A 72,089-nucleotide genomic window follows, 5' to 3' on the forward strand; every position below is an offset into this window, starting at 1 on the left:
TTCAATTACATTTATCTCTAATTTTCGAAAATCACTAACCCCTTTTTAAAATTATTTTCGAAATTATCTTTCTCTTTTCTTCTTCTATTTAATTATTTGTTTACTAACACTTCTCTCCACCTCTCTTCATCCATAAATTCGAATCCATCCTTCTTCATTCTTCTACCCCTTTCTTTTTCTACTAACATAAAGGAATCTCTATACTGTGACATAGAGGATTCCTCTTTCTTTTCTTGTTTTCTTCTCTTTCATATGAGCAGGAACAGGGATAAAGGCACTCTTGTTGAAATTGATCCAGAACCTGAAAGGACTTTGAAGAGAAAATTAAGAGAAGTTAAATTACAACAATCCAGAAACAACCTTTCAGAAATTTTTGAACAAGAGAAGGAGATGGCAGCCGAAAATAATAATAATGCAAGGAGAATGCTTGGTGACTTCACAAAGCCAACGTCCAAGTTTGATGGAAGAAGCATCTCCATTCCTGCCATTGGAGCCAACAACTGTGAGCTGAAACCTCAGCTAGTTGCTTTAATGCAACAAAACTGCAAGTTTTATGGACATCCATATGAAGATCCTTACCAGTTTTTAACTGAGTTCTTGCAGATCTGTGAGACTGTAAAGACGAATGGAGTTGATCCTGAAGTCTACAGACTCATGCTTTTCCCTTTTGCTGTAAGAGACATAGCTAGAATATGGTTGGATTCACAACCTAAGGATAGCCTGGACTCCTGGGATAAGCTGGTCACTACCTTCTTGGATAAATTCTTTCCTCCTCAAAAGCTGAGCAAGCTGAGAGTGGATGTTCAAACCTTCAAACAAAAAGATGGTGAATCCCTCTATGAAGCTTGGGAAAGATACAAGTAGCTGACCAAAAGATGTCCATCTGACATATTTTCAGAATGGACCATATTAGATATATTCTATTATGGTCTCTCTGAATTTTTGAAAATGTCATTGGACCATTCTGCAGGTGGATCTATTCACCTGAAGAAAACGCCTGAAGAGGCTCAAGAACTCATTGACATGGTTGCAAACAACCAATTCATGTACACTTCTGAGAGGAATTCCATGAATAATGGGATACCTCAGAAGAAAGGAGTTCTTGAAATTGATACTCTGAATGCCATATTGGCTCAGAACAAAGTGTTGACTCAACAGGTCAACATGATCTCTCAAAATCTGAATGGATGGCAACATGCATCCAACAGTACTAGAGAGGCAGCTTCTAAAGAAGCTTATGATCCTGAGAACCCTGCCATGGCAGAGGTTAATTACATGGGTGAACCTTATGGAAACACCTATAACTCATCATGGAGAAATCATCCAAATTTCTCATGGAAGGATCAACAAAAGCCTCACAAGGCTTTAACAATGGTGGACGCAATAGGCTGAGCAATAGCAAGCCATATCCATCATCTTCTCAGCAACAGACAGAGAATTCTGAACAAAACACCTCTAATTTAGCCAATGTAGTCTCTGATCTGTCAAAGGCCACTTTCAGTTTCTTGAGTGAAACAAGATCCTCCATTAGAAATCTGGAGGCACAAGTGGGCCAGCTGAGTAAGAAAGTCATTGAAACTCCTCCCAGTATTCTCCCAAGCAATACAGAAGAGAATCCAAAAGGAGAGTGCAAAGCCATTGACATAGTCAATATGGCCGAATGCACAAGGGAGGAGGAGGACGAAAATCCTAGTAAGGAAGACCTCCTGGGACGTCCCTCAAGCAAGAAGGAGTTTCCTATTAAGGATCCAGAGGAATCTGAGGCTCATATAGAGACTATAGAGATTCCATTAAATCTCCTTCTGCCATTCATGAGCTCTGAAGACTATTCTTCCTCTGAAGAGGATGAAGATATAACTGGAGAGCAAGTTGCTCAATATTTAGGAGCTATCATGAAGCTGAATGCCAAGTTGTTTGGTAATGAGACTTGGGAAAGTGAACCTCCCTTGCTCATTAATGAACTGGATACTTAGATTCAGAAAATTCTACCTCAAAAGAAGCAAGATCCTGGCAAGTTCTTAATACCTTGTACCATAGGCACCATGACCTTTGCAAAAGCTCTGTGTGATCTGGGGTCAGGGATAAATCTTATGCCACTCTCTGTAATGGAGAAGTTGGGGATCATTGAGGTACAACCTGCCTTGTTCTCATTACAACTGGCAGACAAGTCATTGAGACAAGCTTATGGAATAGTAGAAGACGTGTTAGTAAAGGTTGAAGGCCTTTACATCCCTGCTGATTTCATAATCTTAGACACTAGGAAGGAAGAGGATGATTGCATCATCCTTGGAAGACCTTTCCTAGCCACAGCAGGAGTTGTGATAGATGTCAACAGAGGAGAATTAGTCCTTCAATTGAATGGGGACTACCTTGTGTTTAAGGCACATGGCCATCCCTCTGTGACAGAAGAGAGTAAGCATGAAGAACTTCTCTCAGTTCAGAGTCAAGAAGAGCCTACACAGTCAAACTCTAAGTTTGGTGTTGTGAGGCCACAACCAAACTCTAAGTTTGGTGTTAAGACCCCATATTCAAACTCTAAGTTTGGTGTTGGCAACTATACAACATTGACCTGATCACCTTGTGGCTCCATGAGAGCCACTGTCAAGCTATTGACATTAAAGAAGTGCTTGTTGGGAGGCAACCCAATTTTATTTATCTAATTTTTATTTTATTTTATTATTATTTTGTGTTTTATTAGGTACATGATCATGAGGAGTCACGAAAAAATCATAAAAATTAAAAACAGAGTCAAAAACAGCAGAAGAAAAAATTTACACCCTGGAGGACGCACAGGCTGGCGTTCAACGCCAGTAAGATGCATCTGGCCGGCGTTCAACGCCAGAACAGATCATTCTGGCGCTGAACACCAGAAACAAGCAACATTCTGGCGCTGAACGCCAGGAATGTGCCCAGAGAAGAAAAGCTGGCGCTGAACGCCAGTAACAAGCATCAAACTGGCGTTCAACACCAGAAACATGCTTTACATGGGCGTTGAACGCCCAGAATGTGCACCAATGGGCGTTTAAATGCCAGAATGGTGTGCAAAGGCATTTTACATGCCTATTTGGTACAGGGATGGAATTCCTTGACACCTCAGGATCTGTGGACCCCACAGGATCACCTCAAGATCTGTGAACCTCACAGGATCCCCATCTACCTCGCCCTCTATCTCTCCATTCATGGTCATCCCTTCTGTTTTTCATTCACCACCCACATTTATCCACTCTTCCCCATACACCCTACCTATCTTTACAATTCAACTTCTCTTTCCCACCCAATCCCACCCATATAGCCAATTCCATCTCCCCTCACTCTCCTCCATTTTCCTCTTCTTCTTCTTCTTCTCTTCTTTCTTCTCTTGCTCGAGGGCGAGCAATATTTTAAGTTTGGTGTGGTAAAAGCATAGCTTTTTATTTGCTTTTTCATTACCATTAATGGCACCTAAGGCCAGAGAAACCTCAAAGGGAAGACAAAAGCTTCCACCTCTGAGTCTTGGGAGATGGAAAGACTCATATAAAGCCGTCATAGCTCAGTGGTAGAACATGTGGCTGCAAATCAAGAGATCCCTGAGATACCTCAGGGGATAAGTTGTCCTCCATACAAATATTGGAAGCAACTAAGGGTAGAAACACCAAAATTACTAGGGAGGAGCAACAAAGGCAAGGAAGGGACATAGAAGAGCTTAAGGACATTGTTGGACCTTCAAGAAGGAGACGCCACTAGAGGTGGATTCATTCCTTGTTCTTTATTTCTTTCTGTTTTTCGGTTTTTAATGTTGTGTTTATCTATGTTTTGTGTCTTTATTTCATGATCATTAGTATGTAACCATGCCTTAAAGCTATGAATAAAATCCATTAATCCTTCACCTCTCTTAAATGAAAAATGTTTTAATTCAAAAGAACAAGAAGTACATGAATTTTGAATTTATCCTTGAATTTAGTTTAATTATATTGATGTGGTGACAATACTTTTGTTTTCTGAATGAATGCTTGAACAGTGCATATGTCTTTTGATCTTGTTGTTTATGAATGTTAAATCTGTTGACTCTTGAAAGAATAAAGAACAAAGAGAAATGTTATTGAGGATCTGAAAAATCATGAAATTGATTCTTGAAGCAAGAAAAAGCAGTGAAAAAGAAAGCTTGCGAAAAAAAAATGGCAAAAAAAAATATAAAAAAATAGAAAGAAAAAGAAAAAGCAAGCAGAAAAAGCCAATAACCTTTAAAACCAAAAGGCAAGGGTAAAAAGGATCCAAGGCTTTGAGCATCAATGGATAGGAGGGCCCAAGGAAATAAAATCCAGGCCTAAGCGGCTAAACCAAGCTGTCCCTAACCATGTGCTTGTGTCATGAAGGTCCAAGTGAAAAGCTTGAGACTGAGTGGTTAAAGTCGTGATCCAAAGCAAAAAGAGTGTGCTTAAGAGCTCTGGACACCACTAACTGGAGACTCTAGCAAAGCTGAGTCACAATCTGAAAAGGTTCACCCAGTTATGTGTCAGTGGCATTTATGTATCCGGTGGTAATACTGGAAAACAAAGTGCTTAGGGCCACGGCCGAGACTCATAAGTAGCTGTGTTCAAGAATCAACATACTTAACTAGGAAAGTCAATAACACTATCCGAAATTCTAAGTTCCTAAAGAAGCCAATCATTCAGAACTTCAAAGGAAAAAGTGAGATGCCAAAACTATTCAGAAGCAAAAAGCTACAAGTCCCGCTCATCTAATTATAATTAATATTCATTGATATTTTGGAATTTATAGTATATTCTCTTCTTTTTATCCTATTTGATTTTCAGTTGCTTGGGGACAAGCAACAATTTAAGTTTGGTGTTGTGATGAGAGGATAATTTATACGCTTTTTGGCATTGTTTTTAGGTAGTTTTTAGTATGTTCAAGCTACTTTTAGGGATGTTTTCATTAGTTTTTATGTTAAATTCATATTTCTGGACTTTACTATGAGTTTGTGTGTTTTTCTATGATTTCAGGTAATTTCTGGCTGAAATTGAGGGACTTGAGCAAAACTCTGAAAAAGGCTGACAAAAGGACTGCTGATGCTGTTAGAATCTGACCTCTCTGCACTCGAAATGGATTTTATGGAGCTACAGAACTCCAAACGGCGCGCTCTCAACGGCGTTGGAAAGTAGACATCCAGAGCTTTCTAGAAATATATAATAGTCCATACTTCATTCGGAAATTGACGACGTAACTTGGCGTTGAACGCCTAGTACATGCTGCTGTCTGGAGTTAAACGCTAGAAAAACGTCATGATCTGGAGTTGAACGCCCAAAATACGTCATAACTCGGAGTTCAACTCCAAGAGGAGCCTCAGCTCGTGGATTGATCAAGCTCAGCCCAAGCATACACCAAGTGGGCCCCGGAAGTGGATTTATGCATCAATTACTTACTCATGTAAACCCTAGGAGCTAGTTTATTATAAATAGAACATTTAACTATTGTATTAGACGTCTTTTGACCACGTTACATCTTTGGTCTCAGTTTTGTTTTATTCTTCATCCTAAGAGGCTATTGATCACATTTTGGGGGCTGGCCATTCGGCCATGCCTGAACCTTTTACTTATGTATTTTCAACGGTGGAGTTTCTGCACACCATAGATTAAGGGTGTGGAGCTCTGCTGTACCTCAAGTTTCAATACAATTATTATTACTTTTCATTCAATTCTCTCTTATTCTTATTCCAAGATATACGTTGCACTTCAACTTTGATGAATGTGATGATCCGTGACACTCATCATCATTCTCACCTATGAACGCGCGTGATTGACAACCACTTCCGTTCTACCTTAGGCCGGGCGCATATCTCTTAGATTCCCCAACAGAATCTTCGTGGTATAAGCTAGATAGATGGCGGTATTCATGAGGATCCGGAAAGTCTAACCTTGTCTATGGTATTCCGAGTAGGATCCTGGGAATCCGGAAAGTCTAACCTTGTCTGTGGTATTCCGAGTAGGATTCCGGTATTGAATGACTGTGACGAGCTTCAAACTCCTGAAGGCTGGGCGTTAGTGACAGACGCAAAAGAATCAATGGATTCTACTCCAACCTGATTGAGAACCGACAGATGATTAGCCGTGCTGTGACAGAGCATTTGGACCATTTTCACTGAGAGGATGGGATGTAGCTATCAACCAAGGGTGATGCCTCCAGACGATTAGCCGTGCAGTGACAGCGCATAGGACCATTTTCCCGAGAGGATTAAAAGTAGCCATTGATGATGGTGATGCCCTACATACAGCTTGCCATGGAAAGGAGTAAGAAGGATTGAAGGAAGAGCGAGTAGTGAAGTAGAGTTTCAAGAGGAACACAGCATCTCCATACACCTATCTGAAATTCCCACTATTGATTTACATAAGTATTTCTATCCCTTTTTATTTTCTATTTATTATTAATTTTCGAAACCCATAACCTTTTAATCTACCTAACTGACAAATACAAGGTCACCATAGTTTGCTTCATACCAACAATCTCTGTGGGATCGACCCTTACTCACGTAAGGTTTATTACTTGGACGACCCAGTACACTTGCTGGTTAGTTGAACGGAGTTGTGAATTCAACTGGTGCCATAATAATGATTTCATACAAATACAAAGAATATGGATCACAATTTCGTCCACCACTGCTACATGTGATAAATGGTATTTTAGATTGAAATATTATTTAGGAATCGGGAAAACTGCAAACTTTGATGAGCTAATGGCTGTTGCGGCTACCGAAGGTGGCGAAAATGGAGACGTCAAAGAAAATAATGCATGAGGGTTATGGAAATTACTTGTGAATCGGGTGACGACATTTTGTACTATTTAAAGAATTTCATTTTTGTTGTTATTTGGTAGAGAACAAGCATATAATTTATTATATATAATGTGACTTGTAATTTTAAACTTTTAAATTCCTTCCGTTCTTTTATCCATATAAAAAGAGTGCCCTAGTGTTTTCTTTCTCCGTGGGACTAATATATGGAGGTGATGCATTGACCATTTGATTATTTCTATGCTTTTTTGCTCAAGTTGGGAAGCTTGTTGAGAAATCAGAGTTTTGAACTCGAGATTTATTTTATATTTGAGTATTAAGGTATAAAACAATTATAGCAAAAATTATATGTCATTAATTACCATTTGATTTATCTTGTAATAAAAATTTCATACTATATTTATAAGTTTGGTAATAAAAAAGGACTGAAAATTTATTTGTGTAGTGATGAAGGTAAAGTCAGAAAAAATATTTTTTTTTAAATTGATAAAACTATCGCCATGCTTTAAAAGGGTGGCCGTATCTATCGCTATCGCCACGCTTTTAAAGTGCGGCCATATCTTGCTATCTGCATGCTTTAAAAGCGTGGCTGTATCTCTAGCTATCACCACGCTTTAAAAGCATGGCCGTATCTCGCTATCACCACGCTTTAAAAGCGTGGCCATATCTCCCACCTACGGCCACACTTTTAAGCGTGGAAATATGTAAAAAGCGTGGAAAAAAAGCGTGGCGATAGGCTAAAAATGCGTGGCAATAGAGCAACCGCCCACGCTTGTAGACGTGACTTTTTCAAAAGCATGGCAATAGCTCAAAAAGCGTGGCAATAGAGCTATTTTTCTTGTAGTGTATCCAAGTGTGAAGGGCTGATCGAGAACATAGGTCCTTTCGCGTTGGTTGAGAATACAAGTCTGATCGCAGATATCTGATCTAATCCCTCTACTGGAGGACCTAACTAATTCCCTGATTGTGCATCGGAGAAAGGTGACACTATATGCTTGGGAACTACCTGATCCATTGGCTGTGTTGGAACATGATGTCTAGGTCTATCTGGAAAAAATGTTGGTGTGCGTTCGGATGAAGCCATGATAGCAAAAACTCATACAGTGCATTCGTGTCAAAGTACAGGGAATCGATAGGGTGCTAAAAAGGATGATCATGTAATACGTATAGGTGTACTCGAGACTTCGCAGCTACTATATAGAAACTATGGAATATTGGATCCTTATAAATATCTGGGTAATCAAGCTCATAGAAGATCACTCCTGTCTCCATCTAAATAGGGAAAAGAAGGAGTAAAAACTGGAAAGTCCTTAGTAGGGTCAGGGTAGCTAATTAGATTCATTTTATTATATGCTCAGCCAACAACAATAATCAATAAGGCAATATCAAACTCAATGATTAGAGAACACATAAATTAAGCACAACACACAGATAATCACAAATAATACATTTCATAGAAAATATGCGCAAACAATATGATGCATGTCTATTCCTAGTGTAGGTAATGAGCTCATCAGTCGATTTCTACCCACTTCCAATTTAATCCAACACCCCGTGTCGGATATGGCTTTCCAACGGCATAACCTCTACAAGGAATTCACCTTACAGCATACCGAACATAACCTCTCTAAGCCCTTTCCATTAGAGGCTCCGCTTTTCCAGTTGAAGTACGTTTCTCCTACATTGGAAAGCAATTCCGGTGGACTTACCACCATATCTCTACTGCACTTCTAGCAGCAGACACAATCAATAGTTATCTTTTCTCTTTTCTTTTCTTTCTTTCAACTTCACGTATTATGTTCGCACTACTATTCTCTTGCCTTTTCCTAAATGTTTTATGAAAAGAGAATCATAAGAATCTCAATTTAACTCTGTATTTCTAACGCTTTTAAGAAATCTTATTATTTTATTTCTCTTTCTTTTTTAATAAAAATAATAAATTAAATAAAATATACTAATAAAAATAAACTAGTTAAATTAGCATAAGTAACAATATTAATTAAAGATTGATAATGTTTAATATTTTTTATTTTAATATCAAAACCAGCTTATAAGGCTTTATTCTTAAAATTTTATGAATTTCGTTTTAAATTTCAAGCTTTTAAATATTTTACCTTTTAACTCAATATTTCTGAAAGTAACTCTGAATATCCATTTTACCCTTAAACTTTTACTTATTACTCAAAATATCCTAAAACTTATATAATTACTATTTTGAACCCTGATGAATCCACATTTCATGCTATTTATTTGATTTAATTGAGTAGATTTTATTGACTTTTCTCGTATTTATTCATTAAAATAGCATAGTTTCATGATTTCTTCCTAAATTGTGCTTGAAAGTAAAAACATATTTTTTAGGTCATTAATTGCTAAATTTTATTTACTTTAATTCTATTTGATGCCTTGATGTGTTTATTGAGTGATTTAAGATTTTGAATGCAGAATGACTTGAAGAAATGGAAGAAAAGCATGCAAAATGGAAGAATTCAAAAAACGAAGGATTTGCAAAACTGTTAATCCAGACCTCTCTATACTAAATTGATCATAACTTGAGTTGCAGAAGTCCAAATGAGGCGATTCTAGTGGCATTAGAAAACTAATATTCGGGGTTTCAAAATGATATAAAATTGTCTATAGTGGACATAAATTTGAGTGTGTGTTCGCACACATCTAAGTGCATGCCTCATTTAATGTAGCACGTGATCAGCGATTTCTAGCCCATTTTGGGCCCAATCCAACTCATTTCTGATGCTATTGAACCAATGATTGAAGGGGGATGAACCAAGTAGTCATAGTTTAGGAAGTTTTATCATGTTTTTAGGTGAGAATTCTAGAGAGAGAGAGACTCTCTTCTCTCTCTAGAATTTAGGGATCTTAGCTTAGTTTCTCTTTAGTTTTAGTCTTTGATTCTTATTTTAGTATAGTTTCATCTAGAATTTCATGTTCCCTTGACCTGATTCTCTTAGTTTTTCTTGTCAATTTCTCAATTTTACCACTTTTAGTTATATATACTTTTGTCAATTTTGATTCTATTAATGCAATTTTGATATTTTATGTTTCTTGGATACTTGTTGAGTTATTGTTATTATTCTCATGTAATTGGTAGTTATAGATTTTATCTGTAACACCCTAATTATTCTAAGCCTTACCTCATTCCGTAAAGCAAAGGCTAATCAAAGGTTACGACAAATCCTAAGGCTTATACACATAAATATATATAGAAAGGAATAATAATTTTAGAAACCCGATGAAGAAATAAGCTAAAAAAAGAAAACCGAGTTTCAAAAGCGCAAAGCGTTCACACGAAGTTACAAACTTAAGGGACATGATATAGATACCAGATAACAAAATATAAGTAGATATGAGGATATGATTGTTATAAGTAACTAGCCTCAGCCCGTGGAGTTTAGGCCGACTAGTTATATACAGATATATAGAGTTTTGGAAGTTAAAACAGTTTATATAATATCTCTCTCTCAAAGTAAGCCTATAAAGCCAATATAAATACAAAAGTGAGAGAACTAATCAAAATAACCAAAATGACTCCAAAATGAGATAAAGATCCTCCGCTCTGTCACCATCACGTAACTCACCGAGGTGGGTTGTAAACTGCATCTTGATGCACCACTATTTCGTGGTAAATTTTGTGCTTAATTTAGGTGGATTTTATCCACTTTACCTACACTTATCCAATGAAATAGCATGGTTTCATAATTTTTTCCTAATTTGTGCTTAAGTGTAAAAACATGTTATTTAGGCCTTTAATTGATTAATTTTGATTCACCTTTGATTCCACTAGATGCCTTGATGTGTTTGTTAAGTGAATTCAGGTTGAAAAGGTTAGGGATGGATCAAAGGAATGAAGAGAAAAGCATGCAAAGTGGAGAAATCATGGAAAACCAAGGATTTGGGATGCTGAGATCGATGCGCAAGCGCAGCAGACGCGCACGCGTGAATTTGAAGTTGCATGGCGACGCGTACGCATACATGACGCGTACGCGTGGATGGAAAATTGCCAAGCGACGCGTACGCGTGATCCACGCGTACGCGTCGATGCTCACACGTGACTTCATTAAAGTGAAAATGCTAGGGGCAAATTCTAGGCTTCCCAGGCCCAAATCCAACTCACTTCTGAGCCAATTTCATGCAGAAATCAAGAGGAGTCAAGGGGGGGAAGTCATAATTCAATTTTGGAGGGAATGCTTTAGTTAGTTTTTAGAGAGAGAAGTTCTCTCTTCTCTCTAGAATTAGGTTAGATAAATGCTTGGAAGGAAATTAGAGTAGATTTTTCTCCTCCTGGCTTTGGTGAGTAATTGAAGACTCTTGAGTCATCAAACTCTTTTGTTTATTAATAATTAAAAGTTGCTAGTTGATTTGAATTCCACTAAAGCTAGTCTTTCCTTAGGAGTTGACTAGGACTTGAGGAATCAAATTGATTATTTCCACTTGACTTTCCTTCATAGTTAGAGGTTGACTAAGTGGAGCAATGGACAATTTTTGTCACAATTGAGGAGAATAACGAGGATATGACTTCTAGTTCTCATTCCTTGCCAAGAGCTTTCTTAGCTATTAGTTTAATTCTTGCCATTTACTCTTCATATCCCTTATCCAAAACCCCAAAATATACATCTCATAACCAATAGCAAGAACACTTTCTTACAATTCCTTTGAGAGATGACCCGAGGTTTGAATACTTCAGTTATTTTTATTGGGGTTTGTACTTGTGACATACAATTTTTTGTATAAAAGGATTGTTTGTTGGTTTAGAAACTATACTTGCAACGAGATTTTATTGTGAAATTCTAAACCATCAGCCTTCATCACATTTGTAAAACAACAATGAAGTATGGAATGAGAACTAGAGGTTTCCAGTATGGTCACAATGCCCAGTAATGTAAGATGTAAGACTCCGAGACGCTAGAGGCAGTCCTAGAGCTTCATACCCATCATAGGATTCAAGCTTAAAACATAAGTAAATTTTAAAATCATTACTTAAAACCATAATGAAATAAGGGAATCTAACTTAGTGGATTTCTAATCTAGTAATTCTCTGCTGTTCCACAGCCTTCGCTAGCCTAATTGCCATGCGATCGCATTGCCACTGCCTTCCGAACCTCCTCAATCCCAGTAGAAAACACAAGTAATAGCAATTTAAGTAAAACACAAGTATAACATATATATCATGAAATTCAAGAAGCAAATAATCATGTTATACAATTAGGCAAACAATTAAAGTCAACAAAGCAAGCAAACATATATTATATGCACATGATGAATGCTTGTCCTAATTGGCTATGATATCACATTGTCGGTTCAACTTCCAATGCTTCACATCTCCATGGAGATGTCGCCTTTCGGTCACGAATAAATGGGAACCCCTGGGATATCATGCCCGGCCCATGGTCCAGGATATAGTGCCTGCATACTCTGCCACAGACCTCACATCTCAACGTAAGCAAGATTAACCACCGTCCTTACGCCGCCATCGCGACATCGACAAGCGGGATTAACCACCGTCCTTGCCAGGCGCATAGCGTCTCAATAGTCTCAGTATAAAATAATATAGCAGTGGTTTTTATAAATCATTTTTCAGTACATCAGTAATCCATCATTCCACTCCGAGTCCTAAACTCGTCTCAACCATTATCAATTCATAATTTCCACAATTCATTACCTTAATTGGATTACAGTACTCCATCATCCCACTCAACAAATCCTTCCTCAGTACTCAAGAAACCTAAGGCTCTGTCTTCTAAATTCATGAAAAATTCACCTATTTAAGTTTCTAATTCTCCTCTATAAGTTCTTAGGCCTAACTACAAGATATTACTCTTAAACTGCCACTTAAGGAAGTTTGGAAAGTTAGAGAACCCTTAAAAACAAAGAAAAATTATTTTTCAGCAAAACAGGGTTTATTCGTATGCATGCCCATGTATGCGTACACATACTTAAAATTTTTGCCCATCCTGCGTACGCATACAAGAAGTCGCGTATGCATGTGTGCTGGACAGAAAGCATTGTTCGTATACCAGATCATGTGGCCACGTAAGCATACCCAAGTTTTGCACATTTTGCGTATGCATGCAAGGTGCCGCGTACGCATAAGTGCCAAACAGAATCGCACGCTCGCGTATGGGGTGCTCGCGTATGCATGCCATCTCAGAATTGCAAAATTCTGTAAAGTTGCAGAAATTAGTTTTAAACACCAAATTTTAAACATTCATAACTTTCTCTACAAAAATTCATTTTCATCAAACTTTATACCAATTTAAAGATCTTTAAACTAACTTTAATTTAAGACAAATTTTAACCAATTTCAAAAACTGAAGCTCAAGTTATGATCCGTCAAAGTTCACCAAAAACTGGTTTTTATCAAAAGTAATTAGGTTCTCAAACATCCAAAATTCACAAGCAATACCAAATATCCTACAACCAAATCAGTTTCAATGGACCTAAATGGTATTCAAACATCTTCCAATTTATTTCACAACCTACAAACATGCAATTTCACCGATTTCATCCAAAAATCCTCATATACATTCCTCCAATTCTCAATTATTACACTCAAAGCATGATTTCCCTATCCTCAATATTTATCAATATCAATAAATTTCACAATCCATTATCAACACTCAAAATCATCATTTTCAACTTCAATTCCAATAATCAACCACAACATCAAAGTTCAACATCATAATTTAATAAAATTAACAACACCATCATACATTATCAATTCAACAGTTTCCAACAATTAATTCAATCATATCCTAAAGTCTACTAGTTTAAATGTCCAGAAATATTACATATTACATAAAGAAAATCGAAACCATACCTTGTCCGATTCCTAATATGCCCAAAAATCCAAATTTGAGTCCAAACCAAGCTTCCAACCAAAATCAAGTCACCAATCTCAATCCAAATGCTTCCAAATATCAAAGGCAACTCCAACAAGTACTAATGTTCAAACTAACATCATATATTTCATAAAAATCAAAACCTAATACTCACAATATATCAATTTACAAGAGTTCTTGAGAACTTTACCTTATCCACTGAAATTTGGGATAGAATCTGTAACATTCAAGATTTTTGAAAAGTAAATAATTAGCTATTTGTGAGTTAAAATATTATATTGAGATGTAGTTTTTAAAAAAAAACTATTTTTAACAAAATAATTAAATAAAATTTTATGATTATTGAAGTTTAATTTAATTATGACTTATTCTATTAATTTAAATTATTTATTAAAATGATTTTGATAGACAAAATTAAGTTAGACTATTATTATTATTATTATTATTATTATTATTATTAATGAATCCATTATGTACATATAATAAAAAAATGAAACTTGGCTCTTATATATATATATATATATATATATATATATATATATATATATATATGATCCTTCATTTAATGGAACTATGATACCTTGATTAGTATTATTATTTAATATTAATTTCCTTGTTTTTTTTTTGGCTTAAGCCATTCAGAAAACAAAAATCAAGAAAAAGACAAACGTATAGCTTGTTTACATATATGTATATGTATACATAATGTCACACCTATGTCACACCTATTCCTTTTATTTCCTTAAGCACCTATCATCATCTTTCATTTGTTTGATAATCACCACCGAAGCAATATGAAGAGATAAGAGAAGAACGTGACCGAGAGAGAAAGAGAGAGAACCGTGATTTTCTTTAATCTTCCGACTTCGATTTCTTGAAATTCGTAACTCTAATTAAAAATCTAATCTGATAAAAATGTTAGTATTCTCCTCTTCTTCACATTGTTGATATTTTTGTCCGATAAAAATTAACGGTGACGTAGTTTCTCTTCCCCTTAAATTTGGTTAATTAGAATTTTAGGAAGCACAGACGATTTTTGACATTTTCTTTTTCAACAGTTCGATCAAAAAGCTTTTCCAAAATTTTCATTAATTCTGATTTCGTACGAAGGTAGGGGATTTCATGTTAAAATTAACTGGTTTTAATTTATGAATGTCATGAAAGTTTAATGGATATTTGCAAATAATTTATGATTGTTTGGAATGACTAAATAATAAGTTTGAATTGCATGTGTGACTGAATGTGATGAATATGTATTTAATTTCTTGATTGTTTAGGAATGCTGAGAATTCTGATTGTTGAGTTGGAAAGTCGATTTGATTTGTTAGTATTGAACTGAGATTTAAAAATGATTTATGATTTTGGAAATGTTTGAAAAAAGGTTGAGAATGATTCGGTTGGGACCCGAAAAGGGTGGCAAAGTCCGAGTTTTAGGGGAGATGCTGTCGAAATTTTATTATGAAACTTAAGACTTTGTTTGAAATATTTAGAAAAAGGTTGGACTTGAAAAATTATATATTTGGTTTTTGATTTATTAAGAAAAGATTTACGTTTGGGTTTGATTTATTAAGAAAGACTTTATGTTTTGAGTTTGACTGTCATCCTCCATAAAGTCTCGAGACCCTGCCGCAAGAGTTACTTAATAAATGATTCTTTTAAAGAAGTTTAAATCTAAAATGGTTTTGAAGTTGGATTGGGAAAATCATGGTTAAGAAAGAACTGGTTTTTATATGAAAGAAGAACTTGTTGTAAGTAAATTGGTTTCGGAGATTTGGAAAGGTTATAAAGAGAAGTGTTGGTTTTAAATAAAAATGACTTGAATTCTATTTATTAAGTAAAGGGACCTCTGCCACAGAAGAGTAGAGAACAATGACTGAAAAGATATTGAGTGTTGTTGGGCCTTAGTGCCAAGTGTCTAGTGAAGAAGGCGATACGTAACGCTCACTTGACACAATAGAGACAGCTCAGTGAGGACAACGATACATAACGCTCATTGGAGGTCGTGGGCTTTATGTGTGAATGATTGTGCAGGGATGCCCGTGTGTATGGAATGGCTTCCAAGAGAAAGTGGCACATGCTTTAGCTGGAGAATCAGCGCCTGCAAGTACTTGTAGAGGTCATGTTTGGCATACTTCAGCTGGAGAATCAGCGCCTGTAAGAAGTAAAAACTTGCAGAGGTTATGCTGTTGGAAAGCCTTATCTGACTTGCGAGTCAGATTGCGTCGGGTGCAGGTCGAAACTGACAAATAAGCTCATTACCTGCGATAGGACTAGACATGCATAATCATTGTTTGCACATTTGCATTTGATTGTGTTTGCTTATTTTGTCTCTCTGTGATTGTGTTGTTTGACTTATTACTATTTGTTTGTGTGTTAATCTGTTTTCTGTGCTATTAGTTTGTGTATTGAGGTGACTGAGAACTAAGGTTGTGATTGATATTTGTCTTAAGTTCAGAAAATTTAAAGAAGGTAATTAATTATATAAAGTAATAGTAAAAAGTCTTTTCAAAAGGTTTGATAAAAATATAGTTTTATTGAGTAAAGTTAACTGTTTGTATTTTATTTCATTACTCTTACGGCATTCCCATTCTCTACTGAGAACGTGTGGTTTTTTCTCACCCCAAAATCTTCCACCCTTTCAGTGACACAGGTTCGAAGACTTAGTTTGAAGTTGTGGGCGATTATTAGTCTTATTTGAGTTAAGTTTATGTGTTGAGTCGCTTTCCTAGAATTTTCTCGCCTCTGTTAGTTAAGATTTTATTTTATACAAAGGGATAGGAGTTGTATCTGAGTTTCATTTGAATTCTTTTGTATGATATTTATTATTATTAATAACTATGTGACTAGTATTGCTTGAAAATCTTTTATATATGATTTTAATTAATAGAAACAAAATTTTTCGGCTTTCTCCTAAAAATCGAAACGCAAAATCGAACTAAAGGCTCAGTATTAAATATTAAATACAGAAAACAGGTTAGTAATACCTTACTTTTAGTACGATCATGACGTGCTAAAAGTTAAGGTGTTACAAAACCCAACAATCTCTCACTAATGGTTGGTACCTAAACAACCAAAACACAAAATTCCACTCAAAACCAAAACCTAAAATTTGAATTTCATAAGGGCAGAAATCTGGGCAGAGATTTTCGAGAAACTTACCACAACACCTAGTTAGAAGTGACGGGCTCGGCAAGAGCTTCCCGTAGCCGCAAATGGCACGTGAATCGGAGCTTCGTAACTCAAGTTATGGCCAATTGAAGAGAGGAGTGAATATTGTTTTCTCTCTTTTCTCTCTTTTCTCTCTTTCAATTCCCAGAAGGGTTTTATATGTTGGGCTTTGGGTTCAGTCCAACCCATTAGCGTTTTTAGTCTGTTTGGCCCAACTTTGGATAAAACCTTTAAAATTAGCGACCGATTTCCAACTTTAATTAATTTTCTAAGTTTCTCTCATAGCCAATAATTTAGCACTCGATTGCAATTCCTAGGGAGAACGACCCGATGTTTAAATACTCTCGGTTTTTGATATTGGTTTGACTTAAGTGACAATCTTTATTTAAACTTTAATGTGAGGATTGATTGCCGGTTTGGACTAGACTATCAACGAAGAAGTACTTTTCTATTGAGAAATTCTAAGTCGGAATAAAACCTCTACATCAAACCCCGATATTTTATCAAATTACATTTTCATATTCGAAAATAATTTAGTGTTGGTGACAAACACTTCATCTCAAAATCAAAACTCTTTCTTGTAATCTTTCAAAATATATACTTCATTTTTAATCCGTTTTCAAGCTTTACAGTTATCGATTTTCCACAACTTTTAATTTAACTATCAAATACCAAATCTCAATAAATCTTCAAGATTCACACTTGAATAACAACCTAAAATCATCAAGAACAACTCAATCCTTGGATGTCCCCCCAAGGCTAAATAATAAAGCTCACAGAATCACCAACATTTCAACAAAATTAAGAATAAACTCATTCAATTTTAAGCAATAATTATCAAATAAGCAATTACACATCAAGAACATATTTAATTATTATAAAATTACTAAATCCTACATCTGTATAAAAATTACAACAACTAAAACTCGAGAGAAAACTTTTAAACGAAAAATTGAAAAAGAAAACATCAAAAATCGGTTACTCGATCCTTCCAATGTTTTAACTCGACCGAAACACTATGGAAGGAGAAAAATTTTACAGTTGATTTTTCCTGAATAAAAGTGACATTAACGTGAAGAAGAGAAAAATACGAACACTTTAATCGAATTAGATTTTTTATTGAAATTACGAAACTAAAAAAATCAGAACTTAAAAATTTGATTCCATGGAGTTCTCATTCTCTGTCACTCATAGTCTCTCTCTCTCTTTCGTTTCTCATTACTCACGGCTGAATTAGAAAGGAGAAAGGAATTAAGATAATGATGTGGTGAGTTTAGGGGCATGTGTCAAGTTTTAAGAGTGATTAGTCATCAAAATTAATAATAACTAATTATAAATATCTTAAACGGAAAATTATAAAGTTAGATGTATTAAAATATAAATAATATTATATATAAAGATAAATATATATATATATATATATATATATATATATATATATATATATATATATATGTTAATATAAATGACATTAGCAACATGGTGATCATAAAGATATAAAATCCATAGTAAAGCGTTAACAAAATTAAGTCTACTGAAAAGTACCGATATTTATTTATGGGGAGTGCTATGTAGCTAAAAGAAGGAGTATACTATAGATATAGTACAAACTAAATGACAGTCTCATGATAAGCGAGTGTACTCCACTTGCTTATCGATAACATACTTATCACCCTTACTTCTTCTTTACTCCTAGAGTAATTAATTCCATTCCTAAAATTAATTTCACTTTCCTCTCAATCAAATCCCTACAAATCTCTCACATTTAATTCAATTAAAATGCAATTTCAGTCCAGTGAATTAACATCCAAATACACGAGAAAATTACATAGAATGAAAGATCAAGATTTTTCTCCCCTATTTCATTCCATCCATAACCCCAGAAACCAGGAAAATGAAAAGATGCAGATAGGAGAAACCCAACAGCTTCGTCATCGGAGTATTGCATAGCATTGTATTCGATTCATATAGGTATGTTATTTAGTTTTATTTTTTCGTTAATTGGCATATTGAGAGTACATTATCTGTTGTTGCATGTGGTTGGAGTTGATGTTAAGGATGAAAGTTTTGATTTTTATCTCATGTTGATGGGTTTGGGAAAAGAAAAAAGGGAAGAGCTGGAAAAAGATTACGTTTTGGGAGTAGAGATGAAGGGAAGGTAGCAGAAAAGTTTTTTTTTTTGTTTTTCGGCGCTTCTCTTCTTCAATAACACGCCGATACGCGTTTCGTCCTCTAATCCCTTTTTCTTCTGCGCGACTCTCGCACCCAATGGTTTCAACGCACTTCCCAGTTCTTACTTTCACACTCTCATCTTCACTATATTCGCATTCACTCACTCACATTTTTCCACGGTAAGTTTTATCGCTCGCTCGCTCGCTTGCTTGTTTTCTCTTTATGGGCTTTGGACTTTGATGATCTGAATGCTTTTTCTGTCAATTGAAACTCATTGAATCATTTTTTTTCTGAACTATTGCGGCCGTTAGAAATGTTACATGATCATGCATTTGAACATTATCTTCGTTGTGTTTGTCGTAATGTGACTTCTCTCTTTGCTCATTATTAATACTTTCATATGATAATCATTCTTATTTCTCTCTCTGGAATCTTTATTAATCGGGATTGTGGAGTCATACTGTAATTATGTTATAACAGACTCGTTTTGCAATGTGAATGACATGTTCTGATTATATGTTATAGTATATATTACTCTTGAATCTTGATACTGTGTGTTACGTGGAGTTTTCTATTTTTTGGTTCTTATTTTGGCAGAAAGTATTTCCTCTTAATTGATTATGGATATGGCAAGACATCATTCAAAATTTCTGTCGTAACTCTTCAATGGAATTTGGTGTGTCCTTCATGGTTGTTATCCAACATGACAATCTATTTATTAAAAGCTTTTCTATCAATATTTCAATTCCCCATTTTCTATGAATATTTTTTTAAAACAATTGAAAAAAAATGCTATGAACTTGTTTGGGTGTATTGTGATTAAGCATCAAAATCAGCCGATAAGACCCAATGCTAAGTCAAACCGTGATAAGTAGACATGATTTTTCTGGTGTGTTATGGTTCCCTGATTTTTTATATGTTCTGTGGTTTGAATCGCTATTTTACATACTTGGTGTTGTGCTTTCTTTCAAGTAATTAATAATGTGACAAATATGAAGCAGCCATTTCGTTCAAGTTGCCTCCATATTTCAAAAGTTTCCACTGGAAAAGCCGAGCATCGCATAGCCTTGTCTCCGACTCCTATAGGTATGTTATATAGTATTATCATTCTATTAATTGTGTTTCGATTAATTGGCATATTGGGGCTCCATTATCAGTTGTTGCATGTGGTTGGAGTCGATGTTAATGATGAAAATTTTGTTCTTTATCTCACTTTGATGGGCTTGGAAAAAGGAAAAAACTTGCAAAGATGGCATTTTGGACTGGAGATGAAGGAAAGACATCAAAAAAGGTTTTTTTTATCATGTGTGTCACTTAGATTATGTATTTTTTAATAGTTGACTAATTATGGTAGTTAACTATGGTGAGAGTACATTAGGATTACTTAAAGTTAGTGGCAAATTATTATTTTTTTTATTCATGTGAAGGAAAAAAATCCTTCTAGATATGGTGCAATAGAGATGTTATGCCTTGATTTTTTTTAGTGTGAATTGCTTTATCTTTATAAAAGGTTGAGTTGGAATTTTGTATGAAATTTTTTAGTGTGAAGTGCTTTATCTTTATTGGTATCTGTTAAAAACTGAACATACATACATATATGACTATTTAATTAATGGTATGTAGTTAAACAAATTAAGTCACTGAATTTTGATTAGTTTCTTTAGTGGAGTGATAATGAGAATGATGGGCACATAGTAAATAATCATGATTTTTATATTGAACTAAGCAAAGTTGTTAGCGTATCTATGCTATTGATAAACATGTTGGTATGGTAATGACTAATTTAAGTGGGTTATTTGAGTATATATAGCAGTTGCTTGTGAACAGGTGTTCAAAAAACAAGAAGTAGGTATGACTCGTACCAGGAGCAAAAAAGAGACACATAAGAATAACAATCCTGACAGAGGATCGCTAAAAAAAACTGGTGGACCAAAAAAGGTACCTTGGATGGTTAGTGGTGAATTAACTGTAAACTTGAGATATTGTGTTTTGATAGTAAATGTTAAAACCGACATTCTCCTTCGTTGTCACTTTGTACTGATTATGAATGTTTGTGTAGAAAACACTAGTATCTAGGTGCTCGCCATGTTGCGTGGCTTCAGTTATGAAGCAATTAGACTCAGACGCGGGCAGAGAGAAAATAATAGAGATGCAGAATATGGGACTTGGCTGGCTGCAATATGTGCCTGAATGGGCTGTCAACCAAGATATGATGGTTGTATTAGCATCAGTATATAGTCGGGATGAGAAGTCTTTGGTCGTTGGAACAAGGAAAATTCCCATATCGGTTGAATCAATTGTGTGGTGTTTTGGACTACCGAACCATGGTAAGCAATCCTCAAATAAAATAGGGAGAAAAGGAAAAAAATTATCCACAGTACTTTCGTTGAGTATATGTTTTTGGTCAAATTAGCCATTAAAGATTTGGACTGCATCGACTCAATTTTGTGCTTGGCAGGGAATAGTTTCAAAAGTCCAGAAACAGCAGCAGAGCACCGACTTGTTAACAGCTTCACAGGAAAGACACAAGCAGATTTGAAAAGGGATGTTATCACATGCTCGATGTAGTCTGATGTCGATAGAATCAACTTCTGGAGACAGTTCATCATGTTGATAGCGAAGTGTTTCTTCTTTCCCTTGCCAAAGGCCACCATTTCAGACATACATATATGGGCTGCCATTGATGTATCAAACCCAAGGAAGATGTATTGGGCGAGGTACATTTATGATTTTTTAATTGAGGGAGTTCTGAGGTTTCAGAATGTAGGGAAGAAGACAGTGGATGGATGTATGTTCGCATTACTGGTGAGCCGTATATCCCTAACCTTTGATTTGTTGTTTGTTATTTTATAGTATACCTTGTTTATAGCAATTACTATAACTTTCAGATTATATATCTCCATACTAACAAGCATGGAGATTTAAGAAGATATAATGGGAGAGAACCGTGGATTAGAGACTGGTCGCTTGTTGATCTGAAGAAGATGGATGAAGAGGAAAGTACATCTCACTCGGTGAGGCATATGATATATATATAATCTTTTAATAGTGATAAGTGTGAAAGATATGTTAATCGGATCACTGCTTTTAAGCTCTAATGTAAATAAAACTTATACGTTGTTCACTGTAGGGGCTTCTAAATTTAATTGGGAAGATGTCTGGGTTACCGAAAAAGAACAACCGTGTATCAAAGAGAGGATGCATTAGGAAAAAAAGAAAGTTTAATAGAAAGACTCGTAAAGAAGCTCCCACGGTAGATGAAAACGAGACCGGCATACCAGTTGGTCATGCATAACCTGCTGAATTTGATCAACAACCTTCCAAAAAAGGCAATTCAATGATTTTTTAGTTTTGTTATAAACTTTTATTGCTCTAACCTGCGTCTTTTTAATATTATTATAGTATAAATATTTTTTAGATTTTGCGTCTTTTTAATCATATATAAAGTTTTACCATGTATAGAGTAATTAATTATTTATCTAATTTTAGAAGTGTGATATTAATGCTGTAACTAGTAAATCTATCTTTTAAAAACTGTTGGAGATACTTATTTTGAGCATGGCAATAGACCTTACACATGTAAATACATCTTTTTGTATTTTAGCATTCATTCCATAACATAATAAATTTGATGACTATGTGTCCTCTCCCGTTAAGTAAAGCCAATACTAGTTACTTTAAATAGTATCTCGAATAGCTAAATCTTGTCTTATTAGTTTGGATGTTATGTATATATGAGACCTGATGTTATCCGTGTGGCCTTATGGATATTAACTGATTGGAATTACGGATGTTATTGTCAATTCTGTACTATACTTAGGTGTACTAGATTTACTTGGTCAGATTATATTTGTGCTAGGTGACCTTTTTAATTATCACTTATAGTTGTTCATCTTCCAATTTATTTAAACAAAAAATGTAGCCAAGGATCACAAAACGGATGCATTGGGGGAATAAAGTGTATACGAACAAGACAATGATGGAAACGCCTACGGGGGAGGAGACATTGGCCGACACGCCAGTGGTAAATGTAACAGATGATAATGTTGATAATGGGCCTTCAAAGGAAAGGCAAGTTACTGAATTTTCAGTTATCGTATGAAGTTTTAATGCTTTAACCTGCCTCATTGTAATAGTATACTAGTATAATTTTTTTGGACAACTGCGTTGACATAATTTATCATTACATTTGTTTGCATATAAAATTTTACCATATATAAAGTAATTTTAATATATGTTACCTACGTATAATATTGTGCTTATTTGAGAAGGATGGCAACATTAGGGGTTGTAACTAGTATATTTATCTTGAATAGAAGTTTGAATAGCTAATATTTTATTATTTAAATTCGGATGTTATGCATGCCTCATATCCGATGTTATCTGTCTGGCATTATGGTTGCTATCTGGTTGGCACTGCAGATGTTACTATCCATTCTTTACTTTATTCTGCACGAAGAAGCTTTGAGTAAACTTTAGAATTAACATCATTTACGCATTTAGGCGTACTAGATTTACTCGATTAGATCAGATTTGTATCAGGTGTCTTTTGTTATTATCACTTATAGGTGCTCAACTTCTAATTTATTTAAGAGTCCCAAAATAGGTCCATTAGGGAGAATACTATGAGTATGAGGAAGACATGTGCTGAAATGCCAAGGAGATGAGACAATTCCTGACACACCTGTTAGAAATGGAACAGATGATAATATTGATGAAAGACCTTTAAAGCAAAGACAAGTTAGATGAATTTAACAATAATACGAATTATTGAAAACTATAGTAGGTGCATGACTCTTTTACCTCTAACTCTTTCCTTCTTTTGAGGTGGAATGTTTAATCAATAATAGATGTTATCCATATAATCTTATGTTGGTTACACAACTTTCTTTATTTTAGTTCGCGCTCAGATAAGAGCACTTAATTGTTAATGACTGTACAGGAAACCCGGAGAACTTGCAATGGTAGTGTATGTTGCACCAGAGGACCCAGCTCAAGTTGACTTTCCAATCCCGTCATTCTCGCTTGACATCACTGGTGCACGGATTTGTGATCATCAACAATGGCTCCAATAATTTGGTAGCTCTCACACGTGAATTACACTTAGTCACAACTCCGCACAACTAACCAGCAAGTGCACTGGGTCGTCCAAGTAATACCTTACGTGAGTAAGGGTCGATCCCACGGAGATTGTTGGTATGAAGCAAGCTATGGTCATCTTGTAAATCTCAGTCAGGCTGATTCAAATGTGATTGGATTAGATAATTAAAAGATAAATAAAATAGGATAGAAATACTTATGTAAATTAATGGTGGGAATTTCAGATAAGCGTATGGAGATGCTTGTCCCTGTTGAATCTCTGTTTTCCTACTGCTTTCATCCAATCCTTCTTACTCCTTTCCATGGCAAGCTGTATGTAGGGCATCACCGTTGTCAATGGCTACATCCCATCCTCTCAGTGAAAATGGTCCAAATGCTCTGTCACAGCACGGCTAATCATCTGTCGGTTCTCAATCAGGTTGGAATAGAATTCTGTGATTCTTTTGCGTCTGTCACTAACGCCTAGCCTTCAGGAGTTTGAAGCTCGTCACAGTCATTCAATCCCGGAATCCTACTCGGAATACCACAAACAAGGTTAGACTTTCCACATTCCCATGAATGCCGCCATCAATTCTAGCTTATACCACGAAGATTCTGTTTAAGGAATCCAAGAGATATGCGCCCGTTCTAAGGTAGAACGGAAGTGGTTGTCAATCACGCGCGTTCATAGGTGAGAATGATGATGAGTGTCACGGATCATCACATTCATCAATTTGAAGTGCAACGAATATCTTAGAACAGAAATAAATCGAATTGGATGGAAAATAGTAGTAATTGCATTAAAACTTGAGGTATAGCAGAGCTCCACACCCTTAATCTATGGTGTGTAGAAACTCCACCGTTGAAAATACATAAGTGATAGGTCCAGGCATGGCCGAATGGCCAGCCCCCAAAACGTGATTAATAGTCTCCTAAGATGAATAATAAAATAAAAATGAGACCAAAGATGTAATGTGGTCAAAAGACGACTAATACACTAGTAAAAAGTTCTATTTATACTAAACTAGCTACTAGGGTTTACAGAAGTAAGTAATTGATGCATAAATTCACTTCCGGGGCCCACTTGGTGTGTGCTTGGGCTGAGCTTGATCTATCTACGAGCTGAGGTTTCTCTTGGAGTTGAACGCCAAGTTGTAACGTGTTTTGGGCGTTCAACTCTAGTTCGTGACGTGTTTTTGGCGTTTGACTCCAGAATGCAGCATGGAACTGGAGTTGAGCGCCAGTTTACGTCATCTAATCACGAATAAAGTATGGACTATTATATATTGCTGGAAAGCTCTGGATGTCTACTTTTCAACGCCTTGAGAGCGCGCCATTTGGAGTTCTGTAGCTCCAGAAAATTTATTTCGAGTGTAGGGAGGTCAGATTCCAACAGCATCAGCAGTCCTTTGTCAGCCTCCTATCAGAGTTTTGCTCAGGTCCCTCAATTTTAGCCAGAAAATACCTGAAATCACAGAAAAATACACAAACTCATAGTAAAGTCCAGAAATGTGAATTTAGCATAAAAACTAATGAAAACATCCCTAAAAGTAACTAGATCATACTAAAAATTACCTAAAAATAATGCCAAAAAGCGTATAAATTATCCGCTCATCACAACACCAAACTTAAATTGTTGCTTGTCCCCAAGCAACTGAAACTCAAATAGGATAAAAACAAGAGAATATACTATAAATTCCAAAATATCAATGAATATTAATTCTAATTAGATGAGCGAGACCTGTAGCTTTTTGCTTCTGAACAGTTTTGGCATCTCACTTTTTCCTTTGAAGTTTAGAATGATTGGCTTCTCTAGGAACTTAGAATTTCGGATAGTATTATTGATTCTCCTAGTTAACTATGTTGATTCTTGAACACAGCTACTTTTATGAGTCTTGGCCGTGACCCTAAGCACTTTGTTTTCCAGTATTACCACCGGATACATAAATGCCACAGACACATGACTGGGTGAACCTTTTTAGATTGTGACTCAGCTTTGCTAGAGTCCCCAGTTAGAGGTGTCCAGAGCTCTTAAGCACACTCTTTTTGCTTTGGATAATGACTTTAACCACTCAGTCTCAAGCTTTTCACTTGGGCCTTCATGACACAAGCACATGGTTAGGGACAGCTTGATTTAGCTGCTTAGGCCTGGATTTATTTCCTTGGGCCCTCCTATCCATTGATGCTCAAAGTTGGATCCTTTTTATCCTTGCCTTTTGGTTTTAAAGGCTATTGGCTTTTTCTACTTGCTTTTTCTTTTTCTTTCTATTTTTTTTCGCCACCTTTTTTTTCGCAAGCTTTTGCTTTTTCACTGCTTTTTCTTGCTTCAAGAATCAATTTTATGATTTTTTATATCATCAATAACATTTTTCTTTGTTCATCATTCTTTCAAGAGCCAACAACTTTAACATTCATAAACAACAAGATCAAAAATATGCACTGTTTAAGCATTCATTCAGAAAATAAAAAGTATTGTCACCACATCAATATAACTAAACTAAATTCAAGGACAATTTTCAAAATTTATGTACTTCTTGTTCTTTTGAATTAAAAACATTTTTCATTTAAGAGAGGTGAACGATTTATGGAATTTATTCATAGCTTTAAGACATAGTTACTACATACTAATGATCATGAAGTAGAGACACAAAACATAGATAAAAACGAAAAACAGAGAGATAAGAACAAGAAAGTTAAGGAATGAGTCCACCTTAGTGAGGATGACGCCTTTTGAAGGTCCAATGGTGCTTTTTGAGCTCCTTTGTGTCTCTTCCTTGCTTCTGTTGCATGATCCCTAGTGATTTTGGTGTTCCTATCCTTAGTTGCTTCCAATAATTATGTGGAGGAACATGTATCCCCTGAGGTATCTCAGGAATTTCTTGATGAGGGAATTCCTCATGCTCTCTTGATGTGCAGTCAAATGCTCTTCTTACTGAGCTATGGACCCTTGAGATGAATCTCTCCATCTCCCATGACTCAGAGGTGGAAGCTTTTGTCTTCTCTTTTCTCTTCTCTTTCTTTTCTCCCTTTTTTTTGAGGTTTCTTTGGCCTTAGGTGCCATCAATGGTTATGGAAAAGCAAGAAAAGCAAAAAAGCTATGCTTTTATCACACCAAACTTAGAATGTTGCTCGCCCTCGAGCAAAAGAAGAAAGAATAGAAGAAGGAGAAGAAGATATGGGGTAGAGGGAGAGATGTTTGTGTTTCGGGCTTGTAGGGTGGGTTTGGGTGGGAAGGATGGATGGATGTGAATGGTGTAGAGATGATGGGAAAGAGGGATTAAGGTGATTGGTGAAGAAGGGAGAAGGTGAGTTGAGGTAGGTGGGGATCCTGTGGGGTCCACAGATCCTGAGGTGTCAAGGATTTACATCCCTGCACCAATTAGGCATGTAAAATGCCTTTGCATACAATTCTGGCATTTAAACGCCGAGGTGATGCATGTTCTGGGCGTTCAACGCCTATGTGCAGCATGTTTCTGGCGTTGAACGCCAGTTCCATGCTTTTTTCTGGCGTTCAGTGCCAGCTCTCCTCAGGGTGCATTCCTGGTGTTTGAACGCCGGAATGTTGCTTGTTTCTGGCGTTCAGCGCTAGATCCATGCTCTGTTCTGGCGTTGAACGCCAGCCAGATGCTCCTTACTGGTGTTTAAACGCCAGTGAGTCCTTCCTCCAGGGTGTGATTTTTCTTCTGCTGTGTTTGATTCTGTTTTTAATTTTTGTATTTTTTTCGTGACTCCACATGATCATAAACCTAATAAAAAATAAAAGAAAAATAAAAAGAAAAATAAAATTAGATAAATAAAAATTGGGTTGCCTCCCAATAAGCGCTTCTTTAATGTCAATAGCTTGACAGTAAGCTCTCATGGAGCCTCACAGATGTTCAGAGCATGATGAGGGCCTCCCAACACCAAACTTATAGTTTGAATGTGGGGTCTTCTCAACACCAAACTTAGAGTTTGGTTTTGGCCTCCCAACACCAAACTTAGAGTTTGAATGTGGGGGCTTTGTATGACTCTGTATTGAGAGAAGCTTTTCATACTTCCTCTCATTACCAAATAACTTGGCATTTAGCTTCATGATGGCTCCTAGATATTGAGCAACTTGCTCTTCAGTCACATCTTCATCCTCTTCAGAGGAAGAATAGTCTTCAGAGCTCATGAATGGCAGAAGGAGATTTAGTGGAATCTCTATGGTCTCTATATGAGCCTCAGATTCCTTTAGGTCCTCAATAAGGAACTCCTTCTTGTTTGAGAGACGTCCCAGGAGGTCTTCCTCACTTGGATTTTTGTCCTTCTCCTCCCTTGTGCATTCGGCCATATTGATTACATCAATGGCCTTGCACTCTCCTTTTGGATTCTCTTCTGTATTGCTTGGGAAAATACTGGGAGGAGTTTCAGTTACTTTCTTACTCAGCTGGCCCACTTGTGCCTCCAAATTTCTAATGGAGGATCTTGTCTCACTCATGAAACTTAAAGTAGCCTTTGACAGATCAGAGACTAAGTTTGCTAAATTAGAGGGGCTCTGCTCAGAATTCTCTGTCTGTTGCTGAGAAGATGATGGAAAAGGCTTGTTATTGCTTAGCCTATTTCTTCCACCATTATTAAAGCCTTGTTGAGGCTTTTGTTGATCCTTCCATGATAAATTTGGATGATTTCTCCATGATGAATTATAGGTGTTTCCATAAGGTTCACCCATGTAATTTACCTCTGCTTATTGCAGGGTTCTCAAGATCATAAGCTTCTTCAGAAGCTGCCTCTTTAGTACTATTGGATGCATTTTGCCATCCATTCAGACTTTGAGAAATCATGTTGACTTGCTGAGTCAACAGTTTGTTCTGAGCCAATATGGCATTCAGAGCATCAATTTCAAGAACTCCCTTCCTCTGAGGCGTCCCATTATTCACGGAATTCCTCTCAGAAGTGTACATGAATTAGTTATTTGCAACCATGTCAATAAGTTCTTGAGCTTCTGCAGGCGTTTTCTTTAGGTGAATGGATCCACCTGCAGAATGGTCCAATGACATTTTGAAAAACTCAGATAGACCATAATAGAATATATCTAATATGGTCCATTCTGAAAATATGTCAGAAGGACACTTTTTGGTCATCTGCTTGTATCTTTCCCAAGCTTCATAGAGGGATTCACCATCTTTTTGCTTGAAGGTCTGAACATCCACTCTAAGCTTGCTCAACTTTTGAGGAGGAAAGAATTTATCCAAGAAGGCCGTGACCAGCTTATCCCAGGAGTCCAGACTATCTTTAGGTTGTGAGTCCAACCATGTTCTAGCTCTGTCTCTTATAGCAAAAGGGAAAAGCATGAGCCTGTAGACTTCAGGATCTACTCCATTCGTCTTAACAGTCTCACAAATCTACAAGAACTCAGTTAAAAACTGGTAAGGATCTTCAGATGGAAGTCCATGGAACTTGCAGTTCTGTTGCATTAAAGCAACTAATTGAGGTTTCAGCTCAAAATTGTTTACTCCAATGGCAGGAATTGAGATGCTTCTTCCATCAAACTTGGACGTTGGTTTAGTGAAATCACCAAGCATCCTCCTTGCATTATTGTTGTTGGGTTCGGCTGCCATCTCCTTCTCTTGTTCGAAAATTTCAGAAAGGTTGCCTCTGGATTGTTGTAATTTAGCTTCTCTTAGTTTCCTCTTCAGAGTCCTTTCAGGTTCAGGATCAGCTTCAACAAGAATGCCTTTTTCCTTGTTTCTGCTCATATAGGGAAGAAGAGAACAAGAAAAGAAAGAGGAATCCTCTATGTCACAGTAAAGAGGTTCCTTATTGTTAGTAGAAGAAGAAAGGAATAAAAGTGGAGAATCCAATCACAAGGGTGAGGATAGAGGCAGTGATTGGAGATGAAGAGAGGTGAAGAGAAGTGTTAGTAAATAAATAAATAAATAGAATAAGAGAAGAGCGGGAGAATTCGAAAATAATTTTGAAAAAGTAGTTAATGATTTTCGAAAATTAAAGATAAGATATAATTAAAATTAAAATTTAAAACAATTAAAAAAGAATTTTTTTGAAAAAGAGATGAGATATTTTCGAGAATTAAAGAGGGAAAAGTAGTTAGGTGGTTTTGAAAAAGATAAGAAACAAACAAAAAGTCAAATAGTTAGTTGAAAAAGATATTAAAATTAAATTTGAAAAGATAAGAAGATAAGAAGTTAGATAAGATATTTTGAAATGAAATTTTTGAAAAAGATAAAATTTTGAAAAAAGATATGATAAAAAGATAAGATAAGAAGATATGATAAAAAGATAGGATTGAAAAAGATATAATTTTTAAAATTAAAATTAATTACTTAACTAACAAGAAACTGAAAGATATGGTTCTAGAATTTAAAAATTGAACCTTTCTTAACAAGAAAGTAATAAACTTCAAATTTTTGAATCAATCATATTACTTGTTAGTATAATTTTCGAAAATCAAGATAGAATTAAGAAAAATATTTTTGAAAAATATTTAAAAAGATTTTCGAAAATTAAATAAAAATAAAAAAATATTTAATTTTTGAAAAAGATTTTGAAAAGATAAGACTTTTAAAATTGAAAATTTGATTTGACTTAGGAGAAACAACTAATTTGAAAATTTTTTTGACTAAGTCAACTCAAATTTTCGAAAATTAGGAGAGAAATATGGAAAAGATATTTTTTGATTTTTTAAATTATTAATGATGAGAGAAAAAAACACAATTATGACCCAAAACATGAAAATTTTGGATCAAAACCAATTATGCATGCAAGAACACTATGAATGTTAAGATGAACACCAAGAACACTTTGAAGATCATGATGAACATCAAGAACATATTTTGAAAAATTTTTGATGCAAAGAAAACATGCAAGACACCAAACTTAGAATTCTTTAATGCATGGACACTATGAATGCAAAAATGCATATGAAAAATAACATACAACACAAAACAAAAAAACATCAAGATCAAACAAGAAGACTTGCCAAGAACAACTTGAAGATCATGAAGAACACCATGAAAGCATGAATTTTCGAAAAATGCAAGAAAAAATTTTAAAGCATGCAATTGACACTAAACTTAAAAATTGACTCAAGACTCAAACAAGAAACACAAAATATTTTTGGTTTTTATGATTTTATGATTTTTTTGTATTTTTATTATTTTTTTCGAAAATTATATTTTTGAAAAACGAAAATAAAGAAAAAAATTTTGAAAGATTTTTGAAAACTTTTTTGAAAGGCAAATAAAAAGAAAATTACCTAATCTGAGCAACAAGATGAACCGTCAGTTGTCCATACTCGAACAATCCCCCGGCAACGGCGCCAAAAACTTGGTGCACGGACTTGTGATCATCAACAATGGCTCCAATAATTTGGTAGCTCTCACACGTGAATTACACTTAGCACAACTAACCAGCAAGTGCACTGGGTCGTCCAAGTAATACCTTACGTGAGTAAGGATCGATCCCACGGAGATTGATGGTATGAAGCAAGATATGGTCATCTTGTAAATATCAATCAGGCTGATTCAAATGTGATTGGATTAGATAATTAAAAGATAAATAAAATAGGATAGAAATACTTATGTAAATTAATGGTGGGAATTTCAGATAAGCATATGGAGATGCTTGTCCCTGTTGAATCTCTGTTTTTCTACTGCTTTCATCCAATCCTTCTTACTCCTTTCCATGGCAAGCTGTATGTAGGGCATCACCGTTGTCAATGGCTACATCCCATCCTCTCAGTGAAAATAGTCCAAATGCTCTGTCATAGCACGGCTAATCATCTGTCGGTTCTCAATCAGGTTGGAATAGAATTCTGTGATTCTTTTGCGTCTGTCACTAACGCCCAGCCTTCAGGAGTTTGAAGTTTGTCACAGTCATTCAATCCCGGAATCCTACTCGGAATACCACAGACAAGGTTAGACTTTCCGGATTCCCATGAATGCCTCCATCAATTCTAGCTTATACCACGAAGATTCTGATTAAGGAATCCAAGAGATATGTGCCCGATCTAAGGTAGAACGGAAGTGGTTGTCAATCACGTGCGTTCATAGGTGAGAATGATGATGAGTGTCACGGATCATCACATTCATCAAGTTGAAGTGCAACGAATTGGATGGAAAATAGTAGTAATTGCATTAAAACTTGAGGTACAGCAGAGCTCCACACCCTTAATCTATGGTGTGTAGAAACTCCACCGTTGAAAATACATAAGTGATAGGTCCAGGCATGGCTGAATGGCCAGCCCCCAAAACGTGATCAATAGTCTCCTAAGATGAATAATAAAATAAAAATGAGACCAAAGATGTAACGTGGTCAAAAGACGACTAATACACTAGTAAAAAGTTCTATTTATACTAAACTAGCTACTAGGGTTTACAGAAGTAAGTAATTGATGCATAAATCCACTTTCGGGGCCCACTTGGTGTGTGCTTGGGCTGATCTTGATCTATCCACGAGCTGAGGCTTCTCTTGGAGTTGAACGCCAAGTTGTAACATGTTTTGGGCGTTCAACTCTGGTTCGTGACGTGTTTCTGCCGTTTGACTCCAGAATGCAGCATGGAACTGGCGTTGAGCACCAGTTTACGTCATCTAATCACGAATAAAGTATGGACTATTATATATTGCTGGAAGGCTATGGATGTCTACTTTCCAACGCCGTTGAAAGCGCGCCATTTGGAGTTCTGTAGCTCCAGAAAATCCATTTCAAGTGCAGGGAGGTCAGATTCCAACAGCATCAGCAGTCCTTTGTCAGCCTCCTATTAGAGTTTTGCTCAGGTCCCTCAATTTCAGCCAGAAAATACATGAAATCATAGAAAAACACACAAACTCATAGTAAAGTCCAGAAATGTGAATTTAGCATAAAAACTAATGAAAACATCCCTAAAAGTAACTAGATCATACTAAAAATTACCTAAAAATAATGCCAAAAAGCGTATAAATTATCTGCTCATCAATCACTCAGATGCACATATCAGACTCACCGCCCAGATCTTCGGCAACAAATGATCGAAATGCGACTCCAGAACTTGAAGCACCAGAAAACAAAAGAAAAACAAAAGCTGTGGTGGACACACTAATGCCAATTAGGGATGCTGCAAGGCCTACAGGTGATGACATGAACAGGATATACAAGTGGGTGACAGATCGGAGGGGGTGCAAAGAATACCACGCTCGCTTGGATTCGCAATGGTGATGATGTTCAACTGCAGCGAGCGGACCTTCAATCACTGGGATGGCATAGAAGAGTAAGCGATACGGTAATAGCAAACAAAAAAACTGTACTCAATTGCTATGTATGTGTTCTGCATTAAATTGCTGTGAAATGTAATACGTTTACTCTATTCAGGTGGTTGATTACTGTTGTGCCATGTTCAATGCTTCGAGCAACGCAAGGTTTTGCATGGATTTTTACTGTATTCCACCGAGACTAATAGTTAGTGCAATCTGTCCTTACCCACTTAATATTAATTAATACCCATAATTGCCTAGGTGAAGGATACTCTAAATTATTATGTTAGGTGTTTAACTAATGCAAAATGGGTTTACAGGCCATAATATTGACTAATGATAACATTGAACGATGTGCCGGGATGAACACTGGTTTTGTCCCTGTTCTTAGCAACTTCATAGGCCGCGGGCAGCACTAGTTCGATGCGGGAAAGGCGAAAAAAGTTAATTATGTTAGTGATTTACGTACTTACTTATCCACTGATAAACCCCAATTTGACGGTTTATCTTGTATTGGATTTAGAGTATTTTGATGACCTTTTCTCGCATTTAGCCTATGAATTAGCCTGGTTTTGTAATCTCTCCCGTATTTGTGCTTAAGTGTAAAAACATGCTTTTTAAGCCATATTTTGATGAATTCTAATTCCTCCTTGATTCCATAAGATGCCTTGATGTGTTTGCTAGTAATTCCAGGATTGAAATAGGCTAGGCATGGATCAAAGGGAGCAGGGAAAGAAGCATACAAGTGGAGAGAAGCATGAAAAGTCAAAGAAGTGAAATCAGCCGAGCACGCGCACGCGCACAAGGCGCTTGCACGCGCATTGCAGAATCGGCTAGGGACGCACACGCGTACCGTGCACGCACGCGTCGCAATACGCACATGACTTCATTAAAGCAACACGTGCCTGGCGATTTGGAAGGGTTTCTGAACCCATTTTGGCGCCAATTGCTGATAGAAAGGAATAAAAGGATCAAGGATTGAGGGGAATGGGATGGAATCTATCATATAGCATAATTAGTTTTAGTTTAGAGTGGTTTTTAGAGAGAGAAGCTCTCACTTCTCTCAAGAATTAGGATTAGGTTTAGGTTAATCCCTCTTCTTAGATCTAGGTTTAATTCATGCTTTAATTCACTTCTCCTTTATCAAGTCTTAATCTTCTCCTCTTCCTCTTTCTAGTTATGTGCTTTGATAATTGTAATTCTTCACTTTGTTTTGGATAGATTGTTGTTCTTTTGTTTTCTTTCAATAATGCAATTTGAGGTAATTCATGATAATTGTGATTTCCTTGATTGTTGTTGTTAATTCATTTCAATAATTGTTGTTAGATTCTATTTTTGTTATCAATTTACTATGCTTTCCTTTTATGCCTCCCAAGTGTTTGATGAAATGCTTGGTTGGATTTTAGTGTAGGTTTTGTTCCTCTTGGCCTAGGTAGAGTAATTAGTGACTCTTGAGTTATCTAATTCCTTTGTTGATTGATAATTAGAAGTTGCTAATTGATTTGAATGCCTCTAAAGCTAGTCTTTCCTTTAGGAGTTGATTAGGACTTGAGGAATCAAATTGATTCATCCACTTGACTTTCCTCCATGGTTAGAGGTTAACTAAGTGGGAGCAATGGACAATTTGTTATCACAATTGAGGAGGATAACTAGGATAGGACTTCTAGTTCTCACATCTTGCCAAGAGCTTTGTTAGTTGTTAGTTTATTTCCTTTGCCATTTATATTTCTTGTCCAAATTCTTAAAAACCCCAAATATAACTCACAACCAATAACAAGACACTTCATTACAATTCCTAGGGAGAACAACCCGAGGTCCAATACTTCGGTTTATAAATTTCAGGGTTTGTACTAGTGACAAACAACTTTTTGAATGAAAGGATTATTGTTTGGTTTAGAAACTATACTTTACAACGAGATTTCATTAGTGAAATTCTAAACCGTCAAAAAACTGTTCATCATCCACACACAAAATCTATTTTTTCATTACAAGAATATGAAAAAAATAACTATATGCTAACATGCTTTATTCAACGATGAAGTGGTTTGTTCCAGTGTTGAGATGATCACTGGTGGCTATATGTACTCCGCCGGCAGACTGATAACCTATGGGTGTTAGACTCCATAAACAATGGCCCACACTCGGAGCGCCGAGAGAAAATAGATAAATATGTAGTAAGTGAGAATAGATTTGATGATGCATATTTTTTCGGGTGTTAGGTGTTGCCTTCCATGTATATTTTTTTTATATTTTTCTCTCTAATTTTTTCTGTCTAGCTTGTCGAAGGGCTTTCTTCTCTAAGAGATGACAGCAACTGTAGACCCAAATGTAGTATTCACAGCCGAGGGCTATAAGTGTTGCTATGAAATAAGGCTCCAAAAATAGCCAAATGGGTAAGTCTAGAGATAAAAATGAAGAACTGTTTAAAAAATCAACCTAAAAAAATTTTAATATGTTGGCACGAATTTTTGTCATTTGTGTTGCATAGGTGGGACTGTGTCGTATACGTCATTAAATGGATGGAAATATGGGATCCAAAGAGCTTGGCAGAGGATGAATTGAACATGCCTATTTGGACGACGATTAGTGAAATCCAAAACATATGCTGATGCTTATTTGCGTATTTAATAAATGATAAATAACTCTTCTTGGATGAATTCTACTTATCCTAGCTGGATTTATATTTGCTTTTTTAAAGTATTCTATACCAAACACAAATACATCTGTTTGTCACCACAGACCCAACTGCAATAAATTCGAAAAGAAAGTGTAACTGACATTCTAATTTGCTAAGGCAACATCTCTAAGAGTGAGGTAGATGGTGTACTCAATGTACCATATCGTCATGTGGATGATATGGGAAAGAAGAAAAATCTTGAAGATCATTGGACAAACCCACGAACAAGATCACTGGTTTGAAGGGCAGAACGGGCCAAGAAAACTAAACGGAACTATAAGCCATAAATTGAGATTAGAGTTGGTCGGTATGTGTTTTTTGTTAATTTGATTTCAGAATTTAATGGATGTGATCATGGAATACAGATGGATGTTATCGGATATAAACCAAAATCGGGTGCATCTTTTTTAAAGGGTTACCTATATTGGACATCAGGGTAAATATATCTACAAACAATTAATTAGGACTAGAGTTACTGTGTGTATTTACGGTTGATATGGTTGCAGGATTTACGTGATTTATCATGAAATATTTGCAAATGGTTTGGGATTTGGACTGGAAAAAAAACACAAGAATTCAATATCCCAGTTAATAATTATGTATAAAAAAATTGTTTTTAAATTGTTAGTTTATTTTTTTATACGTGTTTGGCTTGTTTTTGCTCAGATCGAGAACACGTTGTTTAAAGTTTGAACTTTCTGTCGAATATCTACTAAAAATTTTTTGGACTTTACAATTATCCATGCTTAACAGCCAGCTAAAAATATCTATGCCCAAGCAATAAATACTCGATCGTGGTTGTTATTCTAATCATAGTTGTTAGAACCGAACCGGTGATCGAACCGGTCAAGTTACTGGTTCACTGGTTTATTGGTTCAACCGATAAATCACTGGTCGAACCAGTAAAACCGGTGTCACGTAAATAAAAAATATAAAATAGTTAAAACCTTAAAATTAAAATTTGAAATACATATCTTCACTAATATTTTATGAAAGAATTAAGTCTCAAATTCTAAAAATAACCAATATAAAAAAACATATAATTTTTCAGTAATACTATAATAGTATCTTAATTTGACACAATAAAAGTAACAATTAATTCACAAATTATATCATCTAACTATAATATCAGTAGATTTTAACACTAACATCAAAATAAATAATCTTAATCACAATACTAGCATTGAAATAAATCAAGCAGATTAATAAAGTTTTAGTAAACTTTACATTTATATTAATAATGGTATATAATTAAAATATAATTAATTTAAAAAATAGAGAATACGAAATTAAATTAAATTAGATATGTATAAAATAATGTAATTGAATGTATACTATATAATTAATATTTGTCACTTAAAGTAGTAAGAAGCTTCATGGTTGAGTGGCAAGTGTGCACCCTTGCAACATGAAGGTTTTAAGTTCAAAACCTATTGGAGACATTTTGAATAATTTTTCAAACAGACCGGTTCGGTTAGACCGGTTTGCACCAGTTTTTACCGATTTTAACTGGTTTGTTCCGGTTCTTACCGATTCATAGCGGTTTGCTTCCTTAAACAGTTCAAGAGGTAAAGCGAACCGGTTCATGGTCCGATTCACCGGTTTTCCAGTTGAACCGGCCAGTCCGGTTCGGTTTTTACAACTATGATTCTAATAAATTAAAGGATGTTATTGGATGTAAATAAAATACATGTCTGGATATGTCTTTTTGATGTCTAATTTTTTAAATAATAAAAAAAAGACCTTATTGTGTACGGATACTTTTGATATTCAATTTTAAACTTCATGTATTGCACCACATTATCATAATGATCAAATTATCAACTAAACATTTATTATTTTAAATATTAGTAACAAATAATAACGGTAAGAAAGAGTAAAAGAATAAAAAAGTTGTATATTAGTTGCCCAAGTCTGTTATTGTATTTTGTTTAATAATGGTAGATGAAGCTGTAGCAAGGTAAAATAAAGTTGAGTATATTAAATACACAAAATAAACCCAATAAACCACCAAAATCATGATAACGTAAAATAACTTTGAAGCATGGACAAAGTACAAAGTAGTTGCTAAACTCTAATGCTTATGATATGTAGTGCTGTTAAACTTTGAATCCTCCAAAAATGCTTCCTGTGGAAAAAAATTTAAAAACAAAACAAAAGAGGAAATAATAAGTAAATGGAATGAATTCAATAGTGATATGAAGGAACCAGAGTGCATAGCCAAATTGTCTGTCATTTCTGGACAAGCCCATTGCGGATCTTTGTAGGAGGATGTCACATTGGTAGGAGATGGTTGTGCATTACTGTTCCGAGGGTTACCTGAAACTGTAGGTCGATCTCGGATGAGATCTTCCGTGTTGGTCGGAGCCGACGTGTCCGACAGGTGTGTAGCGGCCGGAGCTGGTGTGTCCGACTTGTGGAACTGAGAATGCTGCTGATCCTTCGTCCCCGGAGGGTGGAGGGTACCTGCAAGGGACTCCGATGCTTAAGTTAGCAAGGGTATTAAACAGGTATTGAGTAGAATCAGAGTATATGCTATACCTGGGCGCTCCAGCGTATTTATAAAGATGAGATGTGACCTTTTGGATAAGATAAGTTAGTTGTCTTATCTAATCTTTATCTTTGAGCTGAGGTCAGCGTATCTTCAATGGAACCGCCTTTATCTCTATTGGCTTGGGTTGCCCTAGGATTTGGGTCGTGTTCCTCTGTTTGGGCCCTTTACTGGGCTCTCCTGTCGATTTGGACCGAGTTCTTTGCGAAGAAGTCGGTCCACTTTACCTAAAGAGGTCGGTCGCTTTGTCTGTAGAACATCCCGGGTCGGACAGCTCGACCCAGGGTATGAACAGTGCCCCTGCTTGAGCTCGGTCTTTTTGTTGAGGTCGAGTCTTTGACTTTGGTTCTTCTTTGGTGAAGCCGAACTCAAGCATTTTGTCGATTCCTTTGTAGTAGCTTTTGAATGTAGAACGTTTTCCTCTGAAAACGCGTGTTTTTATACCAGCGCTTTTTTGGGAACGCGAGAGGGTTTTAATATCTGCATTTAATTGGCATTAATTGCCCCGTTCTCTCTTGGTCTTTTATTTTGAACTACTCAATCAAAAAATGGTTTCTCTTCTTCACTCCTTCTTCGTAACTTCTCCCTTTATTCTCTCATTTTCTGTTTCTTTCGTAGTTTCTTCCATCTGTTCTGTCGCTGCTTTCTGCGGAAGAGGGGTGATTTCCAGATTTTCTCCTTCTATGTTTTGCAGTTTTCCGCTTCGAGGGGTGGCTTTGTTGCTTCTGCTCTTCGGCTTTTCTTTCGATGTTTTCTTCTATTTCTCCAGGTTCAATTTTTCTTCCTCTATTTCTTTATATGTCTGTAGAAAGTTTGAATTTTGCTCTGAGAAAGTTGGGATCTTTCTGTTTTTACCATGCCTGATCGTTGCGTGTTCTGGAATTTCTTCATTTTTGGTGCGAGTCTTTTTGCTTTTCTCGTTGCTTGAATCCTTTTTTAGGGCTTTTGCATGTTGTCGCTGCTTCTAGTTGTGCCTTTGATTTTTGCTTGATTCTGAAAAAGTTTGCGTCTTTGGTGATTTTCTGCTTGGCATTTTTGATGTTTGACAATGCTTTTTGCTGATAGACTGTAGAAAGGTGGTGACTTTGTGTTTTTACTTCCTTTGTTTCCTTTGAGACTTTATTTTCTTTTTACTTCCTTTGTTTCCTTTGTTACTGCCTCCAAAGGATGCCCCAGGACTTTGGTTTGAATCTTGGGGCTTTCCTTTTTGTTCGTCCGTTGAGTTGTTTTGCCCCTCGTCCGAGATGCTTTTTTAGTAATCCACTCTTCTTTTCTTATTGTAGGATTTAGTTGGCCTCATGTCTTCTCGCAATAACGTTGTAGAGATGCCTTCCCGGGTTCTTAAGGGCATGGCTGATTGGGTGGACTCAATGGTTCTTATGTGTGTCTCTTTGGTTGATTCCGAGTTTTGCACGCAGCTTAGGCAGTTTCATAGGGTCTGTAGTAATCCTGGTGATGAGAAGAACTATGAACTTGTCCCTCCCTCCTCCGAAGAGAGAGTCTGCTTCTCTACTCGGGTTGTTGACGATCGCCCTTTCTTCTGTGTTTATCACTTTTTCTTTGGTCAGCTGGGTATCACCCTTCCTTTTACTAAATTTGAGATCGACCTGTTATGGTCCTGCAATGTCGCCCCCTCTCAACTTCACCCTAATTCCTGGGGTTTCATAACGATTTTTCAATTGTTGTGCAATGGTTTTGGTATCCCTACTTCTCAATCTCTCTTTTTCTATCTGTTTGTCTTGACTAAACCCGGAGTGGTAAAAAAGAAGGCATCTTGGGTCTCCTTTCGCTTTACCCAGGGAAAGAACGTTTTTTCCATGTTTGACGAGTCATTCCGTGATTTTAAAAACTACTTTTTCAAGGTCCGAGCTGTTGAAGGAGCTCGGCCCTTCTTTCTGGATGAAAATGTCGAGCCTGCTTTTCCCTTGGAATGGCAAAAGGATGTGAGGGTGTCCCGATATACGTGGGAAATGTTGGATGAGGCTGAGCGAGCCTTTGTGACTGTCTTGGAAGAACACTGGGGTCAACCTCCCCATCTCGATACAAAAAAATTTCTAACCAATCCCTCTCTTCTTCAAACTGAGCTGGGTATTTTGTGTTTCCTTTTTTATCTGTTCTATATTACTCGTAACTGTCTTTTCCGACTTGTAGCTTAATTTCTGTTTTATTTGCAGAGGCGATGAAGAATAATGAATCCATGAAAGCTTTTAAAAGAGCGCAGAGGGCGACTGCTGCCAAAAACATCTAGGCCAAGGCGGCTGGAGAAGGATCCTCCCAAGTGCACATGAAGCCGTCTGTGCCGAGTTCCCCTGGGGTGAAGAAGGTGATCCCTACTCCCTGAGTTCGTCTGGTGGATCCTCACCCTACTTCTGCTGCTCCTTCTGTTGCTCCTCCCAATAAAAAAACAAAAAACAGCTGAGCCTTTCGACCTCAATGCTCCCGACTTTAATGCCATTGAATTTGTGGATCAGCAAACCGGTCCCTATGGTACCCTCTCCATGGACGATGTGTCCATCATCCATCATTTGGAATTTATGGCCCGAAATCACGTACAGATGGCGTATATGGCGGCTGCTATATACCGGACTGCTCAGAATCTTCCTCTCCGTGCTACCAAAGCATTTATGGAGGAGGCAAAGCAGAAGTTTGACCGGATGAAGGGACTGAAGGAGGAACTTGAATTAAAGGTGACCAAGTTGGAGAAGGATCTAGAGAATGAGAAGGCTAGTTCCCTTTCACTGGCAGCTTCTTTGAGGTTGGCCGAGGACACAGCTCTGATGCATAAGGAGAGTTACGTTATGACTTATCAGGAGGTGATGCATCTGAGGGGGGAGTTGGACAATGCCCGGAAAAATTATTCTGAGCTCCAAGGTCATCTTATTGGCAGCGTGACTGCTGCTTACGAGAACTTGAAAGAGCAAGTTCGGGTCATTGCTCCCGAGGTCGATCTCGCCCTTTTCAGCCTGGACAACGTTGTCAGGGATGGCAAGATTGTCCCTGATGACGAGGTTGATGATGATGCTGATCCTCCCCCTGTGTCCTCTGCCAAAGTGTCGACCTCTTCTGTTCCTCTGGTTGCACCTGATTCAGATTGCCAGGTTCTGAACCGGGAGGATGGAACTATAGATGCTGTGCCTATTCAGACTCGCCTTCCTTCTCCTTGTCCTGATGCTGCCAAGAAGGCTCCTGATGCTTGCTGATTTCTTTCTAGATATTTATGTAGTTGGCCCGGCTTTTGGGCTCTTTAAAACTTTTTATTTTTAGCTTGCTATCTTTGGTAGGTGTTGATGGCCGCCGAGGCTTTTATAACTTTGTAGATTATATCAAGGTTTTTGACTTGTTTTCTCTTCTGCTTTCTGAGAATACTGGAACTTTGCAGCTCGACTTCTTGGGATTGCTTTGTGCGTTTTGTTTATGGCTTGGATCCTTTGAGTTTGTGTCTATGTGGGTCCGACTTGTTTCTCGGTTTTCTCGCTTTCGTACGCCTTTTTGTCGCTCCGTAACCGATTCTTTTGCGTCGGTCCCCTTCTAAGTTATTTCTGTAATCCCTTTTCTAGGAACTTTATTAGGTTTCCTTTGGGGATTACTTTTATAACTTGTAGGAGATTGACTTCGTTAGATCGATCTCTTTCTAAGTTATTTTTTGTAATCCTCTTTTTTGGACCTTTGTCAGGTCTTTTTCAGGGATTACTTTTATAACTTTCGTTTTGTAGGAAACCGACTTCGTTAGGTCGGTCTCTTCTTAAGTTATTTTTGTAATCCTCTTTCTTGGACCTTTGTCAGGTCTCTTTCAGGGAATACTTTTATAACTTCGTTTTGTAGGAAACCAACTTCGTTAGGTTGATCTCTTCTTAAGTTATTTTTGTAATCCTCTTTCTTGGACCTTTGTTAGGTCTCTTTTAGGGATTACTTTTATAACTTTGTTTTGTAGGAAACCGACTTCGTTAGGTCGATCTCTTCTTAAGTTAAAGTAATCCTCTTTAATAGGGTTGGCCAGACCTCTTTCCAAGGTTTACTTATAACTTGGGTTGACTTGGTCTGACTTCTGAACGTCGGCCAGTCTTTAAGTTATTATTTTAGCTATCCGTAAGACCTCGTCAGGTTCTTTTTTGGATTGCTTTCGATAACTTCTTACATTATTATGTGTTCATCTTTGCCGATTTGTAGAAAGCGGTTGGCATCTTTAGATCGTCTTTTGGGTGAATCGCGTTTTCACCTTTATCGGACGGTTATCTTTATCGTGATCGTGCAGTGAAATTATTTTTCACTTTCTGCCAATCTGTTGCTTTATAATCGGACGATGAATACTTCAGATTAATGCGTCTTGAAATCTTGTAGAATATCTAAATAAATTTTATTCAAAGAAAAGTGCGAAATATATATATATGTGGGAATTTTTTCATCCCTTTTAAGTCGGATAGTGTCTAGGTCTCAACCTGGTGCCTCATTAAAAAACCTTTTCAGGAAAAAGAGTGCATCCAATAATGAGATCCTTTACCTTTTCTAACTGTAGTACCTTCTTAGATTGCAGGCGTGCCATGATCTGGGAAGCTCTCGTCCATCGAGTTCGGACAGTCTGTAGTAGCCCTTCCCAAGTACTTTTATAACTCAGTAGGGTCCTTTCCAGTTTGCTGCCAGCTTTCCTTCTCCTGGTCAAGTTGTTCCAATATCATTTCGGATTAGGATAAGATCGTTCTCTGCAAAACTTCTCGGTACTACCTCTTGATTATATCTCGAAGCCATTCGGCGCTTTAGAGCTTCCTCCCTGATCCGAGCTCTTTCTTGGATTTCAGGTAGTAGGTCGAGCTCTTCCCTCTGAAGTTGGGAGTTTGCTCCCTCATTGTAATGAACTACTCTAGGCGATCTTTCTTCAATCTCTACTGGAATCATTGCCTCTATTCCGTATGCTAACCAGAAAGGGGATTCCTTTGTGGTGGAATGTGGCGTCGTTCGATATGCCCATAGGACCTGTGGAAGCTCTTCTGCCCAGGCTCCCTTTGCATCTTGTAATTTCTGTTTTAACCTGGCCAATATGAACTTGTTGGCGGCTTCGGCCTGTCCATTGGCCTGTGGGCGTTCGACGGAGGTATACTGGTGCTTTATATTCAAGTCGGCCACTAGTTTTCTGAAGCCTGCATCTGTGAATTGAGTGCCATTGTCTGTGGTTATTGAATATGGGACTCTGAACCTTGTGACAATGTTTCTTTATAGGAATTTCCGGCTTCTTTGGGCGGTAGCGTTGACTAGGGGTTCTGCCTCGATCCACTTTGTAAAGTAATCTACCCCTACTATGAGGAATTTAACTTGTCCTAACCTCTGGGGAAAGGGGCCGAGAAGATCGAGTCCCCATTTTAAAAATGGCCAAGGCGAAGTTACGTTGATGAGCTCTTCTGGCGAGGCGATGTGAAAGTTGGCATGTTTCTGACATGGTGGACATGTCTTAACTTTTGTGGCTTCTTTCTGTAATGTTGGCCAATAGAACCCTGCCGGAAGTACTTTTTTGGCGAGGGCCCGTGCTCCAAGATGATTGCCATAAATGCCGCCGTGTACTTCTTCTAACACTTCCTTTGTGTGGGAGGTCGTTACGCATTTTAATAATGGTACTGAGATCCCTCTTTTGTACAGGATGTTGTTTATGATGGTGTAGTACTGTGCCTCCCTTTTTAGCCTCTTTGCCTCCTTTTCTTCTATGGGGAATGTTCCTATTTTAAGGTAGTTGATTATGGGGGTCATCCATCCTTGGTCCTGGTTTACTATGGCTAGGACTTCTTCTTCTTCCGATATTGACGGGTTCTGTAACATTTCCTGGATGAGGCTTCTATTGTTGCCGCCTGGTTTGGTGCTGGCTAGTTTCGAGAGTGCGTCAGCTCGGGCATTTTGTTCGCGGGGGATGTGGCAGATCTTATATTCCCCGATTTGTCCGAGCTGTTCCTTGGTCTTATCCAAATACTTTTTCATGGTGGGATCTTTGGCTTGGTAGCTCCCTATTATTTGTGATGTGACCACTTGTGAATCGCTGTAAATGTTGAGTTTTTGAGCTCCCACCTCTTCAGCCAGCTTCAAACCAGCTAACAATGCTTCATATTCCGCCTGGTTGTTTGAGGCCGGGAACCCGAACTTGAGAGAGAGCTCGACTTGGGTTCCTTGGTTGCTTTCTATTATTACGCCTGCGCCGCTTCCAGTTTTATTTGAAGAACCGTCCATATAAAGGTTCCATTCTGTGACGGTTTCCAGGACATCTGTGAATTCTACGATAAAGTCGGCCAGATACTGTGATTTGATGGCCGTCCGAGCTTCATATTGGAGGTCGAATTCTGACAGCTCGACTGCCTATTGTAGAATTCTGCCTGCTAAATCTATTTTCTGCAATATTCCTTTTAGGGGCTGGTTAGTTCGAACCTTAATGGTGTGAACCTGGAAGTAAGGGCGGAATCGTCGGGATGTTAAAATGAGAGTATAGGCGAATTTTTCTATTTTCTGCTAGTTCAGCTTGGATCCCTGTAGTGCTTTGCTGATGAAGTATACGGCTTGTTATCCATTCTCGTCTTCTCTGACTAGTGCTGAGGCTATTGCCTGGCTTCCTACTGCGAGATATAATATGAGTGGTTCTCGTTCTCGTGGTCGATATAGGATAGGTGGCCATCCTAAGAACTTCTTAAAGTCTTGGAAGGCTTGCTCACATTCTGTTGTCCATTCGAACTGTTTTCCCTTTCTTAAAGTAGCATAGAAGGGGAGAGATCTTATCGCAGCTCCTGCTAGGAATCGAGATAGGGCGGCCAATCTCCCATTGAGTTGCTGTACTTCTTTGACACAGGTTGGGCTCTTCATGTTGAGTATGGCTAGACACTTGTCTGGATTTGCTTCAATTCCTCTTTGTGTGAGCATGAAACCTAAGAATTTGCCCGCCTCTACTGCAAAGGTGCATTTCGCGGGATTGAGTCGCATGTCATGCTTTCTTATGGTGTCGAACACTATCCATGGCATCACGCAATATACCAGCAACCTCTGGAGTAGCCACGAAATCCTGAGCGACGTTGTAAAAATCAGAACACAATTCCCTAAAAATGGTCATGCTTTCATTAGAACGGTCCATGTCAATGCTACTCTTGATGTATGCGTGTCTTCGAATAACATTCTTACTCTATCGGGATAGAATGTATTGTGAGGACACTGCTGTCACACAAAAATGTAGAAGAACAGCAAGACTATGGCAGCATAGAATACCATTTGATTGGAACATAAAGCAATCACATTGAACGTTTGATGACTGCGAACAATACACGACTTGATATCTGCTATACACTAACATGTCAAACACCATATTTTGTTGGTCAACTTCACAAACTATACTTGTGCCATGATGGTTGACTGAGGAGATGTCACAAATGGCCGTTTTTATAAATTGATCCTGAACGTCTTGAAACATGAAGTTTGTATATTCTCTCTGGAACCGCTTCTCTATTGGTGAGCTGGAAACACAAGGGATAATACCTCTTAAATCAGCAGCGTCACACTCAAGCTCCTTTTGCTCCTTGTCTATAACACAGTTTTGGTATTGACGAACAAATTGCAACAAAGAGCTCTTACTGTTTAAGTACTTATCGAAAACTGAATGTATGCTCTCACTACGCTGTGTGCTCCTCATGCCAGCCCAGAATTCGTCCTTGAAAAATATTGGCACCCACATGTGTCGGTCAGCAAACATATCTGCAAATGAATAGGAAAAACAAGAAATGCAAAAAAAATAGCGTAGGTTAACCCATAAGTGCAACATCCATATTCACTATAAAATAACATCTATAAAGAAGCCACATAGAGGCAGCAATGAACCGAAAGATTATACTACCATTTAGCCACCTAGAATTGTGGAGGTCATACTTTTCAATAAAATCGTGCCAATCTCTCTCAAATGAGTCCTTAGATTTGGATTCAAACACAATCCTCTTCATGCATGTGATAAGCTGATCGAAACAACGGTAACCTACCAGCTTGTTTGATATCTTGTTTAGGATATGCCATATGCACCATCTATGGCATGTGTGTGGTAATATGGTCTCTAATGCAGAACGCATCTGTAATAACTGATCTGTTATAACACATATGGGGGCCTTACCCATGCACTTCAACCAAGTACGAAAAAGCATTCAAATGTATGAGTGTCCTTATTCCGCAAAAATGCGCACCCAAGAAGTGTAGACATCCCATAGTGGTTGAAAAATAATAATTCCGTACCTATTAGTCTTGTAAGTAGTGTCAAACGTCACGACATCACCAAAATATTCCCATGCAGCTCTACACCGAGCATCGGCCCAAAACACATTTCTAATGCTATGGTTTTCGTCCACATCTATTTCAAAGAAACAGTTCGAATTGAGCTCATTCATCCGTGAGAAGTGCTTAAGTAACTCTTTTGGATCCGTCTCATCCCTGGAAATGCGTAAGTGGCGACTAATGTAATTTCTAACATCGTTCTCTGTAAAGGTGAGGTTGGCAGGGCCATCGACGGCATTGGCTAGTGCCTGGTACGTCTTACTCGGTCTAATGCCAGCTTGGTCATTTTGTTGTATCAAGTTCTTCACATGTATACTTAGCTGACAGTTTGCTGAGAACATTCCAGATAGCTTCGGATTAAGCAGGTGTGAGTGGGATACCTCTACTCAAGAAATCCTCTACTGCCCTGTCATTTTATCTAATGCCAAATAGCAACGGACTTTGCAGTTTGTTGAGGCCACCGTTTTCCTTCTCTTGGGTGCCTTTACACGGGATGTGCGGTATCCATCTCTGTTACAATGCAAAGCCTGATTAACAACCACCCTCTGATCGTTTCTAGTCTCCCAGCCGGTGGTTCTTATTTTGACGACAAATCCAGTTCTAGCCGCATATCGGTAATAATATGCATGCGCATCTTCTAATGTGCCAAAACACATTCCCTCCTCGGGATCTAACTCCTCGTCACCAATGGCTTGGTTTATGACCTGGAAAAAAACAAAGAAAGAAAAAAAAATAAATGAAACTCTACCTAATAGTTAACTATACAAAAGTGGCTAATTTCACTATCGAGTATAACAAATAAAACACAATACTGTAGTTTTAGGTGCTAATTTCGTTTTATTATGTATGTTAATGTGGATGTTAACTTCATGTAATTATGGATGTTATTCATATAATCTTATTGATTGCATAAAACATGAACTTTACATGAATATTATGCATGTAACTAAAAAAATATTTAAATACCAATTACCAAAAAAAAGTTTAAATACTAAAAAAATACTTCTTATTTTAGAGATCAACATCATAAAACTATTTTAAAAAATTTAAGGTATACATTTGAAACATATATAAAAATTGAAGGTATACATTTGAAGGTATAGATATGAAACATATATAAAATGGTATATAAAACATTCTTCTAAAATAATTATAGGTCTTTTAGTTTAGTCTCTATAAAAGTGATGTTTTTGCTAATACGCAATCTAAAGATATAATTAAGGATACTACAAATAAAATTTAAAAAAAAGATGTATAAATAAATCAAAGGTGAAAGTATATCGTTCACATGTTATGAAAACAATTCTAAATGCTTCTATTTTCATAAAACTTTTTTATAAAATAAAAAATATAACAAAAATAATAAAAAATTTTATTTTTTTTGACATAAATAGCAAATAAATAATGATCAAGAATGTTACGCATATAACTAAAGTGCTAAAAAATACACAAAAAATAATTCGGGTTATTACCATACATCATCAGAGCTAGTGTAGTTTTTCATATTCTCAGAAATTGATTGACTGGCAACAATTTCATTGGGTGAGTCCGTCTGTTGTTCAAATTCTTCACCACCTTCTGTCATAGGTACTGTATTAAGGTCGAAATTAATTGCCATATAGATTACAATGATAAAAATAATTTCTTGTAAAATTTCTTGACTTATACACTATTGTGCTTGCAATGGTGTTATTCTTGTGATTTTTAGATGAATATGATTGAATTAACATAAAGTATATATTAGGATAAATTTCATATTTCATATCTTCAATAATTGATGATAAATACCATAACAGACAAAGAATCAATTGCAATTATTTAGTGTAATTGATATTATAATTACCGTTTTCGAATATAATTATTATTAATCTTTATTGTATTTTTATATATAAAAATCAAATTATAAAAAGGAATATTAAATATTGATTACAATAATGCCTAATAAAAAGGGATATGATTTTATAATTAATATCATTAATAAGCAGATTTGATAAGAACGGTGATAAATAGAATGATAAGAGAGTGGGATAAAAAATATAATTGTTATTAAGTGATATAAATGAAGTCAATTATGGAAAGTTTTGACTAATTATGGCTAAAAAATTTTGGTTACCAAACTTTTTCCTTTATTTATATCGACATATACTAAACTTAATAATATTATTATTTAAATTCTATTTTAATTATGTCATATAAAATAAAATAATAACATAATAATAATGTTACATTATTATTTATTTTATTTTCGAAATTTAGAACTAATTCATCAAAATAAAACTAACTATTAAAAAAATAAATTTTTAAAAAACAACATATCGATATAAAAACTTAGAGCATTACATAGTACATTCCGATATACTCTATGTAACTTAATTTCTTAAATAAAATTTTTAGATAAAAAAGTTAACATAATCTAAATATATAAGTGAATACTTATATATTTTTTTATTAAAATAATATAATATTCCATCTAAATTTTTCTTAGCTCCATCCATAATAAAAATACAGACACAACAATAAAATCATCCATCTAAGACACACAAAGTAATTGATATTTTAAATTACAATCTCTAAATAATTAATTATGATTTTAACTAATTTATCAAACTACAACTAACAATGGTTCAGCCCAGTGAAGTAATGCACATATGGAAAAAGGAAAAAAATTAAGTTAAAATCATAATTATGCATGAAAATTCCTAAAGCATTTAGACTAAATAAAAAATTAGCAACATTGAATCCCAAACCAACCTCTATTAGTATAACGTGACACCCATTCAAAAAAAATATAAACATTCTAACTCTCAAAATTAATTAAACGATACACAATTTCACTAATTTTCTAATTGAAAAATCATGTTAATAGTCAAAATCTTTTTTGAAAGATACTTCGATCTCTATTTTCGTCTCCCAAAGATAAAGTTAATCAAAATAGTTCCCAAAAGATAATCGAATTATTCCCATTCATCCTTCTGTCATCTCCCTCGCTGAATTGGCTAACATTAGCTGATGTGTGATGTTAATTGCCACCGTAACAGATGACGAAAACAACGCAGTTTTGATTGAATGGCCTCCAAACCCTGATGCGTCGTCGTTTAGTGTCCAAAAGAGATTAAAAATGTTGCAAAGTATCACCCCACCTCATAACAACCTTCTCTCTATGCGTCGTCGTCGTCATTTAGTTTTGATTGAATGCTAACCTCTAAACTTGACACTACACTCACTCATCACCTTTCAGCAACACAGCAATGGCATCTTCTTTCACTTCAACTGCTTCTTCCGCGTCTTCTTCGATTCCCACTCCCACAAAACCCAAACCCAAAATCAATCATTTCTGCTTCTCTCTCTCCAACCTCTTTTTCTGTCTCTCTCCTAAACCCAACCTTCCTTTTCTCACCAAGGTATCTTTTTTTCTCCATTTTTTCATTTTCGTTCTTATCAATGCACTAACCCATATACAAATTCGCTTCCTTTTTCACTTTTTTCTTTTGGGGTTTTGCTTAATGTACCACTTATTTGGCACGTGTAGATTTTATATCTTGCATAATTTGATTGGGGAGAAAAGAAATCAGCTTAATAATTTGTTTCATTTGGTAATGATTAGTGTAATGTTTGAGTAATTAGGCACTAATTTGGTCCTGGTATGCTGTGAATTTTTCTGCAAGCATTTTACTCTATAAGATTTTCATGATATGATATGACATTATATGTTTGTATGTATCTATGTATGTATAGGGATCCCCACCATGTCAAATTGTATGCCTAAGGGTGAAGGCACAATTGGATGAGGTACCATAACACTCCTTTTGTTCCTATGAAGTTTTTCTTGGTTTTGGTTGGGTATTGTGTTCCATGATTAAAAAAATGCATCAATTACCAAAAAGGCGATTATACTTGTTGATTGTTGAATGAAGTGAATGATATATAATCTAATAGCCATTTCATACCTATGAGAGTTTCTTCCTCTTTCCATGTTTGTTTTTTTATTTTCAATTATTTTTAATGCTCCTATTTTGCATCTGGAACAAGGTTTTTCTTAGTTATGTTCATCTTCAGTCAAGCACGAATTTTAATTAATCTTTTAATTATCTTTGTAAGGAATGCCATGTATCCATGCAATATCAGCAATATAGGATAAGAATGACAAAAGGATTGAAGAGTATTGTCATGACTGGTTGAAGATGGAAGCGTACAGGAGGACTTATTGTTTCAATGTCAATCTAGTGAAAATGGAAAAGCCTGACTTAGGTCCTCTCCTAAACCTACTGCAGCTGCACCAGTGGTTATCTCTACTAAGACAATCAAGGGGACAAGTTCAGCCACTGCTAAGAAGCTGGCCAACTTTATGACCTTCGTACCTACTCCAGACTTCAAGCCCCCAAGGAAGACTAATAAATGACTTTTATTAAAAAGGAATGTATTCTGCTTGACTTTTTTTTGTATGGGGGTACTTGCTGTTTTTTGCATAGGAGAATTGAAGTTCCATATTAAACATTGTGGTTAGCTATGTACTTGAAAATTGTATTGTGCCCTTTTATTTTGGTCTAGCCTTGTTTTTAGGTTTGTATCCTCAGTAAAACCTTATAAATTTACTGAGGTATTTATCCTTAAGACAATATGACAATTAGCCTTCTATGGCAACACAATGTTAAGAGTACTTTGATTACTGATTGTGTTTATAGCTTAATATATCTTACTACAGTAGTGATTTTGATTAGTTTGCAACATTTGATGGATTAGTTTGGTCTTAATCTTAGAAAACCAAATGGAAACATCTATTCTCATTCAGGCCATTCAATTCATTACACCATGATATATTAATAGAATTTGGTTTACTTGAAAGTACATAACAAACAACACAGGGTCACATTAATGACAACTACCATAAATATGAAAATTATTAGCAGTTTCAAAACTTTAACTTCAGCTTCCAAGCTGCCCAGTCTCCATGCCACCTTCAACCTCCATTCATCATAGTCATTTTCAACCGGCAAAACAGTTCTATAATGTTTCTTTGTTCCTCCTTCAGCCACCCCTTGATAGTTATCATCATCGACACACTTAAAGTAATTGCAGTGACTGTCCTTCTGCAAATTCAAAAATCAGAAAACAAAAAATTGAAAAACACCTAACAACACAAAACAAGATAGAAAACATTTAGCTTTTTCCAGAACACTCACCCAGTACTTTGGACATGCATGGAATAATCTATTTGGGTTCTCTGCCGTCCCATATTTTTTTATCACAGCCTTCAACCCACAAAAATATGATTCCTCAAGAATTTTCCTATTGGTTGGCATTGAAGCACTGGAACCATTATCGTCGTTCGACGAAAATGAAACACCACCGCTACGACCTCCATTTCCTGCCTCCATCATCGCTGCAAACCAGCAATTTCAAGGTCTACCCAAGTATATGGCCCTCTGATTGTTGAACGCGACTTATTTATCATCGAATTGAAGATTAGAGTTCAAACACTAAGGGACTGATTTGAACTGTTTCAGCATAGTTACCTTGTCAGCAATAGTAGGGGACACCTAGGCGTCTGCCACGGTGGCAGTTAACATCACACGTTAGCCAACTCAGCGAGGGAGATGACGGAAGGACGAACATGAACAACTCGATTATCTTTTGGGGACTATTTTGATTAACTTTATCTTTCGGGGACAACAATAGAGATTGAGGCATCTTTCAGGGACGATTTTTGACTAATATCTCCCCATTACTTACTTCAAAAGCTTACACCAAAAACTTTCATCAACATTGCTATGTCTTCCGTTAGTGATATAAGTGTTACTTAAAACTTTGTCAGCAGTACTATTAGTATCTTATTCAATTTTATAACTAGATAGAACATCATGAATTTGTCTTTTTTAAAGGAAAAAGCAAAAGATTTTAGAGTATCCTGTAATTAGGAGAAAGAAAATGAAGAATTATATAAAAGATCATATCATACACTTCACACACCATTTCAATTTAGTTAAAACGATAACGTTTTTGTTTGAGAAAAAGGGGTCGATCGATCTGTATTCATTTTTCACTTGCTAGTTTGACTGTTAATATACACCTGGTGATCAACTCATCTCTGTTAAGTGAGATGTATCTGTTAAGTGAAATGTAGACTAATTCTGTTTGACAGTTGAATATTTTTTTTGGTTTTCTATGGTGTCTCCTAATTCGATAAGTCAAAAATTAATTTGTCGTGGTAATGAATTTTATGTAAAGGTTTATCGCTCGCTAATAAGTTGATGTATGTACAATACGAGATTTAAAATGGAATTCAAATATTTAACACTTATTTAAATGAATTAGTAACCTAACTACTAAATCCAACTTAGCTGCCGAATTGGATATTTACCCCCAAGCTTTATTTTTATCGGTATTTTAACCAATCACGTGCGATTGGTAATTTAACGAGTTTATCAAAATTAAATTTATATATATAACTTTGTAGTAACGCAAATGGAGAATATGCGTGTTGTTCAGCTACCTTGATACTGTGACACAGATTTCAGATTGGCTTCATTTCTTACTTCCTCACACTTCGAATCGACGCCTTCCCGCCGTTAATTCCAACAATCTTCGATACGATACGGTGTACGGTATGCTATGATACGATCCACGTTCCTTTCTTTGTTTTCCGCTTTTCAATGATCTCGTGCTTTCAATTTCATTTCTCAGCTGAATCGATCTTGGATTAGATTGATCCATGTTCTTGAATGAAAATTCTCGGGTTATTTGATTGAAATCAACTAACTTCTTTAGGACTCTTTGTGGAATTGTTATGGTTGTTATCATGCATATTGTGATTGATTTGGTAAGATGAGATTGATTATTTTCGTATCGGTTATTGAAATCAAGCAATTTTGTGAATAGAGGAGGGTGAACAATGTCAGAGGGTGTAAAGAAACAGGACTTTGTTGAAGATCCTCACAAGAATCAAGTTACTTCTGTAGAAAATCCTGCGGATAATCTCCAACATCCAGATTCAGATAACAATACAAATGGTGAAAATCCCATGCCCTCGCCACAACAGGAGGTAATCCCTTTTCTTTAAAAAGGAAAAAAGAAATTGATGATTTGGGAAATTGGCGTTATTTATTTGTGTCATGGTGATTTGGGAAATTGATGATGTGTAGAATGCATTTAGTTCCAATTAATTTTTTTAAAAATACATTTGGAATGGAAGAATGGTAAGTTTGGGGCACGGATTGAATTAATAGTTAAAAGGAAAAGTGATTTTTTTTAAAAAAATTAAATTATTTAAGGTCTTATGTTACATTCAGTTCAAATGGGCCGAAGCAGCATTTGTACTCCTTTCAATACTAACTTGCTGTACTATTTGTCTAACTGGTATGCATATTAAGTGTGTATGGTTTAATACAGTACCAGTGTGGTGTGGTGGAGGTTATACGTCTTCTGCTGTGTTAGCTGATGCAGATAATTCATTCATGTGTTTACTTTTTAATCTTAATATTACCTTATCTTATTCCTACATGAGGAAATATGAGATCATAATTTTCAATAGTATAGTTCGGAATATGGACAGATATTACGTTTGTATGTGAGAATATTTAGCTGTTAAGTGTGAGTAGATATTGTTGAACTCACTTCTTAATTATTTAGAAGAATCCCTTTGTAACATACTGGTTCTTAAAATGATTGTTTCCAATTTTGTTGATTTTCTTAATACAAAATCTCATGATATGGGTTTATGTTATTATGTTTCGTTGTTATTCACTGTAATCTTATTTTCTATTTTTGCAGGAAGAAGTTATCAAGAAAAAGTATGGAGGCCTAATACCAAAGAAGCCCCCACTAATATCCAAGGTTACTACTTCTTCATTTATCTGATTTTCTTTGCTTCTGCAATGCTCCGTTTCTTCAAACTTCTGGTCATCTGTCTGTTCATGTGAAATATTCTTTCCAAAATTGATTTTTGTTTTGAATGATTTTAACCTTGTTTGCAGGATCATGAACGCGCTTATTTTGATTCTGCTGATTGGGCATTGGGGAAGGTACTTTATCTCTTCCGAAGTGTGTTTATGTCATTTTATATTTTGTCAGTTTCAATTGGACTTTCAGTACTTTTAAGTTGATGCCTTATAAATGTGGCCTGTTGTTTTCTCAAATAGCAAGGAGCACAAAAGCCCAAAGGACCACTGGAAGCACTTCGCCCAAAGTTGCAGGTAAAGAAATGCTTTGTTAATTCTTTCTGTTTTCCCCTTAGTGGTGATTTTAAGATGAAACAGTGTTGTTTACACAGGAGGAGCAATTTTCTATTTGAAATCTTTGGTCCTGATTTCTTTCAAGGCATTGCCAATTGTTTCAAACTAACAAAATCCAAATAGATGTATATTGAACCGTAAAACTCTGTTGAATACTGAGTTTGATGTTTCTCTGGTTTAAATACGTTAGCTTCAAGTTATCCTTATAGCCGGCTCTTTCTAGTGGAACAAGACTCGATTAATGTTGCTTTCCAAAATGTATCTATAGAATGTTGCAGAAATGCTATGTGCTTGAGCAAGAGGCACTTAATATTACTTTTTGGAGCTGAAGTGAATTCGTGTTACTTATATTACTTTTCAATGATCAATTGCAATAAAGGTATCATTCAGTGAAGTTTGAATAAATTTTGTTGATGTTCTCTTTTTGTTTTCTGCCCTCTATCTTGGGATCTTACTTACACTGGTAATCAGCCAACAACGCAGCAGACACATTCAAGGCGCTCAGCTTATGCTCCAGCAGATGAAGGTGAAGGTATGTTCTTATGACACTGCCATTTCTTGAGCTCTAGAAATCTTGGCTCTTTGCTAGAACTCAACACTGCATTGAGTCGTCTTCCGTTTTGGCTTTCTGACAGCAGACGGCTCCAGCAACAATGCCTCGCTAGAGCATCAGAGTGCCACCGAAGATGTTGACAGCGATAACACTAATACTTCTCAGGACCAATGCCATTAATAGCTACTGGTTTTTGTGCTATCAATTGCATTTTGACACAGCAATGCTCCCTTTTTCCCCCTTCTTTTCCATCTGAATTTAGATCAAGACGATCATGCATACTGAGTTGCTTGTGCTAATAACAAGGTGAGAATTTATGAAGCAGGTGCACTTGTAACCTTTGTATTAGATACTATGTACTCTCGGTATGTATGACATTTCCTGAATGTGCTTGGATTGCACCATGAGAGATCTTATACTTTACATTCATTTGTCAAGCAGCATATGTGCCAGTTGTAACATTTGAAGTCTCATCGAGCATAACCATCTATAATAAACTTAACTGAAATTGGTTTGTAATCGTGTTCATACTTGATTAAAGTATAAATAAATAGCGTACTACAGGAGAACATTAAGTTAAATCCGGGTGCACTCATTGCAAGGCATAAAAGATGACCACAAGTGCCTTCTCTGCTCCGGATTTAATGTTAATTTTTTTTTTTTGGTCAGAGATTTAATGTTAATTTGATCTGGATATGAATCTGGGTGTTTTTTGTATGGGCCGAGGTGCTCTTAGAAATGCCGTAATTGGGCTGGCTATTGTGTTAAGCATAACTAAGAATTAGTCATTGTGTTAAGCATAACTAAGAATTAGTCCGCAACAGATTGGTCGCATTAAAAAGCCTAGTCTAGTGGCGACTATGTTGCCTTTTTAGAAAATGCACCGGATTTGAATTCTAGCTATGACTAAGAAGTTGATAAATAAAACCCATAGGAAGGGAAGGGTGTGTAGATAAATTACGTTTTTAAATACCCATTACACATTGTTAAGTACATAGACCAAAAAACCATTAAGTACACAAACCTCGATATATGTATAACTGGCTAGTTGTATATAAACCGCGTACTGAGCAGTTATACATATCCGGGTACTGAATATCCGATGTATAATAAACAACAACAACAAAGCCTTGTCTCACTAAGTGGGGTCGGCTACATGAATCAAACGATGTCATTGTGCTCTGTCATGTATCATGTCTACAGAGAGACTGTTTACATGTAGATCTCGTTTGACCACCTCATGGATGGTCTTCTTAGGTCTTCCTCTGCCTTTCGCCCTTTGTCCATCTTCCATCTTATCTACTCTCCTGACTGGATGTTCTATCGGTCTTCTTCTTACATGTCCAAACCATCTGAGACGCGATTCAACCATCTTTTCCACAATAGGTGCTACTCCAACTCTCTCCCTTATATCTTCATTCCTTATTTTATCCAATCGTGTATGACCACTCATCCATCTCAACATCTTCATCTCTGCCACACTCAACTTATGTTCGTGCTCCCCTTTAGCCGCCCAACACTCCGTACCATACAGCATAGCCGGTCTAATAGCGGTGCGATAAAATTTACCTTTAAGTTTTAAAGGCATTTTTTTGTAGCATATAAAACCAGATGCACTCCGCCATTTTGACCAACCTGCTTGGATCCTATGGTTTACATCCTATTCAATCTTTCCATTATCTTGTATGATGCACCCAAGATACTTAAAACTTTTAACTTTTCCTAGGATGTTTTCTCCAATCTTCACCTCTATATTGGGGTTTTCCCTTCTCAGACTGAACTTACATTCCATATATTCCGTCATGCTACAGCTTATGCGCAAACCATACACTTCTAAAGCTTCTCTCCATAACTCCAACTTCTTATTTAGGTCTTCCTTTGACTGTCCCATAAGGACGATATCATCGGCAAAAAGCATGCACCATGGCACAGGTTCTTGGATGTGCTCTGTGAGTACTTCCAAGACTAATGTGAAAATGTATGGACTTAAGGATGATCCCTAGTGTAATCCTATACCAATAGGGAATTCCTCCGTCACACGACCTTGAGTATTCACACTAGTTGTGGCCCCATCATACATGTCTTTAATTGCCCGAATATATGCGATCCTTACTCTCCTCTTTTCTAAAACCTTCCATAAGACCTCCCTTGGTACCCTATCATACGCTTTTTCTAAATCTATAAACACCATATGTAGATCCCTTTTATTACTACGATACCTCTCCATCATCCTTCTTAATAGGTATATCGCTTCAGTGGTATATCTTCCTGGCATAAATCCAAATTGGTTCTCTGTTACTTGTGTCTCTTTTCTCAACCTCCGTTCTATCACCCTTATCCATAACTTCATAGTATGACTCATAAGCTTAATCCCTCTATAGTTTTTGCAACTTTGTATATCCCTCTTTTTCTTGTAGATAGGTACCAAGGTGCTCTTTCTCCACTCATTAGGCATCTTCTTTGACCTTAAAATCTCATTAAAAAGCTTGGTTAACTAGTTGATGCCTTTTTCTCCAAGACCCTTCCAAACCTCAATCGGGATATTATCAGGTCCTACTGCCTGCCATTTTTCATCTGCTTTAGAGCCTCTTTTACCTCGAAGTCTCGAATCCTTCGATAGTAGTCAAAGTTTTGATCTTCTTCCCTTGTGCATAATCGACCAAGACTCGGAAGAGTCTTCTGTCCCTCATTAAATAACTCGTAGAAGTAGCTCTTCCACCTTTCATTAATCTTCTCCTCTTGAGCCAACACCTCTCCATCCTTATCCTTTATGCACTTAACCTGATCCAAATCTCTCGTTCTTCTTTTCCGGCTCTTTGCAATTCTATATATACATTTTTTTCCTTCTTTCGTGCCCAAAGACTGGTAGAGACCCTCATATGCTCTTGTTTTTGCTTCACTTACAGCCACTTTTGTCTCTTTCTTAGCCGCCTTATATTTTTTCTAGTTATCTGCATTGCGGCATAAAGACCACTTTTTAAAGCATTCCCTTTTTATCTTTATATTTTCTTGTATACTCGCATTCCACCACCAGGACTCCTTGTCTCTTGGTCCTATTCCTTTAGATTCACCAAAACTTTCTTTTTCTGTTCTTCTAATAACTTCTGCCATCTCCCTCCACATCTCTTCCGCGCTTCCATTCCCATCCCACTTTGTCTCTTTTCCTACCCGTCTTAGGAAGCTTCTTTGTTCCTCACCTTTCATCCGCCACCACCTCGTCCTTGGGTTCTTCGTATGATGTCTTTTCCTCAACTTTTGCTCAACGCGAAAATTCACGACGAGCACCCTATGTTGTGTTGTCAAACTCTCTCCCGGGATAATTTTACAGTTAATGCAAAATTTCCGGCCGACTCTCTTCAACAAGAAGAAGTCGATTTAAGAGCTTGTCATGACACTCTTATAGGTTATAAGATGTTCGTCTCTCTTTTTAAAACATGTATTTGCGATGAGAAGATCAAAGGTTGAGGAAAAGTCCAAAATAGTTTTACCATCGGCATTGATCACCCCAAAACCATGACCTCCATGAATACTCCCATATCCAGTCACTTCTCTCCCAACATGGCCATTTAAATCTCCTCCTAAGAAAATCTTATCTCCCAAAGGTATGCCTTGAACCAAACTCTCTAGATCCTCCCAAAACCTTATCTTGTGTTGTTTGTCCGAACCCACTTGCGGTGCATAGGCGCTAATCACATGGAAAGCACCTCCCTCCACTACAAGTTTGATAGAGATGATCCGATCTCCCACCCTCTTAACATCCACTACGTCCTTCTTCCACTACTTATCCACAATTATTCCAACCCCATTCCTATTCTTCACCTTTCCTGTATACCAAAGTTTGAAACCAGAAGTATCCAACTCCCTAGCCTTTGCACCAACCCACTTCGTTCCTTGTAGGCACATAATGTTAATCTTTCTCCTTGTCCTGGTGTCCACCACCTCCATGGACTTTCTTGTTAGAGTGCCTATGTTCCATGTCCCAAATCTCAACCTTCTGTCGTTTTGACCTTTACCTTTTACCTTTTGAACTAGCTTATTTACCCTCGTCCGTTCACGAAAATGCGAGAACCCTTGCTCATTTAACATTACATCCGGGCACCGATGCAGCGGCTCTTGCTTTGACACCGTACTCGAGCCATACAGCGTGTTGCTTCCGGGCAACGACCTAGCTTTAGCGTAATAATGTCTTTGATTCATGTCATGGGGGGTTTGGCTATATTTTTATGTTGGTTGCCGAATACCTAACACAACCCTCCTTTTTTATCCGGGCTTGGGACCGGCATACTTATTCAAATAATTTGAAATCTTAAAATTATGAAATTTTGAAGTTCAAATGAGATTGATATAATTAAAATTAATGATTTAATTTAATCCAATATAAATAAAGTACTTGTTCATATCTTAGTCCAAAATACAAAAGCCAGGTTCAATAAGGATGAAAGACCTACCTAAGAGGGTGACCTCTACCGCATACCTGACCTCTTTAAAGAGGTCAGACACGATGAAAAGGGGCAGCTTATGCTTATCTAAGTAAATAACTGTCTCCCCGAATTTCTCCAATATCTCTATCTCTATCTACAACATTGGAAAGCTAACTTCTAGAGCTTTCCAGCAATATATAATGGTTTATACTTTTCTTCGAAGGAGCCTGCCCATATTGGGCGTTGAACGCCAATAAACTACCCCCTTTCTGGCGTTCAACGCCCCAAGGAGATTCAAGCCAGCGTTGAACGCCCAATCACCCCCTTTGGGGCATTCAACGCCCACCTAGAAGCATAAGGTAGCGTGGATCAACCCCCTAATGGGCGTTCAATGCCCATCCCTCAAGATTGAACGCCAAACTCAGTCCAAGTACTCAACCAAAGTGGGCCCAAGAGTGGACTTTCACACCTTTAGTCTAGTCTATCATACTTTTGTACTTCTTAGTTATTAGGTTATTATATATAGAACAAAGATCACAACTGTTAGAGATCTTTGCCCTTTTGCACGTTTTACTATTACTTTCTATAAGCTATGAGCAACTAAACCTCATAAGTTAGGGTTAGTGACATAAAATTCCGTTAACCGTGGGTTACTGAGGTCTCTGTGACGTTAATGCTAGAGTCAGATAAGCAGCATTTTCTGATCCAGAAGGTCTGACCTTGTTTGTGGCATTCTGAGTAGGATCGCGAAGGGGAGTGGATTGCTTAGGTCTTCACCTTCGGTCAAAGTGGGAAGCCAAGAGTTAATTTGATGAGAGGACACGAGTTGCTCGAATGTGGTGGACTGCTATGGTTTAGAAGAGATTAACTTGATGAGAGGATATGAGTTAATCACTTACGGCTGCCATTGAATGAATCATTTGTTATTGAAGTCGACAGTAAGAAAAATTAATCCAGAAAGAATACGCATCTCCGAAACCTTAACTAAATCTCTATCATTGTTTTTCATATCAATTTGGTATTTCATATTTATTATTTTATTTATTCTTTCAAACAAACAACCATCTTTTCTAATCGCCTGACTAAGATTTACAAGATAGCCATTGCTTGCTCAATCCGACAATCTCCGTGGGATTCGACCCTCACTCACCTGAGGTATTACTTGGACGACTCGGTGCACTTACCGATTCATCTGTGTGAAACTTGCGGAGTTCAATTTTGTGCACCAAGTTTTTGGTGCCGTTGCCGGGAATTGTTCAAGTTTGACTAACTACCGAACTATCTTGTTGTTTAGATTAGGTATTATTTAAGGTTTTATTTCTCTTTTAATTGTTTTTCTTATTTGTTTTCAAAAACTTTTTAAAAAAACTTTTTGATGAGCGGATAATTTATACGCTTTTTGGCATTATTTTTAGGTAGTTTTTAGTAGGATCTAGCTACTTTTAGGGATGTTTTCATTAGTTTTCATGCAAAATTCACATTTCTGGACTTTACTATGAGTTTGTGTGTTTTTCTATGATTTTAAGTATTTTCTGGCTGAAATTGAGGGACCTGAGCAAAAATCTGATTCAGGCTGAAAAAGGACTGCTGATGTTGTTGGATTCTGACCTCCCTGCACTCGAAATAGATTTTCTGGAGCTACAGAAATTCAAATGGCGCGCTCTCAATGGCATTGGAAAGTAGACATCCAGGGCTTTCCAGCAATATATAATGGTCCATACTTTGTTCGAGTTTAGATGACGCAAACTGGCGTTCAACTCCAGTTCCATGCTGCATTCTGGAGTAAAACGCCAGAAATATGTCACAAACCAGAGTTAAACACCAAAAACACGTTACAACTTGGCGTTTAACTCCAAGAGAAGCCTCTGCACGTGTAAAGCTCAAGCTCAGCCCAAGCACATACCAAAGTAGGCCCCGGAAGTGGATTTTTGCACTTAGACTTATTTCTGTAAACCCTAGTAGCTAGTCTAGTATAAATAGGATATTTTACTATTGTATTGAACATCTGGGATTTTACATCTTTGATCACATTTGGGGGCTGGCCATTCGGCCATGCCTGGACCACCATCACTTATGTATTTTCAACGGTGGAGTTTCTACACACCATAGATTAAGGGTGTGGAGCTCTGCTGTACCTCAAGTTTTAATGGAATTACTACTATTTTCTATTCAATTCAGCTTATTCTTGTTCTAAGATATTCGTTGCACTTCAACATGATGAATGTGATGATCCGTGACACTCATCATCATTCTCACCTATGAACGCGTGACTGACAACCACTTCCGTTCTACCTTAGAACGAGCGAGTATCTCTTGGATTCCTTAATTAGAATCTTCGTGGTATAAGCTAGAACCCTTTGGCGGCCATTCTTGAGAATCTGGAAAGTCTAAACCTTGTCTGTGGTATTCCGAGTAGGATTCAAGGATTGAATGACTGTGACAAGCTTCAAACTCGCGATTGTTGGGCATAGTGACAGACGCAAAAGAATCAATAGATTCTTTTCCGACATGATCGAGAACTGACAGATTATTAGCCGTGCTGTGACAAGAGCATTTGGACCATTTTCACTGAGAGGATGGGAAATAGCCATTGACAATGGTGATGCCCTACATACAGCTTGCCATGAAAAGGAGTATGAAGGATTGGATGAAGGCAGTAGGAAAGTAGAGATTCAACAGGAACAAAGCATCTCCATACACTTATCTGAAATTCCCACCAATGATTTACATAAGTATCTCTATCTCTATTTTATGCATTATTTATCTTTATTTTCGAAAACCATTATAACCATTTGAATCCACCTAACTGAGATTTATAAGATGACCATAGCTTGCTTCATACCAACAATCTCCGTGGGATCGACCCTTACTCACGTAAGGTATTACTTGGACGACCCAGTGCACTTGCTGGTTAGTTGTGCGTAGTTGTGACAAAGTGTGATTCACGTTTGAGATCTTCAAGTCTTTGGCGCCATTATTGATTATCACAATTTCGTTCACCAAGTTTTTGGCGCCGTTGCCGGGGATTGTTCGAGTTTGGACAACTGACGGTTCATCTTGTTGCTCAAATTAGGTAATTTTCTTATAAAAAAATTTCAAAAATCTTTCAAAATTATTTCTTTATTTTCGTTTTTCTAAAAATAGATTTCGAAAAAAAAAATGCAAAAAATTTTTTTAAAATCATAAAAACTAAAAATATTTTGTGTTTCTTGTTTGAGTCTTAAGTCAATTTTTTAAGTTTGGTGTCAATTGCATGTTTTTAAAATTTTATGCATTTTTTGAAAATTTCATGCATGGTGTTCTTGATAAGTCCTCTTGTTTGATCTTTATGTTTTCTTGTTTTGTGTCTTTTGTTGTTTTTCATATGCATTTTTGCATTCATAATGTCTAAGCATTAAAAATTTCTAAGTTTGGTATCTTGCATGTTTTTCTTTTCTTAAAAATTTTTCAAAAATAAGTCTTGATGTTCATCTTGATCTTCAAAGTGTTCTTGGTGTTCATCTTGACATTCATAGTGTTCTTGCATGCATCATGTGTTTTGATTCATAATTTTCATGTTGTGAGTCATTTTTGTTGTTTTTCTCTCTCATCATTAAAAATTCAAAAAATCAAAAAATATCTTTCCTTATTTCTCTCAAAATTTCGAAAATTTGAGTTGACTTAGTCAAAAATTTTTAAAACTTAGCTATTTCTTATAAGTCAAGTCAAATTTTCAATTTTAAAAATCCTATCTTTGTAAAATCTTTTTCAAAAATCAAATCTTTTTCATTTTTCTTTTATGATTTTCGAAAATTTGAAAATATTTTTCAAAATCTTTCCTTATCTTTATTTTCAAAATTTCGAAAACCTTACTAACAATTAATGTGATTGATTCAAAAATTTGAAGTTTGTTACTTTCTTGTTAAGAAGGGTTCAATCTTTAAATTCTAGAATCATATCTTTTAGTTTCTTGTTAGTCAAGTAATCAATTTTAATTAAAAAAAATCAAATCTTTTTCAAAATATCTTTTCAATCATATCTTTTCAAAAATTTGATTTTAAAATATCTTTTCTAACTTTTTATCTTTTCAAAATTGATTTTCAAATCTTTCTCAACTAACTACTTGACCTTTTGTTTGTTTCTTATCTTTTTCAAAACTACTTAACTACTTTTCTCTCTCTAATTTTCGAAAATCATCTCCCTCTTTTTCAAAATTCTTTTTAATTAACTAATTGTTTCAAATATTAATTTTAATTTTATTTCTTATCTTAATTTTCGAAAATCACTAACCCTTTTTTCAAAATTAATTTTCGAAATTCTCTCTCTCTCTCTCATCTCTTTCTATTTATTTATTCATTTACTAACACTTCTCTTCATCTTAAAATTTGAACTCCCTCTTCCTCTCCTAGTTCGAATTTTCCTCTTTTCCTTCTTCTATTCTCTTCTTCTTCTACTAACATAAAGAAATCTCTCTACTGTGGTAAAGAGGATCCTTATTATTATTTTCTGTTCCCTTCTTTTTCATATGAGCAGGAGCAAGGACAAGAATATTCTTGTTGAAGCAGATCCTAAACCTGAAAGGACTCTGAAGAGGAAACTAAGAGAAGCTAAATTACAACAATCCAGAGACAACCTTACAGAAATTTTTGAAAAGGAAGAGGAGATGGCAGCTGAAAATAATAATGCAAGGAGGATGCTTGGTGATTATACTACACCTACTTCCAAGTTTGATGGAAGAAGCATCTCAATCCCTGCCATTGGAGCAAACAATTTTGAGCTGAAACCTCAACTAGTTGCTCTAATGCAACAGAACTGCAAGTTCCATGGACTTCCATCAGAAGATCCCAACAGGCTCATGCTTTTCCCTTTTGCTGTAAGAGACAGAGCTAGAACATGGTTGGACTCACAACCTAAAGATAGCCTGGACTCTTGGGATAAGCTGGTCACGGCCTTCTTGGCTAAGTTCTTTCTTTCTAAAAAACTAAGCAAGCTTAGAGTGGATGTTCATACCTTCAAACAAAAAGATGGTGAATCCCTCTATGAAGCTTGGGAAAGATACAAGCAGATGGCCAAAAGGTGTCATTCTGACATGCTTTCAGAGTGGACCATGTTGGATATATTCTATGATGGTCTATCTGAGTTCTCTAAGATGTCACTGGACTATTCTGCAGGTGGATCCATTCACCTAAAGAAAACGCCTGCAGAAGCTCAAGAACTCATTGACATGGTTGCAAATAACCAGTTCATGTACACTTCTGAGAGGAATTCTGTGAGTAATGGGACGCCTCAGAGGAAGGAAGTTCTTGAAATTGATGCTCTGAATGCCATATTGGCTTAGAACAAAATGTTGACTCAGCAAGTCAACATGATTTCTCAAAGTCTGAATGGATGGCAAAATGCATCTGGTGGACGAAATTGTGATTCAACATCCTTAAGTTTGTATGGAATCTATCTTTTGAGCTTTAGTATGAATATACCCTTAGGACACTGTTTATTTTGAGATGAAGGCTTCTAAGGGGCAGCACCTGTGTGAGGTTTTCTTTATTGGAATTCACAACTCCGTTCAACTAACCAGCAAGTGTACTGGGTCGTCCAAGTAATACCTTACGTGAGTAAGGGTCGAATCCACAGAGATTGTTGGTATGAAGCAAGCTATGGTCACCTTGCAAATCTCAGTTAGGCAGATTAAAGGGTAATAGTGATAATTGGATTGTTAAATAAAAAGGAATAATAAAAAGGATAGAGATACTTATGCAGATTCATTGGTGGGAATTTCAGATAAGCGGAATGGAGATGCTGTAGAGCTCTCGGACGCCTGCTATCCCATTGCTTCTACTCAATCCTTCTTACTCCTCTCCATGGCAAGCTTTGTATAGGGGTTCACTATCAGCTGTGGCTACTTTCATTCCTCTCGGGGAAATAACCTGTGCGGCTGTCACTCGCACAGCTAACCAGTCTGGAGGCATCACCCATGGTTGATAGCTACATCCCATCCTCGCAGTGAAAGCTAATGCACGCACTCTGTCACAGTACGGCCAATCACCGGTTGGTTCCCGCTCCTACTGGAATAGAATCCCTCTTTTGCGTTTGTCACTAACGCCCAGCAGGTTAAAGTTTGAAGCACGTCACAGTCATTCATGAACGGAATCCTACTCGGAATACCACAGACAAGGTGAGACTTTCCGGATTCCCAGGATCCTACTCGGAACACCACAGACAAGGTTGGACTTTCCGGATCCAGATGAATGCCGCCATCTATCTAGCTTATACCACGAAGATTCTGTTGGGGAATCTCAGAGATACACATTCAAGCCTTGTTGCATGTAGAACGGAAGTGGTTGTCAATCACGCGCGTTCATGAGTGAGAATGATGATGAGGGTTATCTAACTCATCACATTCATCATGTTCTTGAGTACGAATGAATATCTTGGAATAAGAATAGAAGAGATTTGAATAAAAGAAGATAGAATTTCATTAATACTTGAGGTACAGCAGAGCTCCACACCCTTAATCTATGGTGTGCAGAAACTCCACCGTTGAAAATACATAAGCATAAGGTTCAGGCATGGCCGAATGGCCAGCCCCCTAAAACGTGATCAATGATCTCCTAAGATGAAGAATAAAACAAAACTGAGACCAAAGATGTCTACTACATTAGTAAATCATCCTATTTATAATAAACTAGCTCCTAGGGTTTACATGAGTAAGTAATTGATGCATAAATCCACTTCCGGGGCCCACTTGGTGTGTGCTTGGGCTGAGCTTGATTTATCCACGAGCAGAGACTCCTCTTGGAGTTGAATTTCGAGTTATGATGTGCTTTGGGCGTTCAACTCCGGATTATGACGTTTTTCTGGCGTTTAACTCCAGAAAGGAGCGTGTACTTGGCGTTCAACGCCAGTTTGCGTCGTCATTCTTCGAATAAAGTATGGACTATTATATTTCTGGAAAGCCCTGGATGTCTACTTTCCAACGCCGTTGAGAGCGCGCCAATTGGAGTTCTGTAGCTCCAGAAAATCCATTTCGAGTGCAGGGAGGTCAGAATCCAACAGCATCAGCAGTCCTTTTGTCAGCCTTTTTCAGAGTTTTGCTCAAATCCCTCAATTTCAGTCAGAATTTACCTGAAATCACAGAAAAACACACAAACTCATAGTAAAGTCCAGAAATGTGAATTTAACATAAAACTAATGAAAACATCCCTAAAAGTAGCTCAAACTTACTAAAAACTATATAAAAACAATGCCAAAAAGCGTATAAATTATCCGCTCATCACAACACCAAACTTAAATTGTTGCTTGTCCCCAAGCAACTGAAAATCAAATAGGATAAAAAGAAGAGAATATACTATAAGGTCCAAAATATCACTGAATATTAATTTAATTACATGAGCGGGACTTGTAGCTTTTTGCTTCTGAACAGTTTTGGCATCTCACTTTTTCCTTTGAAGTTCAGAGTGATTGGCATCTCTAGGAACTTAGAATTTTGGATAGTGTTATTGACTTTCTTAGTTAAGCATGTTGATTCTTGAACACAGTTACTTATGAGTCTTGGCTGTGGCCCTAAGCACTTTGTCTTCCAGTATTACCACCGGATACACAAATGCCACAGACACATAACTGGGTGAACCTTTTCAGATTGTGACTTAGCTTTGCTAAAGTCCCCAGTTAGTGGTGTCCAGAGCTCTTAAGCACACTCTTTTGCTTGGGATCACGACTTTAACCATTCAGTCTCAAGCTTTTCACTTGGACCTTCATGACACAAGCACATGGTTAGGGACAGCTTGATTTAGCCGCTTAGGCCCGGATTAAATTTCCTTGGGCCCTCCTACCCATTGATGCTCAAAGCCTTGGATCCTTGCTTTGGAATTTTCGCCTCTCTCTCTTTTTTTTTTTTTTTTTTCACTGCTTTTTCTTGCTTCAAGAATCAATTCCATGATGTTTTTCAGATCATCAATAACATGTCTCTTTGTTCATCATTCTTTCAAGAACCAACAATTTTAACACTCATAAACAACAAGATCCAAAGACATATGCACTGTTCATTCATTCATTCAGAAAACAAAAGCATTGTCACCACATCAAAATAATTAAACTAAATTCAATAATAATTTCGAAAATTATGTACTTCTTGTTCTTTTGAATTAAAACATTTTTCTTTTAAGAGAGGTGAAGGACTGATGGATTTTATTCATAGTTTTAAGGCATGGTTACATACTAATGATCATGAAATAAAGACACAAAACATAGATAAACATAATAATTAAAAACCGAAAACAGAAAGAAATAAAGAACAAGGAATGAATCCACCTCTAGTGGCGTCTTCTTCTTGAAGGACCAATGATGTTCTTCAACTCTTCTATGTCCCTTCCTTGCCTTTGTTGCTCCTCCCTCATTGCTCTTTGATCTTCTCTTATTTCTTGAAGAGTGAGGGCGTGTTCATGGTGTTCCACCCTTAGTTGTTCCACATTATGGCTCAAATCTTCCAAGGAGGTGCTAAGTTGCTCCCAATAGTTGTTGGGAGGAAAGTGCATTCCATGAGGCATTTGTTGATGGTGAACCTCCTCTTGTTCTCCTTGAGGGCCGTGAGGAACTTCCCTTGTTTGCTCCATCCTTTTCTTGGTGATGGGCTTGTCTTCTTCTATGGAGGCATCTCCATCTATGATAACTCCGGCTGAATAACATAGATGGCATATGAGGTGAGGGAATGCTAGCCGTGCCATGTATGAAGGTTTGTCAGCTATTTTGTAGAGTTCATTGGCTATGACTTCATGAACCTCTACTTCTTCACCAATCATGATGCTATGAACCATGATGGCCCGATCCACAGTAACTTCAGATCGGTTGCTTGTGGGGATGATGGATCTTTGAATGAACTCCAACCATCCTCTAGCTACAGGCTTGAGGTCCAGTCTTCTTAGTTGGACTGGCTTGCCTTTGGAGTCAACTCTCCATTGGGCGCCTTCCACACAAATGTCCCTAAGGACTTGGTCCAACCTTTGATCAAAGTTGACCCTTCTAGTGTAGGGGTGTTCATCACCTTGCATCATAGGCAAATGAAATGCCAACCTCACATTCTCCGGACTAAAATCCAAGTATTTCCCCTAACCATGGTGATATAGTTTTTCGGACTTGGGTTCATACCTTGGTTATGGTTTCTAGTGATCCATGCATTGGCATAGAACTCTTGAACCATTAAAATTCCAACTTGTTGTATGGGGTTGGCTATGACTTCCCAACCTCTTCTTTGAATTTCAAGTCGGATTTCCGGATACTCATTCTTCTTGAGTTTGAAAGGGACCTCATGGATCACTTTCTTCTTTGCCACAACATCATAGAAGTGGTCTTGGTGGCTCTTGGAGATGAATCTCTCCTTCTCCCATGACTCGGAAGTGGAAGCTTTTGCCTTCCCTTTTCCTTTTCTTGAGGAAACTCCGGCCTTGGGTGCCATTGATGGTGAATGAAAAATAAAAAGCTTAGGCTTTTTACCACACCAAACTTAAAATTTGCTTGTCCCCAAGCAAAAAGAAAAGAAGAGTAGAAGAAGAAGAAGAAAATATGGAGAGAGGGAGAAGAGAGGGTTCGGTTATGTGGGAGAATGTGGGTTTGTGTTGTGTGAAAATGTAAAATAAAAGAAGGGTATTTATAGGGAGGGGGGAGGGTATAGGTTCGGCCATGTTGGGTGGGAAAGGGTGGGAAATTGAATTTGAAAGTAGTGGGGGTAGGTGGGGTGTATGGGTAATTGGGAAGAGGAATTGAGGTGATAGGTGAAGGTTTTTGGGAAGTGTGACATTGAGAATGAGATTTGGATTAGAAGAGTGTGATTAGGATTAAAAGGAATGTGGTAGGTGGGGATCCTGTGGGGTCCACAGATCCTGAGGTGAGGATCCTGTGGGGTCCACAGATCTTGAGGTGAAAACAAATACCATTCCTTCACCATATAGGCATGTAACATGCCTTCATGCATCATTCTGGCGTTCAAACGCCCATTGATGCTAGTTCTGGGCGTTAAACGCCCATGTTATGCACGTTTCTGGCGTTGAACGCCAGTTTCATGCTTGTTTCTGGCGTTCAGCGCCAGATTGTCCTCTGTGTGCGCATCCTGGCGTTAAACGCCAGGTTGTTGCTTGTTTGGGCGTTCAACGCCAGAAAGATGCTCTGTTCTGGCGTTGAACGCCAGAAAGATGCTCCTTCTGGGCGTTGAACGCCAGCCCGTGCGCCTCCAGGGTGAAAAATTTTTTTCTTCTGTTTTTGACTCTGTTTTTAATTTTTTTGATTTTTTCTCGTGACTCCTCATGATCATGTACCTAATAAAACACAAAAATAACAAAGAAACAGAATAAAATAAAATTAGATAAATAAAATTGGGTTGCCTCCCAACAAGCGCTTCTTTAATGTCAATAGCTTGACAGTGGTTCTCATGGAACCACAAGGTGATCAGGTCAATTTAAGTGTGGTATTCCCAACACCAAACTTAGAGTTTGGATATGGGGTTTGAACACCAAACTTAAAGTTTGGTTGTGGCCTCACAACACCAAACTTAGAGTTTGACTGTGGAGGCTCTTCTTGACTCTGAACTGAGAGAAGCTCTTCATGCTTACTCTCTTTTGTCATAGAGGGATGGCCATGTGCTTGAAACACAAGGTATTCTCCATTCAATTGAAGGACTAATTCACCTCTGTTGACATCTATCACAGCTCCTGCTGTGGCTAGGAAAGGTCTTCCTAGGATGATGCATTCATCATCTTCCTTCCTAGTGTCTAGGATTATGAAATCAGTAGGGATGTAAAGGCCTTCAACCTTTACTAGCACGTCCTCTACTAATCCATAAGCTTGTCTCACTGACTTGTCTGCCAGTTGTAATGAGAACAAGGCAGGTTGTACCTCAATGATTCCCAGCTTCTCCATCACAGAGAGTGGCATAAGATTTATTCCTGACCCCAGATCACATAGAGCCTTTTCAAAGCTCATGGTGCCAATGGTACAAGGTATTAAGAACTTGCCAGGATCTTGTTTCTTTTGAGGTAGAGTTTGCTGAATCCAAGTGTCTAGTTCACTAATGAGTAAGGGAGGTTTACTTTCCCAAGTCTCATTACCAAATAGTTTGGCATTCAGCTTCATGATAGCTTCTAAATATAGAGCAGCTTGCTCTCCAATCACATCTTCATCCTCTTCAGAGGATGAATATTCTTCAGAGCTCATGAATGGCAGAAGGAGATTTAATGGGATCTCTAGGGTCTCTAGATGAGCCTCAGATTCCTCTGGATCCTTAATAGGAAACTCCTTCATGCTTGAAGGACATCCCAGGAGGTCTTTCTCCTTAGGATTTTCGTCCTCCTCCTCCCTAGTGCATTTGGTCACTTTGATTAAATCAATGGCCTTGCACTCTCCTTTTGGATTCTCTTCTGTATTGCTTGGGAGAATACTGGGAGGAGTTTCAATAACTTTCTTACTCAGCTGGCCCACTTGTGCTTCCAGATTTCTAATGGAAGATCTGGTTTCATTCATGAAACTGAAAGTGGCCTTTGACAGATCAGAGACTATGTTGGCTAAATTAGAATTGTTTTGTTCAGAGTTCTGTCTGTTGCTGAGAAGATGATGGATATGGCTTACTATTATTCAGCCTTGCACGTCCACCATTGTTAAACCTTGATGGGGTTTTTGTTGATCCTTCCAGGAGAAATTCGAATGATTTCTCCATGATGAGTTATAGGTGTTTCCATAAGGTTCACCTAAGTAATTAACTTCTGCCATGGCAGGGTTTTCAGGATCATAAGCTTCTTCAGAAGCTACCTCTCTAGTACTGTTGGATGCATGTTGCAGTCCATTCAGATTCTGAGAGATCATGTTGACCTGTTGAGTCAACACTTTGTTCTGAGCCAATATGGCATTCAGAGCATCAATTTCAAGAACTCCTTTCTTCTGAGGGACCCCATTATTCACGGAATTCCTTTCAGAAGTATACATGAACTGGTTGTTTGCAATCATGTCAATGAGTTCTTGAGCCTCTTCAGGCGTTTTCTTCAGGTGAATAGATCCACCTGCAGAATGATCCAATGACATTTTCGAAAATTCAGAGAGACCATAATAGAATATATCTAATATGGTCCATTCTGAAAACATGTCAGATGGACATCTCTTGGTCAGCTGCTTATATCTTTCC

The 72,089-nt window shown here is 37.0% G+C and overlaps 1 protein-coding gene and 3 non-coding genes across 4 annotated transcripts; 2 read left to right on the top strand and 2 right to left on the bottom strand.

Moving 5' to 3' along the window:
• Positions 1 to 786: 786 nt before the first annotated feature.
• Positions 787 to 890, bottom strand: LOC130984443 (small nucleolar RNA R71). Its single transcript, XR_009088380.1, has one exon. It is a non-coding gene; the product is annotated as a small nucleolar RNA R71 (small nucleolar RNA).
• Positions 891 to 29,118: 28,228 nt separating this feature from the next.
• On the top strand, positions 29,119 to 29,222 carry LOC130984399 (small nucleolar RNA R71). The gene has a single exon (XR_009088337.1). It is a non-coding gene; the product is annotated as a small nucleolar RNA R71 (small nucleolar RNA).
• Positions 29,223 to 53,637: 24,415 nt separating this feature from the next.
• Positions 53,638 to 55,709, top strand: LOC130980817 (uncharacterized). The gene is made up of 6 exons (XM_057904458.1): positions 53,638 to 53,787; positions 54,516 to 54,578; positions 54,719 to 54,766; positions 54,884 to 54,937; positions 55,448 to 55,508; positions 55,612 to 55,709. The coding sequence occupies exons 1-6, from the start codon at positions 53,638 to 53,640 to the stop codon at positions 55,707 to 55,709; spliced, it is 474 nt and encodes a 157-aa protein (XP_057760441.1).
• Positions 55,710 to 64,916: 9,207 nt separating this feature from the next.
• Positions 64,917 to 65,020, bottom strand: LOC130984142 (small nucleolar RNA R71). Its single transcript, XR_009088094.1, has one exon. It is a non-coding gene; the product is annotated as a small nucleolar RNA R71 (small nucleolar RNA).
• Positions 65,021 to 72,089: the final 7,069 nt, after the last annotated feature.

Source organism: Arachis stenosperma, chromosome 5 (genome assembly GCF_014773155.1).
Source record: "Arachis stenosperma cultivar V10309 chromosome 5, arast.V10309.gnm1.PFL2, whole genome shotgun sequence".
Classification (NCBI taxonomy): Eukaryota; Viridiplantae; Streptophyta; class Magnoliopsida; order Fabales; family Fabaceae; genus Arachis; species Arachis stenosperma.

Coding starts and splice junctions, on each gene's coding strand:
- LOC130980817 (XM_057904458.1), top strand. CDS start 53,638: ATGTCAGAGGGTGTAAAGAAACAGGACTTTGTTGAAGATCCTCACAAG. Junction 54,767..54,883: donor CTGATTGGGCATTGGGGAAG/GTACTTTATCTC, acceptor TTTCTCAAATAG/CAAGGAGCACAAAAGCCCAA. Junction 55,509..55,611: donor TCCAGCAGATGAAGGTGAAG/GTATGTTCTTAT, acceptor GCTTTCTGACAG/CAGACGGCTCCAGCAACAAT.